Source organism: Nothoprocta perdicaria, unplaced genomic scaffold, assembly GCF_003342845.1.
Source record: "Nothoprocta perdicaria isolate Ctin4 unplaced genomic scaffold, notPer1 scaffold_144, whole genome shotgun sequence".
Taxonomy (NCBI): Eukaryota; Metazoa; Chordata; class Aves; order Tinamiformes; family Tinamidae; genus Nothoprocta; species Nothoprocta perdicaria.
Window position 1 is genome coordinate 222,329 of NW_020454583.1, and position 61,361 is coordinate 283,689.

The 61,361-nt window shown below is 41.7% G+C and overlaps 3 long non-coding RNA genes across 3 annotated transcripts; all 3 read right to left on the minus strand.

Annotated features, from left to right (window-relative positions):
- Positions 1-23,664: 23,664 nt before the first annotated feature.
- On the minus strand, positions 23,665-28,983 carry LOC112943340. Its single transcript, XR_003248555.1, has 3 exons — positions 28,453-28,983; positions 27,840-27,948; positions 23,665-24,847 (listed from the first exon to the last, which is right to left on the minus strand). It is a non-coding gene; the product is annotated as an uncharacterized LOC112943340 (long non-coding RNA).
- A 7,155-nt stretch (positions 28,984-36,138) lies between these two features.
- LOC112943330 lies at positions 36,139-44,900 on the minus strand. The gene is made up of 3 exons (XR_003248552.1): positions 44,771-44,900; positions 37,357-37,434; positions 36,139-36,202 (listed from the first exon to the last, which is right to left on the minus strand). It is a non-coding gene; the product is annotated as an uncharacterized LOC112943330 (long non-coding RNA).
- A 556-nt stretch (positions 44,901-45,456) lies between these two features.
- On the minus strand, positions 45,457-60,699 carry LOC112943331. The gene is made up of 3 exons (XR_003248553.1): positions 60,589-60,699; positions 59,775-59,884; positions 45,457-45,489 (listed from the first exon to the last, which is right to left on the minus strand). It is a non-coding gene; the product is annotated as an uncharacterized LOC112943331 (long non-coding RNA).
- Positions 60,700-61,361: the final 662 nt, after the last annotated feature.

Genomic DNA, 61,361 nt, shown 5'->3' on the forward strand with positions numbered 1-61,361 from the left:
AATCCCATCCATTAAAAGACAGTGGTATTACAYTTACTTTTACAATTTGAAGGATAAAGGCAGAAATACAAGAGATGGAGCAATAAGGACCATGCGGTCCCTCCTCTTCAAGGGTCTCATCCAGAGCCTATTAAGTTAATGTACATACTCCCTTTGATTTTAATAGGCTTTGCATAAGTCAGAAATTACTGAAAATGAATAGCAGAAAAAAAGAATTACTCTGTTTATGTTTGGTCTGTTACATCCATTTTAAATTATAAAAAGGAAAACTGTAGAAAAAAATYTTTATTTCAGAATTCAACCCTTTCCTGTTTCTTGCTCCAACTTATGTACATGATGTCACTGACATCAATAGTTTTTTTTTTGCCCAAAGTGGTGTTTTTTTCACCAAAATACTCCTCTTCCCATCATGGAATATTTCATGTTCCTTTCTTCTGGTAGTTTATTCCTTACGCAGTTAGGTATCTTAGATGAAGCTATTAAGAATATCAGAGAGGAGTCCAGAGCACATCACCCCCAGAGACACCCCAGAAGAATTAGGGATTGCTTGTGCAGGGCCAGCTCAGAGGGCCAGAGAATGAGCCAGAGAAGTGTCTGGTCAAAGTAGAGTTCCTAGAAGTGGCCCAGAGACCAGAAGCAATGTCAAACATTATTTTTCTAAGCAAAAGTTTCTAAAATATCCTAGAAACTTAATCTGTAATCAAAGCAGAGAGATTTTATCCTAACAGTAGAAGTAGGATAAATCACAGACAAAATCAAGTATGCCAAAGGCCTATAAGGTTGGATGCTAATTCCCCTAGTGCAAATCCCGATAAAAGTTGCAAAAACCCAAGAGACTGAGAAGCCAAGTGACAGTGAGAACTTTACTCCAGAAACAGCCAGTCTTGCAGATTCCTTCCTTTCTCTTAAAATCTTACCTTATAAATTCACATTTACAAATACATGTTAATGTTTGGAGAGACCAGAGCAGACGAGCGAGTAACGAGGGCCAGCAGATGGTTGACCATACAACAATTTGCCAGCCGGGCAGCCAGCTTTCTCATCAGACTAATGGATTTATTTTCCGGACACCGGTGGATTCCCATTTCACGTAGGGAAAACTGAGGAAAAGAAAGAGGAGTGATTTACCCAGGCAGGCAGAGGCCTGGCTGGAACCAGATGCCCTGCCCTTTTCGGAAGCTGCCCTTTCCCGCCTGTGATGTGGGAAGAAACGCAAACCCCACCAGGCACCTGCAGAAGCCTTGCACCTGTTTTTATTCCACGTGGCAGAGCCCAGAGGAGGACGTGAGAGTTCCCCTGGGCCCGCAGGGAGCAGCGTGCAGCCGACGCGATTCCAGGCTCCCGCACACCTGCAAGGCTCCATCGATCCGCCGCTCGGTGCTCTGAAAACACAGAAATCTATTATCAGCACGGGCATGTGCTTATTGATCAGATTACCTGCTTCTGGTGGRTGCCTAATTGCACACATGTCCATTTACATGCACACACACATATACATATACATACACACAGGCACTCACAYAAGCATTAGAGGAAGCGCAGGTGTTAGAGGTTTTGCATTTCTTTTGTTTTACAAAACTGCACGCAAATAAAAAGAACGGACCTTCTCTGGGAAACCTGAGCTCAGAAACACTCACAAGTGGCCAAGAGCTGCTAAATAATTAATCAATAGAGCCGTGTGGCAGTTTGAAATGTAAATGTGATGGATGAAGGTGTGATGCTTGTCATCAAGCAGAAAATGATGTGACTGGAATGGATAACCCGCAGTACCTGCTGACTGGCAAAAGCGTGGACACAAAGATAAAGGGGAGCCATCGTAAAGCAGCCCCGGCAACCCTTAATTCTTGCCTTTGACCCACAATTCACTTTCATGTCCCTGTCCCAGAAGAGCTGTTTAAAAAAAAATGATGAAGAGAGATCTTGGGGTGGGAAAGAGGAGAGGGAAAAAAACCATCTGAAGAAATGCTACCCGACAAGGCTGCAGGCTACATTCTTGAGAACACCTTTCTTTCCTTTATGTTCTCCTTCTTCTGTTAAATAAAAATGCAGCTCCTCTTTTTTCTTCCCTTTCTTCCAAAACTCTCCAGAGCCGTTCCTGCAAGTGGTTCTGTGACTCAGAAGCTGACAACAGCTGCATGCAAAGGAACAAAGCCTGAGAGTGACAATTCAGAGTGCAAGCAGGTGAGAAAGACACCTTTTACCTATCAAACTCGGCTGTAAAAAATACTCTTTCTACTCAGCAAGCTAGAAATAGAGGTGATCTAACGAGGCAGCGATCCAAATTCTTTATTTGTGCTGAGATGTAATGCTAACTGAATTTTTAGGTTGACTAGTAGTCTATGGCCCCTCCATTCAAGTATTGAAGCTTTCCTCTGACTTGGAAAGAGGAAAATCCATATAATTATTGCATAGATGTGACAGGAAAATGCATGCCATGATGGCAAAGGGTGACAGAAAATGTCCATCAAAAAACTTGTTTGCAGGGTCTTCTTGCATTAGTCATTTCATTCTCTCTGTGGGGAAACAAAATGGGAATCAGTTTAGTTCCCTGAATTTGAAAGGAATGAGCTTTTGGGTAAAAAGAAAAAAGAAGGATTTTTAATTATTTCTTTTTTTCCAGAAGTGTGAGACTGCAAGTAGGATTTATAAGTCTGATGGCTCTTTTCTCCTAAAGTGAGTCCCTCTATTTCTTAGTAAGTGCCATTTAGCAGGTTCTCTTTTTCGCTCTCTGGTTATCAAAAGCCCATTCTTTTCAGAAGTGGAAAATATGGTGATTTAACATTAGATTTCTTAAACTCTCCTGAAATATACATTAGTAGATAACACCCTATAAAAGTGAAAGCTAAATATAGACATATAATCATGCACTGGCACACAGAATAGATGTTTCATCATTTTTTAGATATAAGTTATATATACAAACATTCTGTTGAAAAACTTCTTTTTCCTTTTTCCCTTTTTTTTTTTTTTTTTTGAGACCTCTATACACATGTTTGCCTCTCTAGTGGTGTAAGAAAGCAGCATATTTCCAGAAGGCCAACTGGTCAAAATTCCCATTCTCACACGACTAAATATTTTTATTTTTTTATTATTAAAAAAAAAAAAAACATTACATTGCTGTTATAAAAAAGGCATTGAGAAAACAGAAGTATTTTTACAAAAAAACTAATGTGCCAAACTACTGAATTTTAAAATTCAAGAATTACAGGTTTTGTTGCAAGAATTCTAGCTGGCTTGGCTCCATAATAAATGACCAATTTTTAYTTTGGGATCGGTTACTAGGGTAATTCCATTAAAACTAAATCTATACTGTAACTTGACTACCCAGGTAAGCTTTAAACAGGGTGCCACCTCTCTAAGTATACAGAGGATAACCAAACTGCAGAAATATTTCCCATTTAGAGTGACAAAACTGTGGGTTACATGTAATTCAATTTGTATTTCCTTTCTGAGGCAAGAAGATGTTATGTATTCTTTCAGTTTTAAGTTTAAGTTCAATTTTATTAATGCAGCAATTATATTTTTGCTTCTAGGACTTCTGCTCTCCCATTAGCTGATGCAGGAGTGGAAAAGCTATAACTATATTGTAGCTAAGCTCATTCAAGCCCATTTATACACATTCAGCATATGCCTCAATAGAAAAACATAAAAAACGCAGGAATATCTAAGAAATTGTGTCTTAACCTCAACAGTGACCGTGACCAAGCAACTGCAGAAGATAGAGAGGGCAATCCTGTAATGGAGTATTAGGAGTACTTCAAATTATTCCTCCACCTTCAGAAATTTGCAGCTTAGGGACTTCCCAAACTTCAGAATTTTGCCTACTTTTCTGTAGAGATGGATAAAATATTCAGYGATGAGTCTTCAGTACCAGCAGGCTTTGTTTCACCCCAACTGTTATGCCAAACTAGTTGTATATCATCATGAAGAATAACTGCCTTTCCCAGAGTTGATTTCCTATGGCACATTTTACTTAGATACTTTCTCAACACCCTCGCAAATATGCCATAGATCTAAAGTACAATCTCCTTTTCAAAATGAATGGGTCTGATTACAGGCATATTCATTTTGTAAAAGGTACAAAAGGATACAAATGTGCCTTTCCATCTCATATAATGTCAAAGTAAGACCCTCTTGCCCTTTTATTTCAATCCCTGCAATTTGAAAATAAAAAAAATGACTTGATTATATGTTTTTTACCATTAAGTGTATAATTGCTTTTGTGTTTTGACATTTAATTCCTCTTACCAAAATACATGGTAGGAATTAAAAGTCAAATCTTTTATGCATTTGATGTACAGAACCTTCCATGTATTTCAATGAGAAAAATAGAACAGTGAAACCTTAAAGCAGGTACAGTGAAGCTGTACGAAAATGAAGTCACTTTTTATACTGAGAAGCTGACTGTGGGACCAATTTTGTCCTCCCTTATCAAAGCCTTTTCCTCCTTACCAAAGCCTTTTCAAAATCACAGGAAGATCTGAATGAGTCAAAACTGAGCAAGACCTGCAGGATTTGACCTTTTAAGATAGAACTGGGATTATATAGTGCAGATTTTGAGATTACTGTCCAGCCTGGAAATGATTTTTGAAAGCCAGAATATAGGAGMTGCCTGAAAGCTCAAATGCGCTCATCTCGGCAGGGAATAGCAGTACTGTGGAAGTGAGGGACTAGTCAGGGCAGGAACAGGATATCCTGCAGGATATCCTATATTTTAAGATTGCTTCTGTCCACACCTCTCCCTCTGGTCACTCCACTGTGACTTTTTGCCATCCAGCCCATCCAGCACTTTAGTACTTGACTCTGCAGCCAGAGCTGGGTTTATATTGTGCTCTGAGATTTACAAATGTTCCCACTGCCTGCAAATGCTTTCTGGAATTGGGAAGAGAGGCTAGCCAAGAACTCAGGTAGGTTGAACTAGGCATGGATGGGTTGAGCAAGGGATGGTAATGGTAAATGAGACCTCCACTATGCTTTTCTCCACATGTTTTGTCATGCTTTCACCATCCCTGTTGATAAAAAATGCTGGTCTAGGTATATATGCCCTTGGAGAAATACCCAAGCCAAGTTTCTGCTTTTCTTATAGTCGGGGCAGCATATTTTCCTCCTTTCATCTTGTGGATGGTGTCTTCAACAAAGGTATAGGACAAACCCAAGGTAGCCAGAGGGAGAAATAAGGAGAGCAGGAACCAACCACAACATGAAGAAGCAAGTCAGAGAGCTGCCTGAGAGTATATACACACAGCAGTCACAGGGTCACCATATCTCACAGAGACACACTTAGCTYCCTGCAGCTCAGGTTGCACAGGTGCCTGGTACAGGGCTGCTATAAGTTGTCGCATTTGACCCTCGCCTGTTTGCACTTTGCAAGGAAGTAGCCTGGGGCTGTCCAGTCCAGTCATGCAAAGTAAAAATGAAGAAGAATCAGAAGGCCCATGACAATAAAGCACATAATAGATCCCACTTCATACAATCAGGAGAGGTGGAAAGAAGGACTCGAGAAAACAGACATTTGTGCTAAATGAGTAACTACAAGTAAAAAGAGTAGTAGACTGTGCTTTTTCACTATGATCAGTGCCATTTCACAAACTATATCTTTGCCTAAGGACTCTGATTTCCCATTTTAGGGTAATAAGCTACTGAGGGTGATGTTTCAAGGTTAAAAAAACCTTTTTTTATATATTATTATACAATTCTGAAATGGGGAGATGCAAGAGAGGTGCAAATTACTGCTTTCCACCAGCTCAGGGTGACCAAAGTCTTCAGTGGGTCACCCTGAATGTTACACTTCTTCAGAATACACTTTCCATACAGATAAGAATATTAATTAATGCTATACTTATGGGTTTCTCTGTTCCTGCAGCTTACGTAATGGCTTTGGGGTCATTCATGCTGCCCTTTTAAATATTTTTTTATGGCAATAATGTCAAACAACTACAAAATTTACTGCTGTTTAGCTTAAAAGGGAGCTGTTATTCAGAATGTGGAACCTAGGGGAGAGTTTTAGTTCAGCTGGAAGCTTTATGGGGCAGATTTCATCTAGAGCCTAGAAGTAAATGTCAGCTCCCTCGAGATTTTGAAACTTGATGTGTGTTCAGCCCCAGAAATCAGGTGATGAACCAGAACTTCAGGCTCTCAGAAACCAAACTCTTTGTGATTCTGAGAGGTTGGGGTTGGGTTTTTTTATTATTTTTTGCCTTTTTCTTTAATTTTGATGGATGATGTTTTGTTCTGCAGTGAGTTTTAATGCATGTCGCTGTGGAACAATTTCAATTGTCGCAAACAACAACAACAAAAAGCAATATTTCAATATTTCTCAAGAAACGGCTTCAAAGGTTTCAGATCTTTTTAAAATGTTTCTGCTTTATTTTGACGTGGCATAAAAGTTTTGTATGCTTTCTCGCATCCGCTATTGTGACAGCTGTATTTAATGAGTGCAAAATGATCAGAAAAACATCCTTTACTGCGGGCTGCCATTGCCAGCAGATGACAGAAGAGAGGCAGTACTGTAATAACAGAAGCAATGAAGTAGCATACTACTGCTGATGAGGTATTTCTAGCTCAGATGTCTAGGTATGCCTTTTGGAAATAATGCATTGGTCGCATTACYGGATAAGTTCATCAGGTTTTGTTTCCTAGTACATTTTGAAAGAAAATTGTACATCCTTAGCCTCAGGTCACGAAGGTTAGCTGTGACACAGTATTTGTGGATAACACACTCAGTTTCCCTAAGATGAAGAAGGAAAGATCCTTGTCTGTAAATACAGGCCTTTCTATAAAACTGATGCTAGGCATGATATACAGATATGCTAGAAATGAAGCATTACAAACTAGATTTGCTTTCTATTATATATGCACATTTAATATCAGAGTATTTTAGAGAAAATTGAAGACAGTATAAAAATAAATCTAAATGGATTTGAAAGGCAGGGTATTTCGTTTTTCAAAGCTTTGTCATTCCTAACTTCCTCTGGTGACTGGTAGCTTATCATGCCTTTGTACAGGAGATCTAAGTATTTCATTCTCTCTTGTGTCTCCATATGGTACCATTTCCCAGATAGTCTTTCTTTGGTCACAAGATGACAGTGAGAATGGATTGTCAAACTGGACCACTATGACAATTTACTCTGGGGGAGAAAATCCTGTGGGTGTTTAGAAGCTCTACTGTACATTATATTTGATTAACTTATCCTTCTACTGACAAATAATTAGGTCAGCAATTAATTTTAAAATGCAAATGTGCTACAGGCCTTCATGTTTTAAGAAATACGCTTTGTCTTTAGTTTTTACTTGTGCTAAAGTCTTAATGGATTTAGCTGAGTGAAGAAACAAAATCGTGTTTTCTAATGCTTTGTTTACTAGGTTGATTTGGACTTTTTTAGCAAATATTGACTGCAAATGTTTGTTCAGGAATGATCATGTGTGATGGAATTTAATGGAAAAGAAAACAACACAGTAGTCCTGAATCATTCATTTGGAAATGTACATTTTTTCACACTTCTGCTGAAAAAATATTTATATACCTTCATGGATTAGAAACAAAAAGAAAACCAGAGGGTCAGGAGCAGACTGTGGTAGCAAAAAGTCATTAGTACTTGCTTAAATGGTCTAAGAAACCAGAGTATATCAGAAAGAAAAACATGCTTAATATTGCTACAAGTGTGGCTCAAAGAAACCTATCTAGCAGGCTATCTCAGGGACTTTACTATTAAGCAAACACAGATTAAAGGCTCAGCCCTTCTCAAAAGAAGCTCTTGGGAGTTTTCTGTTGACTTTAAGGGATGAGGCTTCTAAGTTCGTATTCTGTGATTAAAATCAGGCCTTTTTATTACAAAATATTCAAAATACGTAGTTGTAAACAAACCCAGATGACTAGCCTGATATAATATCTAAAGGAAWTTATTTAGTGAAAAAATTAAATTAAATTTTTCTAATTGTTTGTTTATTTGATTGATTCAAGTCAAAAAGCAGACCATCTACTCTAGGGTTGGGCAAGGCTATCCTAAAATGAAGTTTTAAATTGATCATAAGAATCTATATTTTTAATGCTTAATGATACAAATGGTTTAGGCTGATAGCATGATAAGGGAGATAGGAAGTCAAAGTATTTCATTTCTGATTTTTAACTTTTTTTTTTTTTTGATGCTGTGAAAGGGTTTTTTTACATCCCTTTAGCACATATTATAAATTATATTAATTGCATGAAAAAAAATCCAGAAAACAAGAGAATCTAAACACTGTATTTTTAGGGACTTTTCATTTTGGAAAGAAAAACAATGGGAGAGGTGCACAAACCCCCTCTTACCTACACAGACAAAGCTCAGTTTCCAATCATCCCTGAAGGATTAAGGCTAGGATGCTCTTCCTATCTTAAAGCAAAGCCTGAAGAATTCTCTAGCTTCACCTGTAAGAGAAGACAGCAAGAAAGAAGTTTCACTTTGAACCAGGGAGAGCTTCCTACTTTCTCCTCAGACCCGTAGGAGAGAAAATCACAAATGTAACTAGTTTCTAAGACGGTGATGCTGTAAGGAGCCCTGCACATAGGAGTCCTTCTCATAATATATACTTATAAAAATCATATTGCTCAGTGGAGCAGTGGCCCATTTAAAGCCTGCATCTGGTCTGAAGAGCTATGTCTCAAGAAAGATGTGGCTGACTTGGAGATGGTCCGAAAAACAGGAATGGGAATGATCAGAGGTTTGGCAAACACGATGAGCAAGAAAAGCTGGACTGGGGTATTTTCATCTGAAGATGAAAGTTAGTGACATGAATAAAGACTTCGAATTTGAAAAAGCCCTCTTCCAAGAGGAGAGGAAGAGTTTGGGGCTACAGCAAAATGACAGAAGGTTTGACATGGCAGTGAGGGAGATTCGGGTCAGGCATCAGAAAAATCTTTCTGTTGCTGAAGACATAGAAGCTGCAGAAGGGATTATGAGGGCAGACCTTGGAGACCCTCTCACTGTAGGCATCTGAGAACAACCTAAACAAACTTGGGTCCAGAATGACATAAAAACATTTTTTTAAAAAGTCTCTGGTCAAAAGTAGTCCCATAACTGTTCTTCCATTTATATTTTTGTTGACTCAGAGAATTGATGGACTTTCCAGGTCATTAAAAAATAAAATTCRAAATTAATCTGAGATTGAATACATACCACGAGTGTGCAGTGCAGCCATTGTTATGGATGACAGCAATTGCAATGTGGCCCAACATTTTTCAAGTAGGACTTGAAAGATGAACAGAAGACAATTGGAATAATGCAAGCTTAAGTGGAAATGATTATTTCTTTTAGGTAGTAGCTGTCTGTTACATGAAAAAAAGTAAATAGAATTCATACTAATAGAGCACGTCATTCTTAAATTTTAAAAAAAAGCTAATAAATTTTGCATAAATCATATTGTTTTGGTTTAAAACATAAGTCTTTCAGATCTGAATGATCTCTGGAGGAGTACACAAAAATGTTAAAGTACCTACTATGCTACAAAGAATGTTAAGATATCGTCACACTCTAAAATCAGGACATTTCAAGATATTTTATTAATGTATATGTATCTATTTACATTGAAACAACAACATTAAATATTCTAGCTGCCTTATAAGCCTCTTCTACTAGTTTCCCTTCCCTTGGCTTCTATGGGTTATAGTTTTCTCTTTGTTTAAAACAGAGAATGACACTTCCAGCCTCACACAGTCCATCTTTCTCATTCTTGCTCACCCTTGGAAGACGAGGGATTTTCCTTAACCTGCAGAATGCTGACTGAGGATTGCCTTGTGGAATCAGAAGGGCATCCCCCTTCGGAGTGCAAGGCAATGGAAAAAGTCTGGTGAATATTTACTCTTCCTGTCACCCATTTTGAAGGGCATAATCCTGAGGAAATCAGCAGGAGCTTTAATGTAGAATTTGGAGACCAGATATGCCTAAGCATGTAAAGTTGATTAAAAATAATTCTGCTAAAACTCTTCCGACAATTGGGGAGTTTTCCCTGAACAAGAAACCGAAATAAAATGGATGCCTTTGCTTTCAGAAACACTGTATCCCTGATTTTAGCTTTTTCTTATGGCCAAAATAGCATTAAATGGTTGACTGCAAGGCCTCTCTTCAACTGCAGATAAACTCATTTTGCTAAAACCTCCCCAGGGCTGTCCTTTGGGTCTCAGCTGCTGTTTAGAAGTCGTCTAAGTTCCTTTCTTATATGATTTCAACTCCTATTAGCTTCAATAAGTGCTGACCTTTGTAAATAAAGATAGCAGTAGGACAACTGCCTTTTAAATAACTGGAATTTACAAAACTTTTCTGATGAAAAGAACTTGATGAACTTGGAAAAAAAGATCTGTTGTCCACCTTCATACTTAGATCAAGTTTTCTTCACCTCCTTTGCTCAATTTAGACCTCCATTTTGTTTAACACAGCAAAGAGGCAGACTGTCCAGTGCCATCTCTGAGCAGGCACTTCACCCACACCCAGGGCTGCCCCATAATCTCAGCTTTGGTGTATTCCCAAGTCCCCAAGCACATGGCAGCCTTTGCCATTTCAAGATGTGAATCTCCAAAAGATTCAAGATGAGAATCTCCAAGGAAGACTGCAAAAAATTCCCATTTTTCAGAGCATGCTCTTTGCAGCATGAAGAGCAGAATGGTAGCTTATCACTCCCCAAAAGGTCCTTCAGCACTCCAGAACCCCACTGCAAATGTCACAATCTCTTGAAGGCATCAGCATCACTCTTGTAGTTACAAAGGAAGATGCTGATGAATAGCAGAGAGTAGAAAAAAGCCATAAATTACACGGGACATTTTGCATTCCTGAGCAATAGTACAACCACACTTAAAAGCCAAAATCAGTGCAAAAACAAGCATCGATGGAAGCAGAGGAGAATTCGTTACCTGGAATTCATGGACATCGGTGTGGGAAAAGTGGAATGAGGAGCAGCTCCCTCCTCCATCAGTAAACAAATACAGTAGCATTTTCATGCCAAGAAGCAAATATGAAACCTTGGAAGTGATTACTTACTGCCCAAGCCAGCCACCCGTGACAACTGAGCCAGATCAAGAATCCCAACTGGCAAAAGTGAAAAATAATATAAAATACAATAAAAATCCCACACTCCCCAGATGCAGGCATCGTGGAAAAGTGCCTCAGGCCCCACACATGTGACTTCAGAGCAAAACCTAGAGCCAGCCCTGAGGGGTCTAGTACAGAGAGCAAAGTAATGCGACTGTGATTACAACAAGTGTAAATTAGAGCCTCTCTTGTTTTAAGAAAGGAGGTTATCCAGCGAGCCTGTTCTGTGCTTCTTTTAACTGTAATGTATTGAACAAAGGCTGTCTGTAGACGATGCTGTATTTCTCTATCCAGTCTATGTCACTTAAGCTTTTTATGCTAGACCAGTTTTAAAAACTTCAATTTAAACCAACATGAAAGGTCCTTAAACAGTAAATAGCATATTATATCAAAAACAAATAGATTAAAAAGTGAACAGCCATAGCCAGTATATTTCTTTTCAGAAGAGTTTCGCTTTCTGAACTAACTGAAAGTGTAAGACTGGCAGATCTGGGCCAGAGGTTTGTAATGGGCCTTTTACTTTTTTTTTTCTTCCATCTCCAGTGATAAATAATCAGTTTTAGAGGATTGATAAAAAGAGACAAGAATGAAAAGTGAGTGTGACACATTTATGAGACAGATTTTTCATCTGTTTCTTAAATACAGCACCTTTATTTCAGATCACATTAAAAAAAAAARARAGAGAGAGAGAGATGGGAGAGCCACCCAATTTATGTTGTGCTGCAGTAGTGAATACATATGAATATATGGAACATAGCCTGGGAGAGTAAGAAAATTCACCAAAAATTTCCTGACAAGTCGAGAAAGTTATGTTATCATTCAAGAGTCGTTTATTTGAAAGAGAGAAATAAAAAACAGGCCACATGACCAGAGGCAGCAGAGGATAAAAACACATTGTTTCCAGACAAACCCCATCAAAGACATATGACTGTAGATCCCGAAGTCAGAACATSTTCATATTTTAAATTTCCGTGAGCACTTTCAAGAAAAGCTGGACTTTTGCTAGATGACTTGCTGCATGCTTTGCACTACTGATTGATAACAAGAAGTAGCATTAGCTGTATTTTTCCCCCATCATTCCAGTGAAGCTAATAGAGTCAAGGATTTGTTACTTGATCTAATGGCAATAGCTTTCCAATAGACATGCACAGAATCATTGATTAGTTTGTCCTCTCCTTGTTTGCGCTGGAACACTGTTCAATTTACACCAATTAAAGAATGCTTGGTTTGTGTATTGAAGAATAATTAAGGGATGGAATCCCCTATAGGGTACTAAAAATGACATCTGACTGGAATGGTGATTACAGCATGAAGGCAGCATTAGTATTTAAATAGTTTGACTGCTATATAAAATCATTACAGCAGCTTACCATGAAAAAGAACATTAGTTAATTTTGCCCATAACAAAACTTTTGTGTGTATTTATCTGGTCACTTTAAACAAATTTGACAAGGCTAATGTTAAAGCAAGTGTTCTGGGTTTGGCGAAAAGAGCAGATAGAGCACTGTTTACAGTAATCAGTAATACATAAATGCTTTGATCCAAATACAGACATGCACAAATTAATAACAGAGCTTTGTCAGAGACATTCAAATCAAGTTTAAATATAAAAATCATCTCCAGAAACTGAAAATCCAAGGGTAATTGTCATGTTAGTAATATAACAACCAAAACTTCACAAACTGTAATGGTCACCTCTGTGGTATATCCTTTCCACTACTACCTGGAATGAGGCACCATGCAAAAATCACGGGTACAGTGGAAGGATTCATCCATGCAAATAAGCTCTCCCCTATGAAACAGTTCAAAAAATTTAAAAAAAAAATGAGAGTTTACTTCTTTCATGCAATACTTCCTTAGACAAGCTTTCTCTTTGGATTTCAAGGTAAGGAGAGATTCCTTTCTGGAAAAAAAAAAAAAAAAAAAAAAAAAAAAAAAGGAAAAGATCTCTTTTCATCTTTTTTTACTTCCTCTCTGTGCCTATTAAAATCTATCTCCTAACATTATAGTATCTCTAGTAATGATCTACCCCGAACGTGACAGTAGAATTACTGTAACATAAGCTGCTTGAGGCCATTCCTGTAACATATTTACCTTTCCATAGCCTACTTAAATATAGTGTGCTTGTTTTACTAAACTTAGACACTGTAGTATATTTTATATGGTCATCCGACTGCTTCAAGACCTCACATTGCAGCTACTRTCCTTCCTATGAGAATTTATGCAGTTCTGCTTGAAGGTTGTCAACACTCTCTTTAATTCATTAAAGGTTTCTCTGAGAAGGCACATAAGACTTTTCCATTTAAGCCTCTGAGGGGAATGAGGGTTATTAGCATGTCTACATTGTGCAATGCATGACTGTGTTAAGAATGCCTGAGCTAGCTCCAAATGGGGTGATGCATCTGCATGGCACAATATAGACTTTTTTGTGTGTGGCCCAGCACCCAGGCCAATTTATAGTGCCTCTTAGAAGACGAGATTAGATGGGGCACCATAGTGCTCTCATTGCTGTTTCTGCTTCAGCAGAGAACAAAAAGATGATCTTTGGTGCATGTATTCCACCGTATGGATGCACGCTTGGCCTGGGACAGGACACTGTAGAATATAACCATGGACTTTCCCAGCATTTCAYTTCAACATTTGAAAAGTCTTCGCTCCTGGCTTTTGTTTCCCTTTTGCACAAAGTATTCCCTGCTTCTGTATCCGGCCACCTTTTGGGATCTCCTCCTATAATCTGCCTGACTAGGTCTTGGTCTTTCAGGAGTTAGACTAACACTTCTTTTCAGTGAATAATCATCTTTTGCATCAAGGCTGATATAAGGGTGTATTCTTCCCTCCACCCACAAGAAGAATGTCCATTAATTTCCATAGGAACTCTCCATGCAGAAAAGGGAGAACTGTGCCCTGGGGAACATTCATGGAAGATTAATGGTGAGGAGAGAAAAGTGATACAGTACAGGCAGAACAAAATCAGAACCCACCACACAAATAAAACCAGACAAGGGTTCATTTTTTAAAAGTCAGTCAGAACGGCAGGAAGGCTTTGAAAAAATCAGGGCTGTTTCAGTGTGCTTTTGCATACATTGGCTTTTAGGAGACATGAATAGAAACCTAACAGTAACTCTTTTTTCATACCTCCTTTCACAGGTCTCACTGGCAAAGAAGGATTTAGCACTTAATTCCTGTACTTTTATGTGGCAAATTAGGAATTTGCACCTCAAAAGGAAATTGCTTTTCAAACTCCCATAAATTTGGGATTTTATTTTTTTAAATGGTGGAAAACATTCCCTACCTTCATCCCAACACATAATAAATAGCACTCCCCACTAGTTCTCCTCGGAAAGGTGTAGGGAAGCAGACCTGGCCCGAGAGGTGTTTATCATTCCTTCTGAGGAGAGGCTAAGGGACTGTAATGTGTCCTTAACCATTGCATCTCCTCAGCCCTTTTCAATCTAAACTCACACTCTGATAATCCAAATACCTTAAGGAAAATATTTAACTTGAAGCTTGGCTCATTTCATGAAGATAGATCCATCAGCAATGAGTAGCCTGTACCATAAACAGAGCAGGACTGTGATTTACTCTTCAAGTCAATATCACGTAAAAGTGAAGAGTATAGTGTGTTATTTTTGTCCTCCTTTCAGATAATGACTGGTCGGTGTGCAACTCTTATGCTCTAGTTAAAAGATAGGGCGGAGGGTTGGAACAACGTGAGAATGTGCAGTAGAYACTGGCAGTTCAGGAGAAAGGTCTGAAGGGAAGGCTGCTTTTGCTCTATAAAGCACTTTTCCAGCAGGTTTGATGGCAAGAGAGTAACCCACTGCAGTGGAACAAAGGACATAATTACAGCACCCCTCAAATAGTTTCATTAGCAAAAAGAAGGAAAAAAAATGAGAAAAAGTGCAAGTTCCTTTCCACCGAGGAAGCATATTCTTCCATAACATGGCAATGCCCCAGCAACAAGGACCATCAGCAAAACACCCCTCATTCAGACTGTCAACACCCAGGGGAAGATAAGCTTACAGAAAGGTTAGTACACATCCTGACTTGATTTATTTTTGAGTCATTTTTGGCCCAGTTTCTTCCTCTCTGTACTTCTAAGTGAAACAAAAGGCCAGAGGCAGGTGTCTGGATGGCACTTTTTTATTTATTTAATCTGTGAAGCAACAGGAAAAACAATGATCAGGGAGCGTGCTCTGGATTTGTCTAAGTGTAGTGACTCCAACACTAACATGTGAATTTAGTAAAGTTAGAGTCTGCAGAATGGAGATAAATTACCACAGCAATTGAAGTTGAATGTGATATAGAAATCCAACCAACAGAACAGTGTCTGGAAACAATTATTCAGAAAGCTGCTGACCTTATATTTCTTTAAAGAGTTAAACATTTGGATTGGTTAACTGGCAGCCGCAATAATAGGCATATGCTCTAATCTTTGATCCATAGCTGAATTTGCAACTCTTTGTATGAGAAGCAGATCACATAGATTTGCATATTTTTAAGGATCTATAGGGAGAAAAGGAAGAACAAAAACTGGCCTTCCAAGAATCCACGTTAAGATCACAGAGAGTGTCATGAGTACCCACAAGTATATGACTGTTTAGAGGTACTTACAAGACTTATAGATTTTATAAATGGCCCTGAACTGTGACATTCAGATCTGAAGTTTAATCAGAATTCTCCTAGAACAGACAATTGCAAACCAAGAGTTTGCTTCATAATACCTTACATACCTTTACAAAGATATGAATGTCTGTCATTAAAGTCTCGCTTTCACATCCAAATTTTTATCAGAACTTTCCTAAAATTTGAAAGAGTCTATAGTTAATAGACAATTTTTTGTGTGACTAAGTGGGAAACTCTTGTCCACATTCAAATGTACAAGCAAATAACAAATTTCCACTAAGGTCTGGGCATCCTTCTAGGTTTTACAAAATTTTCCAGTCTCAATGAATATTTTGCAGACACAAGACAACCATGAGTTGCCACACTGGTGAACTATGAATATAGGCCAATTTTTAATTAAAATTAAGTGTGTTCATGTTCAAGATTCATTTCTTAAACATACCTTTTTAACACTTTCTCTAACAATTGAAAGATGCTTAATAATCTTTCATTTTCCATCAGCTACAGTGCTTATGTCAAGTGAGATTCCCTCTACTTGGTGGTATCTTCCAGGAAGGTGAATCCTACCTACAGAAATGAGCAGTATGTTGAGCACTGTACTGTGAAGAAGTGATCATCCCAGCCAATCTTATGCTAYGTTACAAGAGAATTTGACAGGAACTTCCATCATTTTACAGTAACCTTTCTATTCTAATTCTGCTATATGATACTTTTTGATACTCATAAGGAGGATCATGATAGTGTTTATTTGTTTTTGCCTTAGAAGTAGCCCCTATACATCTCAAAAGAAAATATTCCTGCATGGATTAGTGTTCGGGACTATGTTTAGGACTATGCAGATATGGAAAAAATAAATAAATAAAGCAGCCCAGTGACAACAGTCTCCAAAAACTGCCCGGTTTAGTTTTCCTGTAGATCTACGCACCAGCTGAGTGAGATCCTCACTCGGAGGCAGCATTTCCAGGTGACATGTGCCTTGCCCTGTGTGCTGGCAAAATTTTGTAAAGATTTGGCAAAAAATCTCATTAAGAGGAGAGGAAGATGGTGATTATTCCYGGATAAAGTGCAGTGACAAGATGATATGGTGAAGAAAGTTTCTTTGGAGAGCAATGAGACCATTGGCAGATGAACCAGAACACAAGCCAGAAACAGTGGCTTTAGTGACTGAAAAAAAGGGAGAGAAACAATAGAAAATGAGAATAGCACACAGCTTTTAGTGAGAAAATTATTTAGTGCTGCAGCATTTTTGAGAAAGGGCCAACCTGAGTCATGACAATGTGCACATTCCACAGTATAAGCAAACACCAAAAAATAAAAAGCCAAGGCTAAGCTTGCTGCATTTCACAACTTGCCACAACAGCATTAGTGATAAGCACTACTGTCATTAGCAAGCCTTTTGAAACTCCAGGATAACAGTGAAAATAAAGAGCCAAGACTTGCCTTGCTTAAAGAACAGGACCATCATTTCTCAATGTCTTGTCTGCTTTAGGTATTCCTTYCTAAACCCCTGAAAGATTTCCCAGCCTTTCAGTAACTTCCTTCATGGGATGGGTAGCCTACTTGTTTTGCGTGAAGGAAGGATACAAAAATGGAGAAGGAGATTGCCCCAAGTGCTGTGTAGCATGATTGCAATTGCTTCGCTTAGTTATTACAAACCATATTTTATAAATGTCTTATCTGTGTATTACATTTGTTCCAGTCATTGAAATGATACTTTCAAACTGGTCTGAAAATGTACTGTGATATATTTTGTCAATGTATTATTATAACTGTACAAAATTGATAATATTGGTTAGATGAGACATCTTTAAACCTGCCTCTCTACAGTCCATTCTCTGCATCATAATATTGTGCTGCAGTGCAAGGCCATTTGCTGAGATTTTGCTCATGCACTATTAAGCGAGATCCTGGTGTATGACCACGAATTGGCAAAGTATTGAAAGGTAAAATGAAAACACCTTCAGGTGATGACGTGAGACCAAGAAAATCACCTTTCTCTTTACATCATGTAAAGCAGAAAATCCAAATTTTTAAGTGAAAAGGGAGTAAGAGTTAAAAGATATTCTGAGAGGTTTTGTGATTATTATGGACTATAGGAAAAGACAAAAAAAAAAAAAAAAGGTCCACTGAACTGACTTAAAGGTGGACAATGAGCTACATCATTGAGGATCTGAGTGTCATAATGTCACCATAGTCATTTTGCACAAAGTAATCACCTACACCTCTCMTATAGGCAGAAAAGAGAAGAAGAGAGAAGACTCCACTGGCAAAAGGGAGCAATTTTGCTATGATCACTTAACATGCTGTTCTAAAATGAGCACACAAAATGATTGAACTGAGTGACACCTTTAGAAGAGAAGGAAGGAAAGTGTGAGCTGAGACTAGATAGATAACTTTATGATAACTAAAGCAGAGTGAACCCCACAATGAAAGAGAATTCACAAACTTTAGGGAATTAAGGACCCAGTTAATTTCTAAGACCTTTTCACTTACTTCAGCATATTTCCTAGAGATGACCTTCCTTGTTGGTATCTTGGTTTGGATTTCAAGGACTAGCCTTAGATTTGCAACTCTGAAATTGTGGTTCTTGAGGCATATTAAGCTTCAGCATAGGTTTAGGAAGGTGGTCTTTTATCTAACCCAAAGAAACCAATAATAAAATAGAGCTGTTCTGTGTAAGGTTTTTCCTCTCCTTCACTTAAAATAAGGAAGTAAGTGAAGTAAGGATACCCTCCTGTCCTTTCTGAAAGCTTAGACAACTCTGATCACAGGACAAATTGATTTCTTCTTTGATAGATGAAGCTGTAGAACTGGTTACAGACGTAGTTTCCATGTCTGTGGCTTGGGCAATTATGGTTAATGTCTACCCCACATCCATCCATACCAAAGGGCAGTGTGGATTGTCATATATCAAAATCAGGTATATACWTCTTTACAGACTGTAATATAAATTCACCTAGTAACCAAGGGTCAGGTTCTATAAGCAGACTGAGTAATGGCCAACAAAAGTCAATGGAACAAGTTTTATGTCACAAAGCTCAGTAGATTTGCAAACCCATGTTTTCTGGTTTTCTGATACTATAAAGCTGACCTTCTTCTGAAACATGTGGATTGATATAGTATGTGCTGCCTGGATAACAAAACAGGGCATGGAGAATAATTTGCCCTAATTCCTATGGTCTAGCTTTGTATTTCATGGTCATTAAATATTGGGTTGGTTATATGGCAGGCTTTATCTTTGGTAAAAGTAAAAAGGCAAGTTAATAAAAAAGAGAAGGAAAAAGAGAAAGGATTTCTGCAACATTCTGACTTTCCTTAGTCAAAGGCCCAGGTCTAAGAGGCTGGTCAGCGTGCTGAGGGCCAGGCCATGGGCTGGGATGTGGGTCACATCCCTCTTTTCACTCAGCCTGCCCCTCTGCTGCAGAATCCCCAGTTGCTAAGGCAAGCACTAACTTAGTGCTACTGAGGAGGGCTTCTGTATGGGCCATCTCTTCACCTGAATGTCTTCCTCTAGACAAGGCCAGTTTGTGTCAGTGAGGATTTAGCCCAACTCCTTTTCAGCATGCAACAGATGTTATAGTGGAATGATACCAGGCTTAATAAGCCAGACACATAAGATGTGAGAGAACAGCTGCAGCAATATGCAGAAATAWCCTTCCATGGAGCAGTGACAGAGCACCATCTGAAAACCAAGCATCGCCTGGAGGTTAACATAAAGCTTAACCTGGGTTGTGCACTAAAASACCCCAGAGAGCCCCACAAATCTATACAAAGTGGGTCAGGAGAAGAGTGYAACAAGCTAACAGAGGAGTTAAATGAATCTCTTGCATCATATCTGCTGTGAGAGTCGTGGAGAAATTCCTGTGCCAAAGGCACTTTGCAAAGAAAATCAGAGTGTGGCCTTTATACAGACTGAAGTCTCTAAGGAGGAAGTTGTAGAGTAACTTGAGAAACTCGAGTGCAGTAAATCACCGCAACCGGATGGTGTTCATCTGGGAGTTCTGAGGGGAAATAAAGTGAGAAAAAGCCAAGATACTGACAAGGGGATGCCTTCCTCCCTTAAAAAAATGCAGCAGTGAAAGAAGTCTGGGAAGCCCTATTATGTTGCATGTCTTCAAAAGGAGATGGGGGAAATCCTGGGAATTGCAGGGCTTTGATGTTTACCATAGTTTTAGGGGACCTGAGATTCGAGTTTTGAAGAGCAGTTTTAGAGAGAGATTGTTGGACAAGAACACCCCATGAGGGTACAATCTCTCAGACAAGTGAGGCTGTAGCAAGGGGGAAATGTTTCTCTCTGTCTGATTGGAGCACTTTGAAAAGCCAGGGAAGAGCCTTCAGAGGGAAAGCAGAATAAGAGGAAGTTGTCAGAGGAAGGTGACCACATGTAAGTGATCAAAATGTTCAAAAGTTTTTGCAGAGGTCATTTATAAGCCATTGCCATAGAAGATGTTAACAAATAAAACTGGGAAAAATATCTTAAACATGATATGTTGCTGGAATTAATTAAAAATCAGTTTAGAGGAAGTAAATATGCTAAATGTTTCTCTATATAGTGGTGGGGAAGGTGAACACTCAGTAGAGGATATTAGGACTAGTGTCATAACAAATAAATGAATCTGAATGCCAAATCCTCATGCATTCAAATCAGCATACTCAGAATAAACTTAGATCTCGACCCGAGCTGCACATATGGTTCCCATCTTAAAAAAGGACAAATTACTTTAAACTTCTTGAGCTGTGAGGTTTCAATATTCCTTATCAAAAGTACACAGCTCCAGCTTACTTGAGAGCTCCATATGAAGTATGTGGGATGGAGGTGGGGGGGCCTTATGTGTCCACCTACATGCAAAGGAAACAATTAAATGTAAACCCAAACCAAATTCTAAAGTAGTTCATGGCATAAAGTGCTCCAATGTAGAGATTACATTAYGTGAGTATTTGTTCTTGACAATGACTTGCTGCAGTTGGTTCAAAGGGCAGAGGATTATGAGCAATAGGACAGTAAAAAACTTCCTGAGTTTGGTGAGCCCACTTTCTACAAAACATTTTAAATAGCATGGATTTGTAAGCCTTCGTACCCTTTTGGTTTCTCTCTCTTGTTCTTCAGTTCCTCCAAGCTCAGTGCATTGAAGGCAAAGCTGTTTTAACTCACTCTGTCTCTTTTAAATTCATTAGATTTTGATAGCTTTCAAAGGAAGTCAGTGGTAGGAATTAGACAAAACAGAAAGTGGGACATTTCTGACTAACTTGTATGCTTTTAGTGTCTAAAAAGAAAGCCTTTTTTAAGGCAAACTGTAGGATGGCTTGTAAAAATAGATATTTATATTTACATACTGGTAAGATTCTCAGCTGCCRTGAAACAGTTTTGCTCCATCATCCTGAACAGAGCTAAAATGAATTACTACAGCCCCTGGCTCTCACGCATGTACATATACATTTGAAATATGTTTATGATTCCAAGTTTTTCTGAATGTAGAGAAGTATATTCTTCTTCCAGGTGCTTTTGTTTGTACCCTGAGTTGTAGGATTTAAGGCTCCTCTGTATTTAAGCTACGTAGTCTTTCAGGAGGCAAGACCAGGAGGAAAGGTGAAATGTAAGAAAAGATGCACGCACAAAGGCACAAGCATGAACAGGCAGTTTTGGAGAAGATGAAGACAGTTGAGAAAATAGGAAAAAAAGCTCTATTCCAGGCAACCATGCTATGGACTCAGAATACTAGTCCTTGATAGCAGCTGAAACCAAGCAATATCTGCCTCTGCAGCAACAGAGAGTTAAACTGTGGCTGAGCAGAGACCATGACTTTTGGAAAACACCTCAGGTGTTTCCTGCTAGATAGCACAAATAGCTGGAGACCTGCTGTTGATAGCAAAGCGGAGAGAAAGCAGCTCTGTGCTGAGCCGCGCTGCTGCTGGAGTCATGTAGCGCGGGACACTGAGTATGTGTCACATCAGATAGTGCTAATAGGTGCCGGCAGACCCCTTCCCTCCCTCCCACTCTGCGTAGCCCTGGGTGAAAGCCACGTGGAGATGTACGTGCAGCGAGTGCGTGTACCAGGATGTGCTCTTGGCCACCCAGGGGAACCTCGGTGCTGATTCAGACAGCCCTGGACTCGGGGCACACAGTGTACACGGGCTRCCCATAATAAATAATAATTACCACAGCAGGGGGCAGCAGCCAGCTGTGGAGGAGGAGGAGGACCAGCTGCTGGAGGGATGCAGGCGCTGGCGGAGCATACACGCTGGGCCACAGGGCCATGGCTGGGAGCCAGTGGCAGCTCCTTGCCAAGAGGAGGGAGATAAAAACATAAGAGGTTCCCCGGCAGGAGTTGCTCCCGGTCACCCCAGCCGCAGTGGGTAGCAGCCCCGCTCCAGGAGGAAGGGCAAACGAGGAGCAGCGTGCTTGTCCTGTCCCCCTTCAGCATGTCCCCAGCGGCACCTCCAGCTGAAGCGGGGTCAGCGCTTGGGGAGGTGGTGCAGTCCTGCATTGAGCAAAGGCTTTTCTAACGCACCTGGATGCCCAGGTCTCCTTGCTATCACTGAGAGACATGCCCAGGCTCTTCTGCAGATGACTAAGTAATTGCATCTTAGCCGACCACATTTCTTTAAAAGTCTGTGTTCCTTAATGCTTGGAGTCCCCGGTTGAAATGTCAAATAGCGACTTGGGAAAATGCAGTTAAACACACCACAAACACTGTCTAGTAATACAGCTAGAATTATCAGATTTTATAAATAATTTTCTACCCACCCTGAAAAATCATTTCTAAGACTGCACTATTTCACTGGCCTCCTTTTCACAAAGTTGTTCCTAGCATGCTCTCCACACACTGGCTTGTCTGCAAAGTCAATAGCATCCCAGTGTTGCCTCCTCCCTCTGCCCTGTGTGCCGTACATACTTATTTCATCAGCACACTATAAAGTTAATTAGCTCATGTTCTGTGTAGTAATTATAACAGTGTGGAACACTTCACTTGAATTTAGCTTGGTGAAATTTTGCTTTACAGCATTCATATGTTACCTTCAAGCTCGCATTTCAGGCCCAGTTATTTTTTACCAAGTTCAAATGCAAGTAGATAAAACTTGTTTGTACTTCCTTCCAAAGGAGAAACCTAGTTTATTTTCAGGTTCTGTATGTCTCCATTGAAAAAAGTCATACTAGACAACTCTTATTTTTTCCCTGATATGTCCCTTACTGATTAAACTGGTTGAAGCTATATAGAGGTCAAATAAGAAGAAGCAGATTCTTTCTAATAACTTTTATCTGATCTGGAGAACSAGTGCCATGTACATGCTGGCAAACATCAGGATTTGGAAAGAAGTTACAGGGTTCACACAGGTCTATTTTGGACCAGCTSTCACCATGTAATAATTATTACATGTAAATATACATTAATAAGTGTCACAGCTTATTGCTGAGTTCATCACAGATTCTTAGTTTGCTTTATTATATAATAAATCAACCATAGAAAGTTAATGCCTTCTTTAGAATAAATAAGGAACACAAGAATCATTATACAATATATGTTTAATGGTTTGGACATCTTTGTGCCCACATGAAAACAAGAAAATATGTATTGAATTGGCAGTATAATTACTCCAGCAAGGAACATCCATCCTACTCTCCTAGAAGTGTGAGGTTCAGCATCACGAGATAGTAGCATTATATCATCAGCTGCATATGAAATTTCCAGTTTACCTTTTGTAACTTAGATTACAGAAGTAAACTCCAACAAAAATGTATAACATTGCAAATTTATCAGCACTTTTTAATCATAATACTACTCAAAATGTCTTAAAAAAGGTACATAGGCCTTGTGTTTATATATGTGTACACTCAGGTACATATATATATGTGCACATAAATATATGCTCATATGCGTGTATTATTATATAAATTGTCTTAAGAGATATCATTGTTTTAAAAGGTTGATTCTGAGTACATTAAACTCAAAAACAATATTCTTTGCAGTTGACCAATTTAAAGAAGCTCCTGCTGGTGCACAGAAGAACAAGCTAGCTGATATCATTAAACATCACCAGATGAGACTGCAGGTAGCTGAAACGTTCCTTAATGAAAATTTAAAGAGAGCAGATTAAAATGATATTCCTCCAATCCAACAGAACACAAAGGTAAAGACATTCAATTACAACCAAGATCTCATTTAGCACTAAAGAAGTGTTGTTTGTTGATCAGAATTTATAGCTTGAAGTGAACAGCTAGGCTTGTGACTATGCACATAATTATTTTCTACAATGTGCACTACTAGCATTTACATACTGCTAGACCAGTCAACGTCTTTAATAACATTAGATAGTGATGCACATGACTAAGAGTTGGAAAAATTAAACAACATCAGTAAAAAAGAACATTTGCTTTACTGTGTTAAAAGGTTACTGTTGACCAACAAAATAAGAAAAAGTGATACCAGGAAAGTGGCTTGAACCAGATACTCTGCTTGTGCTTCTATCGAGAAAGCTGATAGCTTTCCCAAGGATACATCAGGAGTATTTATTAGTAAGAAGACATTGAGGGTGCTCATATCTATGCCACAATCTGTTGTTAATTCAGAGGAATGTGTCATGTCTTTGAAATCTCATAAGCAAAAAAAAGATGCTGACAGGCAGGATGTGACAACAGGATAGGAAGAATAATCAAGAGACCAAAAGGACTTGTTTGTCAGGGAAGATTAGTTAAACATATATAGATTGGATTAATGATACCTAACAGTAGATTAAAGATACTGGAGAGAAAATGCACCAAGGAAGGAGAAGAACAGTGAAGGAGATTTGCAAAGGAGCATAACTAGGTGAAACATGGTGATATCAAGAAAGAAAAAAACTTATGACAATGGGATTCATTAGGCAGGAAAATCCTTCCTTAGAGACACAGCATCACTTCGGATATTTAATCTAGATACAAAAAACAGCCAAAAATATGCCATAAGAAATAATCTCACAGTGTCAGGGAACTGCATTCAATGATCTAAAAGGTGCATTGCTAATTTGTGTGCATCTGTTATCTGTGATTTTCCTTCCTTGTATGGCCAACTCATTGTTACTTGTGTGTATTTGGTTTCTCTGGGCCCAATCCAACTCATGCTGTAGTCTGAAGAAGTTTCCAACAGAAGCAATAAGACCTCACTGTTTTCATCCGTATCTTTGCTGTTCTAGAAAGAAAAGAAAAAAAAAACCATCAACATGAACTATGAATATACGCAACAATTAAATCAGATGATCCTCCTAGTGTTGACTGCGTATTTGAACCTATATTTATCCTTCGAGATATTCAGAAAAACACACATTTGCTTTCATACAGTTGAGCTGAAATGTTTTCTAGGGAAGAAATTTGCAGTTCATCTAAAGATAGCATCTGAAAAACTGTTTTGGTCATGAAAGAATTAAGACAACTTCTTGCATTAAACCAAAAAAAAAAMCCCAGATAATCACATAGGAATAGTAAAGTCATTTTTACTGCTAAAACAGTAATGCAACTGATGAAAGGAGCTAAAAATGAACTCTGGACTCAAATCTGTAGTTTTCAAATGTTATTTTTATCCAGTACTTGAGTGTACGTAGTCATATGATGCTTAAATTCAGGTAGAGTTACGGGTAGAAAATAACTGTTTCATGGCAACTCAGTGTTGGCCTCCCGAGAGGCATGAATTTCTGCCTAAGTGGGGCTAAATGCTCAGGGGCCAGGGCTGTGTTTTGGTCTTGTCCACAAATCTAGAAGCTGGTACTGTAAACGTTTAGAACTGTGTTTCTGAAAATACTAAATAGACATTTTGGTAGTCATCTCTGAGCCTGTAGCTATACTGCTTCAGGCTGTGATCTTGTTTGCTTTCACGGGATAAGTAGGGTCAGTGAGGGTCAGCACTTGGATTGGTAGCTCTAAGGAAAGTCAGTAGCTGCAGGAAGCATTTTTGGCAATAGAATAGATGTAACTTTTTTTTTCCTTGAGCCTTTTCTAATACCCTGATGAAGACATAATGCCCAGCTGTGACATGAGAGCAAGATCCTCACCCTCTGCAGTCATCAAGCACCACCTTTTCAAAAAGATCTTCCCCTGACCTAGCGTAGGAGTCTGTGGTGCAGTGAACAGGAGAGCACAGAGCACAGAACTCATGTGCCACTTACTCACATGCATGACCCTGGGGTAACATCATGGAAACATGTCACTCCAGAATGCCTCATCAGGGCAGGGATACAGAATAATAACATTTTTGACATCTTTGCAGATGCTGGAAGCTCCAAAATGAGTATTTGACTGCATTTATTGTTTGAAAGGATATGCAAGTCAAGCTTCTGAGGCAAGATCTTGCACACCAATTTTCAGCTTCACACTTTTTTAAAGAAATTATAGAAGAGTTGATAACAAAATCCTAACCCAATGGTCTACATTGCCAAGAATTTTAAATTGTAAGTTAACCAATTTCTCCTCTAAAGTTCAGACAATAAATAAAATTCTATGTGAAAAATGGAGCCTTTTATTCCTTTGTCAAAATCTGATCAGAGTAAACTACAGATGTTAAAAGGCACTGTAGTTCAAAGAATTAAAAAGAATCTTATGGGGTTTGTATGAAGAAAAGAGTTTTAGAGAATAATATGGAAAATATTATAATGCCATTATATAAATCCGTGGCACATCCTCACTTTGAATACTGTCTTCAAATTTGGTCACCTCATCCCTGAAAAAAAAAAGAAAGTAGAAATAGAACAGGTCCAGAGAATGGCAATAAAAATGATAAAAGTCAAAAGGATGGGGAATTTCTTGAGAAAAGATAAAGAACACAAGCACCACCCTGTTTCTCAGGCGAGATTCACCCTCATAGGACTGCATATCACTCCTGAATCCTTTCCATAAACTTGGAACAAACTCTTTGGCTTGAGATAATGTAGAAGATATACTTGATCCCTAAGCAGTCCTTACAATTCTGCTGGAAGGCTTTGGGCCCTTGCACAAAGCAGATGTTGCAGACACTTTCCCTGGTATATCCTACCTTACAGAACTTTCAAAGCACTTTTCAACCAAACTCAGGCACTGGAAGCCAAAATGACCTATGGACTGTGAAGAGGGCCCAGAGCTGTCCACTGAACATATATTTTTCTATAACAAACTACAGCCCAAACTTATTTTTTTCATCCCAGTTCTAGTAACTCCATTTTTTCCATGCCTTTCCTTCTCTCAGTCTTCAGATTAATATTTCAGAAATGCACAGGTGATTCAAAAATATGAATCCACTGACTTCTTTGACATTTTTTTCCAGTTAAATCATTCAGCTTTTTTTTTGTAAATATGTCTATTCAAGCARTTTCAGCCCCAAAGGACTTGCATTGTTCCCTCAGCTCATGCAATAGAGTCCCCAGACTTTGCCAGAGTTCTACTCAAGCATGCCCATAATATAAATAACATTTCATCCTCATGATCTTTTGACCTAATTAGCAGCAAAGGAAAAAACAACAACAACAACAACAACAAAAACTTTCCTATCTTGCAAGGTGAAACTAAGAGGTATCAAATTTCAGATGGATAAGAGGTATTTCTTTTCTATGCAATGCATACTTAATTAATGAGACTCGCTGTTGCAAAGATAGTACTGAGAGAAACAACATAATATTTGTAAATGATGAGGTATTTTCAGGCATTAAAGTAAATTTTCTTGCTAAGATCAGATTGGGTGAAGTTCAGTGGCATACATTATGCAGCAGATCAGATTAGATGATAATAATGGTTGTTCTTAGCCTTAGAAAAAAAAATCTGTGAGAGTTTTACTAGCTAGAAGTAGGCTAATAGTGTCTAGTCATCACAATAGCTTTTGTCATATGCTAGTCAATAAATAGTGTCAGGGTGGCATCATCTTCCRCTCTGTACTGTTCTGCCAAAGAAGTGATGGTCTCCTTTTGGTACTGGTATTGGATGGTATTGGCCTCTGCCAAAGTCAAGACAACTTACTGAGGTGACCAATACTAGTGATGATTAATGCATATTCAGGATGATGCCCCATTATCCTCAGAGCAAATATAGAGCATCACTGAACATTGCATAAATGAGGTGAAGGGCTGTCATACCTTCTGAGGGATAATCAGTTGAGGACAGATGATTTTGGCCACTACAATATGTCTTCAGAAGCTCAGAACAGAGCAGGAAACTTTTCACACCTGTAGCTCTTCACCTGTCTTCCTGGATCTTGGAAAATCCTTGCTTCTCCATCCTTTCATAGGAACCATGGAGGCAACAGTCACATTCACTGTAGCCCGACAGCCCAGCCTGTAGATTAGGAAAAAGGGAAAGGGGAGAAGATTAATAGGGTCTTGGTCAAAAAAGTGTGAAGGATGGTGATGAAACAAAGTCTCTGTGCTCTAGTTGCTCTACAGCAACTAGGATTATCTTTTAATTAATGTAAAGCACACCCTGGAGTCCAAGTCCCCATCACCCAGACCAGCACCTCTTCAGAGTTCCTGTGGAACCCATAAAGATGCAAGTCTTATCCTCAGTTGCAAAGCTGAACCCCAAAACAAAGCAATGTTCCCCAGGTATCCCAAGGAGAGGTGTAGTCTATGATGCCTCTGTTGATCTTTTCTACTTCAGATTTCTCAGATGGGGGAAGTGGCCTGGAAATCTGCCGTTCATCCTTGTAAAAAATGCCCACTTATTCTAGTAGTATGTGATGGATATCTGGATCATCTTTGAATAGTCAAAGAGATTGGGATACTTCATGCTAACAAAGTATTCTCAGAATAAGGACTTTTTTGCCCCCATGACTGCACTTACCTGCAAATTCAATTATCTTACAGGCCCTGTAAGAAATCAGGGAGGATGTCTTCTAGAGAACAGTTGTGCTGGAGCCATTTTGATTAGGGGAAATTATTCAGCCTTGTATTTTCAAAAAATTACCTAGTGAAAATAAGTAGTTAAAGAAGCAAAATAGATCCTTACACTGGTGTTTTTACACCAACAATCCATACATTCTTAAGTATTTACATAAAGTAAGCACAAAATACATAGGCATTTGTGAATTTGTTATGTGTATAATGGCAACTTAAATTATTTCTTTTGGGGGCAGATAGCACAGTGGAACAAATATATATTATTCATAAAAATGATTGTCCTGTTCACTTGTATACCTCTGCAATTTATTCCATAACAGCTTTTTACATCAAAGAAATCACTAGCTAATGACATCTCAAACTTAAAAAAAATCCACTTATTCACAAGCCTGTCCCTGAGGGAATTCCCGTGTGTTATCAGAAWTTTTTCCAAAGATCATTAACAGATATTACAAACCAATTGAAACTGAGTATTTTCTTTGCAAATTACTTTTAACTTTAGAGCTATTGAAAAAAAAGACATTGAGTGATTTAATTTACTTAATCTATCTACAGATTGCAGCTATGTGCATATTCTGTGATTGCATTTCCAACAAAAAGCATATATAACTATCCCTAATAGAGATATTTTTCTAAATTATTGTACAAGATCAGTAAGATCTTTGAAGATATTAATGTTTACTTTTTCATTTAGAAAATTGCACTCAGGAAAGAAATGGGCATTCTTATTCTGTTGTTATCTTGGAACTAATAACACGCTGTCATACTTATTTTACCTGATATTTTAATTAAAACTCCAGTAATCATCACCTCTGTATATCCTTTGAGGATACGTTTTACCAATTTTCCTGAAAAATCAGTGCCATTTCACTAGGCTGTGAAACCAATGTTTTACAAAAAACCTTACACAGCAGTGAGTACACTAAACAAAATCCTCTGGCTTTTACCAATCCAAAATAGCTAAGTGCAGAGATATATAATTCTGGAGAGGAAGGTAAGAGAAGATATCTTATTCTCCACCTTAATGTCTTAAACTCCTCCCAGTGAAGTCTCTAAGTATCGGCACCACTTCTACAGAAGTACGGAAAATATTTTCCTCCATGAATATTTAGCTTGTAGCTCCCTGGCTAGGGTTCCTGCTCTCTTTGTAGATAAGCAAAAGGAAAACTGTAGATGTCTTGAGATCTCTATTAGCAAGAATTGGGGTGATTAAATTATTGGATATGTTGAGATCCTGAGCTTTGATGTCTACATCCCACCCAAGGTCTCAGTCAACTACTGTTGTGGATCTGAGCCTAAAGATGACTATTCAGAGAAAGAAACAGATTTGTCATAGCAACTAGGTGCCTAAACATCTCTTCATATCTGGCTTAAGATGGTGGAAAATGTGTGTGGAAAGGGTGCAAGTTTGTGCGTACTCGCTACTACTGCGCCTTTCTCATATATTCACCTTTCCATTGGCTGGGTCACAGGCCTGGCACCAGTCCAGTGACTCCTGTGTTACCCTCACTGTTTAAGCCTCACCCTCCTGCTTTTTTCCTTTTCTTGGCTGTAAAAAGTTTTGCAGTAAAAAGACTCTTTTTCCTAGTGTCCCAACAAGCATAAATTCTGCTAACTTGTTCCAGTTTTGAGAAAGGATCAGAAATTTGTACAGGACGAAAGGATTGCTCACTGATGTCCAGGTTTGTGCTGGGCACGTTGGGTACCTATATTAACGGGGAAACCAGAAATCTGTGTGGTCCAAGATGCCACACAGTCAGCTTGGCAGTTTGTTCCTTACCACCATCCTGCAGTGGCAGGAGGGAAAGAGAGAGGGGATGGAGTGGCTGCTCCAGCCACCAAAGATGGAGCAAGGAGCATCGGCACGCATCATCTCTTTGGTTTTAACCTCTAATGCAACCAAATAAATGTGAAGGAGGATGGTAAACTGTGCCTATTTTTCCGCCAAAAATGCAGCCTCTCAGATTTGTCTCCATTCGGCTCTTAACTCACCTACATGTTCAAAATGCTTCTCCAGCCACAGCCCCAACCCCTGGTTTACAGCTGTAACAACACTGCAGCTGTGGGTAATTGCCATTGGGAAAAACCTGTTGCATTTGAGGATTACCTCTTTTGAGAGGCTTCTCCCCCACTTTTCTGTCATATGCATGCAACTTGTAACAGTGTTAGTTGAGGCACATATAATACTGAGAAAAAAAACAGAACCCCACCACGTTTGCAGGGGCTTTTAAGCTTAGCACCAGCAGCCCAGTCCCTCATCCACACCAGGCTCCAAGGACGAGCTAGTTTAGCACTAAGGCTTCCTCCCGTTTCTCTTTGCTTCCTATTTTAAATATATGTGTTGCATTGCCCATGCTTTAATAAAACTGACAGCCCTGAACCTCAACTTGTCATTCCATGCTGGGCCTTGAGGCACGGCCCAGGTAGCAGGAGCCGAGCCTCAAGGTTGACCTGGAATTTCCACCTGCTGGCGGCAGGAGCAGAGCCGGCAAACTGGCACAGATCCACCGGCATCGGCAGTGCTCGCCTGCGCCAGCTGAGAGTCTCCGTTGTCACTCAACCCAGAGCATCTCCACGGAGTCTGATAACACATCTGCTAATGAATGCCAATTGTGATCGCTGGTCAGATCCTCAGCTGGGATAAATTGACATGGCTCCATTTAAGCCCGTGACAATTAGTGGCAGCTTAGAGCTGACCTGGTGGTTTTCTTTATAATGTGGAGATACATCTTGTTGGAAGTGAATAAAACCCACCACCTAATTGCATATAAACTACCAAACAATTAGAAAATKAAATGATTGTCGGTAACTCCCAGCCCGGGCCAAATTACAATGGTGACAAAGAAGTGAAAGCCTCAGATCTGTTAACAACCCTCTGAGCCACCCGATCCTCCTTATAGCAATAATAATTACCAATAATGGAGGTGATTCTGCATACATTCACCTTTTTGTAAGGCAAACCTTATAAGCCTGTCTTTTAAAAACAGAGACTATCGGGAAGCTCAAATGTGATTCTATTAGCCTATAAGCATAGTGATTTACATTTTAACAACTGAATTGATGGAATTTGTACATGGTTTCATTTTTCTTTACTTTTGAGCCTTATAGGCAACACCAGTAAGTGAAAAGCAATAACCTAAGGGCTCTCTCAGAATTCTTATTGTGACATTTGTCAAAATTTCATTTCGGACAATGCTTCCACCCCACTAGGTCTCTCTTACAGGTCCTCTCAACCATAGCAAGAAGAGCTAGATAGGTAGTAGTAGGCATTAAAACTTAACTAGTGGCAAAGAAGACACTCCCAGAAACAAAGCAAAAGTTGGAGAGGTTGTGTCAAAGGAACTGCTGATATTATTATAATTTATTATTTGCTAAGCACTGACAGTGTGCTGAGTTCTGCTGATTAAGTTTTTCTGAGCAAGTTCTACTCATTAGCTTCTAAGGACAACACACTGCACTACAAAGGAGATATTTGACAGCTATCAAGACTCTTACTTTCAAGGCTCACTTAGCAAAACAATTACACGCCAGTTATGCAGGTTTTATGAAAAAAAAAAGAGAGAAAATGCATAAACTGAGTAAATATCATGACTTTTGTGTTCGCTAATTTTCCTATTCTAGATCTCTCACTTCAGCACTGCCTGACAACCTCAGAGTTACACTGAGATTTGAGTAAGATCTAAAGCCCAATTCTTGCTTATATTCAGTTTTAAGCATCACACTGTTTTAATGGCAAGTGCACAGGTTGTATTGTTAGGATCTGCCTTTGAGTTTGGGACTCGTTGTCTTTAGAGGGTAGAGATGGCTAAACAGGGCCAAAGAAAAAGAAAAAAAGAAAGAAGGAAAGAGAGAAGTAACTTCTCTCTTTTCTCGCATTTCATTTACCCCAGAAAGCAGACCAGACAGCATTAGGCAGGGTTACACTCATGGGTGGTGACCTGACCTTAGAAAGACCTTTGCAGGTGCAAGGTCAAAAGTCAGAGTCTTTCCTACCACGATGAGGTTCCTCGGAGGCTGCCAGGTCTCTCCTCTGCAGTAGAGCAGTTGCTAAGTTCTCTCCACTCTGTGCTAAAAGCTTATTTTTGCAGGGGATCCAAGGGTTGGGACATTGGTTTTGTGCTGCTCTAAAGCCACAGAGCCACAGAAACAATGATGTTCCCAAGAGGACAGGTAAACTTTGTGGCTGCTTCCCGTTGACTTTAGCATGTAAAGGAGTCGCAGAGGGTTTTCTTCACCTTTGCTCTCCTGAGGTCATTTGCTTAGAGTCTACCTGCCGAGTGGAAGATTCTCAAACAGCTGCCTCTGACAGCAAAATTGTGTGCATGCAGCTATGTGTACACGGCAGGGGATTGTCCTGAGAGCTGCCAGCCCTACTCCCAACGTCTCAGGAGGGGCGTGGAAAGACTCTGTCCTGACCCTGGCCAGGCCTCACCTAAGTTTTTTAACTGCAGGGCTGCCTGAGCTCTAGCTGTGCGGACGTTCTTAGAAGAAAAACTCTCTTTTGTGCACAGCTCTCCTCTAGTTTTCACGCTCCCCTAAATCCAGCCAGCACGCTCTCCTCGGAGCCAACGGAGAGAAGTGAGCTCTTACATAAATCCTTTGTGCAAAGATCAAACTGCATGCTTGTGGAAAGACATTTTAGGGGAAAATCTGCCCTAAAATAGTCATTCCAAGTCATCCAAGCAGTGTGTCTGAGTTGACGTTTAGACTGTCTCCAAGGCCACCCTCAAGAGCAGGATGAGCCCTTGCAGACAGAGGGGTGAGTGCGGGCATCTGGAAGCAGGACCGGGCGCAGGAGGGAGGCTGCTGCAATCCAAGTTGCACCTTGCAGACCATGTCAGCCACTGCACAGGCAGAAATCTGTTGGGCAACACGGGAACCATGCTGGGGCAGGCAAAGAAGATGTTTCTCTACCTAACCAACTTGGGCTTAATGAGCCTMCCCCTGCTCCACACAATCTCTGACTCAAATCTAGCATTATTTTATTAATAGAACAAGGGGGAGCAAATTTGGTTCAGAAAACATAGCCCTTCTTTCAGAGACAGGGAAGCTCTTGAAATTGAGAGAGGAGAATCCACAAAATGATCCACCGATTACAGTGAGACCGAGAAAATATTTTTAACAAATGACCCAAGTGGAAAGCCCACAAATGGAAATAGAAGAACCCAATTTTGAGCTTCACCCAATAGAAGTTTTGAGCTTCACCCAATAGAAGTTTTGGGTGAAGCTCAAAGTGATTCGATGTTTTATAATTTTGTATAATTTAAGTATAACTTAACAGCAGACCAGAAATATACCCAGGTAATAGGTGATGATGATCCCACCTGTGATGCCAAAAAATAGCAGGACCTGCCAGAGCAGAGCACTTTTGGGAAAGCTTCCCTCTTTCCCTCCACCCCTTTTTTCTCTCTTGTATTCCAGATTTGCTTGAATACAATATAGTGAGAGTTTTATAGTCAGCCCTAATTTTCCCAGAAGGCAAAGCTCTTAAAAAGAAGCACAGATTCTTTTACTCTGCACCATAAAAATGGGTTCGTGCTTAAATGTAATCACCTGAAAGATGGATGAACCAATTCCATTAAAATAAAAACATTCTATCCTTGCCCATCCTCCAGCAAAGTTTCAGCTACTGCTAAAGCTCAAGCCTAATCTAACCTTCATTAAAACTGAGAAAAATCAACTTCCTTTCATTGCTCTATTCATTTTCTGTCACTGTGATTTTCTGAATTTCCGTCAAGCCCATGACTGAAAGCTCCAGGGCCAAAAAGGGCTGTACTGGCAGTATCACTGGCCCAAATGGAAGCAGGAAATACTAAACATCTTGCATGGAAGCCTGTACTCATCATATTTATAGCCCAGCTTTTTCCAACAAAAGCAGCAAGGATGGTATGGACAAGGTTCAGATATGCATCCAAGCATATGGGAGTATATCTAGACTAATCCTCCCTTTGAGCTTCATCCAGCACTAAATCACAGCCACACGGTAAAGAGGAATCATGCAAAGGACTTGTGGAAAACCCATTGCTCCTCTCTGTTAAGGCGGGGAAAGTAAAACAACATAAACCACCTTCCTCCTAAAATAAAAATCCTGAAGGAATATAAAAAAGCAAAGTGTTCCAGAGGCTGGAAATCCCAAAAGTCAGGTACCAGCTAAACTTGGCTGCCCTGTGGCAGTAGGACACATAAGATACAGGGCAGTCACTGCTGTGGTAGCAGCATAGAGAGCCTTGAAAGAGCTATGTGGCAAATGGAAGCTGCCTAACTGCTGTGGCAGGGGCTAAAAAACCCACCTGAGATGGGTTGGATGGGCAATCCGTGCTATGCCCACCACTCGGGGCCTAGGGATCTACCAGTGCTTCCCTACGGCATTCTTTGCCCACACAGCACATGCTGGAATGTCTTTGCCATGCAGACAGGGTGCCTGAGAGCATCCCTGGGAAGCCAGGGCAAGAAGGGCTGCGTGGTCTTAGTCTTCCAGGCAAAACACAGAGCACTCTGTTTGAAGGAGAAGGAGGATTTTCTTAACTCATAGAAGTACAAGAGGGCCCTATTGCCGGCGTATGTCCTGAAGGGTGGTTGCCATCTGCACAGAGCGGACAGCACAGGGACAACCCATTCCTGTCCCTCAGCCTCTTCCCAGGCCTCTCGACAAGGTGCCACAGGCTCCACATGGGGAACTCTAAGGTTTTCGGGCTCATCCCCATCTACCTCAACATGGTTACATGTGGTTGCAGTCTCTGACCTCAYCTATTGAAAGCAAAAGGACTCATAAGGGAACTAGAGAGAGTTGTGTGCCAACAGAATGAGTAGTAGTTAGAGATTTTAGGTAGTTAGGAGAGGCTTTGGCTAACTCAGTAGACAGGAGAAATAAAATATTGCTCACATATGCACACACACACGCTAATGCAGAGCCAACATACGACTCAGGCAAACAACCTACTGTTTCCACCCATAAAAATCCTCAAACTGGATTTTTCTTGATGGCATTTATTGCCTTCTCCTGATTAAAATTGGAAGAAATCATACTTTTCTCTTCTCTGTAGAAAAGGAAATTAATATGTTACTCCATGGAAAGCCCTCTAAAACACTCAGTTCTTAAAAATTACAGACCAAGATCTCAGCTGGTATAAAACAGCATAGTTATGTTAACTTCTAGAAAGCAGAGCATCTTTACACCAGCTTAAGATCTGCCCCCATATGCTGTTTCTTTAGAACAACTTGTCTTCCCTTTTTTTTTTTCACAATATGCATCTGGTTTAAGGTGACTTTTTCTTTCCTAGCATATGGAGTTGAATGATTATGACAATTTACATTTATTTTAAATCACAGCCTATTAAATGGAAAAATAAATGCTAATATGTTGATATGGTTTACTTCTGAATGAATTATTGATATGAATGAGTAGTTGCAGCTATCATAATTACTGTTTATTAAATAAATATCTTTTGAATTAGAGACCCTTGATTAAGAAATCACATTTTTGTCTCAAAATTATTTCCCTGCTGCTATTATAAGAAATACCTTACTTTAAATAATAAAAAAAAAATGGTGAAGTGATTCTATTTTTTATCTTTTCCTTTGCTTTTTGAACTTGGCAGCGCTTTGTGCATATTCCCTTTCACTGCTTCTCTCCTCTAATCAGTTAAGTGAGGCTCTTTCCCCTCTGTTGTTTGTGTGGATCTGTCACACAGCACCTAGAGACACAAAAAAAATTTAAAATAGAAAAATATGAAACACAAAAACCAAAGGATTGAGGATCAGATACGTGAAAGTCTTCTCAACATTTTCTTTTAAGCTGAGCACGTTTCATATTAATAGTGTCTCTTTAACATAAATAATGATCTAATGAAATAAATATGAAATTGAAAGAATCATAAAAAGAATTTTACATTTAAGAATGCCATCTGTGTAACACTTAGTCTAACAATAAAATCATTTCAGCGCCAAAACAGCTCACTCTGCTTCCAGCATAAGTTACAGAACAGTATAACGGTTTTGTAGAATGGCATAAAATCTGACTTCAATTGGAGAATGAACACCTGGGTTCAAACTTGGTTCAGTTCACAAAGGCAGTGAATTTCACACGTGAGTTTTGAACTGGTCYCTGTTAATTTTTCCACCTCAAGTCATCACAAAATTTTTAATTCTGCTGCCAATTGTTATCAAAAGAAAATTTAGATATCAGGGCAAAAGGTTTTGCAGGTCAGCACGAGAATATGTTGCAACTGCTATTAAATTAGTTCTCTGTTATTTTCATTATGTAAAACTGTCACAGTATGCAATGTCAGTTTTATTTGATTAAGGAACACAGGATTCAGTCTTGAAAAAATGAGACATAATTTAATTATATCTGTGGTATGAAAAGTTCTACCTCGAAGACAGTTTGACTTAATTCCAGATGTAATGTCAGCCCTTATGATAGGTATCCTAGGTCATGGGATGGCACAGTCATGGAGTCAAAGATATGCGCTGCAGGACAGCGATGCTTTTTCACAAAGTAAATTTGGAAAAACTGAGAAGCCAAGTTCGTCTTATATAATCCAAAACGGTTTAGCCATACTGAACACAATAGAGATTGTTTGTTTATACCAGCTGAAGAGAAGGGAACATATGTGTTTTGAGAGAGAAATGTTATAATACATATTGTTTTATATGCCCAGGCCTCATTACACATTGCTAGTCTTCAATATGGATCAGATCCTAAAGCTGCTCTACATACCGAAATAAATGTGAGCTCTACCCACAGAGACTTAGGCCACATGTCTGTCAATGTCATCTCAAAAAAATAAATGTTCAAAAAAGGAAAACAACTAAAGTGTCTTAGAGACTGTGGAGAATGCTCACGTACCGTAGATGCCATCCAAGGGGATGCTGAGGAATTACTTGGGGAGAGAGAAAAATCCATAAAACCAGACTGAAAGTGGGCCTGGAAGAAAATGAGCGGTAATTAGGGTTCACCGAAAAATAAAACTTGCACCAGGCAGCTTTGTATTTTAGAAGTCATCTTAAAATAACTRAATTCTGTTCAGAGGAAATTCTCGCCGCACATCAGAAACGAGGCTGCATTAGTGTCTCCCCGGGCAAAGGTGGCCACATGCTGCATTTTGCTAAAAGATGCAGTCATGAGAATATTCCCCGCCGAAGAGTCAAAGCCCTGCTTAATAAACAACCCRGAGTGCTGTACGCTGTATTCATATAAGGGAGGCATGAGCCAGCTGAGAGAGACATTCAGATGCAATCAAAGAGGATCTGAGCCTAACTGAGTGCTCACATGACAGTTGGGATCATTTCGGATCCCTTCCAATGAAGATAAAATAGCATCAAAAGCAAGGAGGCTTTTTTTTCCTTTCTTTTAAGGATGAAAACACAACATCATTAGTCAAATTTACTCTGAACTTCCGCCTCCTCATGTTGATTTGTACTCAGGTTGAGTAAACATATCTTTCCATCAAGGTAAATAAATGTAAAAGCCTATCAGTAACTTAATTGCTTAACGAATTATGCAGTGTGGGGTGTAACACTGTTTTTGACTATACTGTTGAAGTTAACGACCTCTCAAAAATACCTATTATACATCTTGGCAGCAAAAAAAATATCTGTTCCTACTTGAAAATCTGCTTATAGAATTTCAACCATTTCCCAATCATTTTTTTTCATAGTTTTGAGGAATGAAGGAAGAAATTGCCTAGTGTTATTTTCTAGATGTAGCAGTATAAAATGGAGTATATCACTTTGAGACACTCCCTTTGTCAGGTCTGCATGCTACAGAGAAATTAAACTTGGGGCAAGAAAGGAGCYCACAATAAGGCCAAGAGTTGCAGAGGCTATGGGAAATATCTTTAAATAAAACTAGCCACATTAGTGAATGGGAAAAAAATTGCGCAGTAGCAGGGAGGTTAAGCCCAGAGATGTCAGACGGGAGCCTAATCTCTGATGCACRGCACACACCTGGCCACATCTGGGAATGTGCACTTGCTGGCCTCGCGTACCTCGTGCCTTGAATGGAGAGGACTGACGGGAGAAAGCAGTTGTGCTGGTTAAAATAAAGTAGTTTAATGGAGGTGTAGGCAAAATCCACCCTMCAGCAAGCAGATGGCAAAGGAGGAGTGTATGCCCCGCATCTGAGATTACAACCTGGCCCACAGTGGGCTTGAAGACARCATGTGGAGGCCTTGCTTCCTCTCTGACGTGAGAGATCAGAAAAGTCACCAAATAACCTGGAGAATCCAAACAAGAAGCAAAACAAAGCATGGAAAGGCAATAGGATGGTCCATGTTTATAGTCTATCAATTGATTAATCATCTTCTTCTGAAGACATATTATGTGTTGAAGAGTAGATATCCCGATATGTCATAACTACCCAGATGGAGGGACAGGCACTAATAATTTTGGACAGGAGAGAACTCCTCAGAGGGTATGTTGTGTTAATWATATACTCCCATATCAACTTTGCTCAGTCCATTGCCAGACAAAGGTGAATTCAAAAAGGTCCAGCCAAAAATTTTAGTCAAAATTTTAGCCATAATCTTACCCTGCTTTGGTCAATTAGTAGTGGCTAGGGTGCCCCATGGTTAGCTTCACCTGCTTTCTACAAAACCCTAAAGCTTTTACAAATATTCATTTCTGTTGATGTCACTCAACAGCTCGTTGTTAGGATTTGTTCTCRTTAGCATGCGTGAACCAAGACTGTTGTATCAGGCTCTGTGGCGTGACAGCCTTCAGCTCAGAAAGTGGATACCTGCATCTCTTGGAGTCCAGAGACTCACACTGGACTCAAAGGATATCTGCAGAAATTATCTTTCTTCTTTCKTTTTCCTGTATTAAGCCTAAGTGTGTTCACCCAAATTAGCAGTCAGGCAAACTGTGCATGTGAAAATCTGGATTTGTACAAGCTGAGCATTTTTTTGATAACATTCTAAGTTTAAATATCTTGATAAAAGGTGAAAACTCTTTAGCAAATCTGCCTCTAGAGAAAAATAACATTTTTTTAATTCCGTTTACTGTCAATCAGCTCAAAGAAAGTAGAACTGAGCACTTTTCTATAGGTTGATTTGTTGCTTTAAATAATGTCACTAATATCCAGATATCAACGTGATGGCGGGGAAAAAAAAAAAAAAAAGCTCACATTAAGCCTAAATTCAATTACAGCTCCAGAAATCAGAATTAAGTCTGATGCTACCTGCTTATTCATGTTTGCATGACTGAGAAAGAGAGTATCTGTTTTACCTCAAATTTTCTGCTTTAGTGGGGTTAAAACATTAACCATCACCTTAATGAAAACATTGTTTTCAAATGTGTCTTAAGTAATATAGCGCTGACAGAAACAGGCATTTCTTTTTCTCAGTATGTTGTGTGATGTAAAGTAAACTGCTTGACATTTTTCCCTGATTCCAAGATAGTTCTCACAATTCTCACTGATGATTAGGAAAAAAAAATACAGTGTCTGCCTTACAACTAGAAGCCAAAGATTCCTCCTGAATTAAAAATTTAAGATTTGTCCCTGAAAACTCATGATCATCTTCTGATCGAATAGATTGGAGCAGGTGTGTAATGGCAATTTACACACATGCCCTATCCAGGTCTACATTTTATTCTGTATTATTTCATTTGGGTGTTACATGCAGTATAGCATGTCCATATTTGCACACAGAAATGCTACATGATATCAGTGGAGTTTCAACCAGCATACATTTCACTACTGATTTCACATATGGATCTGGGAGTTACTTTTCTCCTAATATGGTGATAGAACAGGCACTATTTAAACGATTCTGGAAACTTGCAAATATACACCAGATGTATCTTTTGTAAACGTTACATTTTGCAGCATCTCAGCATTTGTGAGGAGTTGCAAACTATGCCAGCCATGCTGTAACGGGGCACGAGAGTGTGCTGCGTTCAGAGAAATGCAATAGTCAAAGCTACGAGGGCTGTCGGAAGCCCCATACTRTGAGGGAAGGCCTCTAACCATTGCATGTTTACATTTTCGTGAATGGCAGAGTGGTTTTGTTCTCCACGAATTTCRTATTAGGGTTACACCATGCCCCTCAGTACAGCAGCTCAGCTCAGAATCAGAGCTAGGTGACACATGGCAATAAACTTAGAGGAACGGAGCTGGATGCGATGCCCCACTGCAAGTGTTATTTCCAAGTTCACAGGCTTGCAAATTAAAATGTCCCTGAATCTCTGCCATGAAAAAAAAAAAATCATTCAAAATCAGAGAAAAAGGTCTGGGCATCTGCTAGAAGCATCTAATATATAACAAATATGTACACTGAGCTTTCTAGATATGCGCGTCACTGAAATGTAGCCTAGAAGTAATGTAAAACCAGAAATATTTTAATTGTATTTTTCCATTTGATATTCAAATGAAAAAAAAATCTTATTAAACACAACAGTTGGCTTTGCTATTTTAATAAAAAATAAGTTGTTGAGGAAAAGAAAAGCAAAACTACTGATTCCTTTCCTTATGATGATCAAATGAGYCTTTCATGTTTGTATCTTATACTTCACTTTTTAGCATTTTGAGGCAAATAGCAGATATCAAAACTTAGTAAATAATCAAAGACTTATTCAGTTTTTCCAAACTGTCATGCTGCTTATCTTGTAATAACTGATCTCTTAGGTAGCATAAGCTATTTAATTGCTACTGAAGAATATTTGAATGAAAAAAAAAAAGAGACAACATCCTCCCTTACCCCTCAAAAAGACAAAACTATATTCTTCAAAAAGACACATGACGACAGATAGATTCTGATCTCTTATACACACGCACAAGTGCAGGAGCTAATTTTACAAGATTTGATAGGAGCTGCATATCTGAGATTACACCCTGTCCTACTGACTGCACATTCCACATAGAAAATGGCTTCATTTGGAAAGAAATTCTGCTGCTGATAAATCTAGACTCTGTGGTCTCAGAGTATTCGTACAACCTGATCTATTAAATTATTTTAGCAGCCAAGTCTGCACAGGAACTATATTTTAAAGGGACTTTTTACAGTGTTGGCAAAGTGTGTATTCATGTATCCCCCCTGACATGATAGACTGTAATGGCTTCGGTCTGTCATGTCAACCATCTGCATATTAAACAGTCCCTAAGTACACATTGACACAGCAGACCCTAATAGCTCTGAAGCCATAACAATCTATTGAGTCAATAATATGCATGTTAAAGAGCATCTCATATACTTCCATCAATATCTTTTATCTTTTAGTTAATTTGTTTCTTCTTTTTATATGTATAGTCGCAGTTTTAARAACCTTTATCCTTAACGTGCTGCCACAGATATGAAGCCTGTGGCACAGAGGCATGCACAGTAGCAAAATCCTTCCCTAATACCKGGGGCAGATCTTAAAATGATGGCAGTAGTGTTTTTGCACTGGCAGCACACATCCCTCCTCCTGTTCCAGATCAGGTGGAAATATCCCCTCCWTTCTGCTGGACCTGATCCGACGCCCATGAAAACCATAGGAAACATTACTGATGTTTTCACAGGCTTTGGATGAAGCCCAGTGTGATGCTACTCATTCCTATTACACATTTCCTTCTAATTAAATGAAATAGGTCACAAGGGGGAAATGAAACAAAAGACAAATGTATTTACTTACAGTAATATCAATTCCCAAAAAAAGACAATCAGAAACAACAGAAAAGATAATATTAAATACATGGTTTCTTCATTGACCTGAAATTGCATGTGGTACTACAGCTGTAAATCATCCCTGTGTGATCCAGAGACACTTTATACTATGCAACAGGGAAACTTTTACTTAAGAAAATGGTGACTTAGTTTCCTTTGTCTCAATAACCAAAGAAAAAACTTTACTTTGCTTTTCCTCTACTTCATGGTGTAGCAATGTGGGTGCTCGTCTCGCACTCTGGTCACAGAACTTTCCTGCCTTCTTGCACTGCCTGTGCTTTTAAAATTGGTCTGATGCTTTCAAAAGACGAGCCCAAAGTGCAGCATGCATTCCAAAAAGACAGTAGTGGAGAAGTCATCTGACTCTATAGGCTGATGTTGCCAACCTCCTCTTTCCATTAATTTGGTGCTTCTGTGTCCTTGAAGCAGATAGATTTATCCCTGTATATCATTAACGTACATCCCAGAGAGATCAGAAATGTGCAGTTCTTTCTTTGCAGACCCTTTCTCTCTGCCTTGTCCAATTTCAGGTCTATGGGCACAGCAGATCACTTCAYGCCCTGCTTCATCACAGCATGCCCTCACCAGGGCCTGCCCTGCTGATCACAGACGTGCCAAGAGCAACCTCCACAACTCTCTTATAGTCACCAAGAAGAAGTCTTTTGACAGAATGGCAGAGGAGTCAACCAGGCTCCTTCCACATGCCCTGGGATCTGTCCCACCATGGGGATGCTCCTCAGAGCCCCCAAGTACCAGGATTCTAAGTGCTGGTGCATGGACCACAGCAGGTCCTTCTGAGCACGATGGAGAGCCCAAAGCTTGCACAGACATAGATTGTGCTATTGAAGCTTGCCTGCCAAGGAGCTAACAAGTAGGAAAAGTTGGGRTTGCGAGAGACTTTTTCCAAGAGCATAGAGTTATTGCAAATATTAAGCATATGAAGAGACCTTGGAGGATGTGTGCCATTAAAAAAAAAAAAATTAAAGTGAAAGTCTCTGAAAGCCCTGCTCCCTAAATTCCCAGGATTTCCCTTAACTAAGAGAGTCAAGCAGATCCCATCAAGGGCTTGTTCCTGAGGCAAACAGCTCATGCCCAGTGATACTCTGTGATTTGATGCAAGTCATCATCAAAACATAGGCCAAAGTGCTATCCCTTAGCAGTAGCTGGCAAAATTATGGGAACAACCATGCCTGTTTCTGGATAATCCTCCCTGGATCTATTACAAGAGCTCTTCCTCATTATTCTTGCTGTTCAGACACGGCAYTTGTAGGGTAAATGTGCTGAGAAGAGTTTAGGTTTCCTGGCAGCCCAATAGCCAGGACAAGACCAGTCCCAGTGAAAGTGAAAATGTCACACATCAAGGAGATACTTGGTCTGAATCGTGTATAAGACATCTGCCTGCTCAACTGGCTCTTCTGTTTGTGCTTGGCTACCCATGGAGGCTTCCCTCTGTTTACCAGAGCCACCAGACAACAGAAAAGGACGTGAGAAGGAGACCATGCAGCCAGAAAGAGCCCTTTAATCCAAATCCTCTGCACCAAGGATGACTGGATCGGGTAATGCTCATTCTGGGCTCTGAGYACTTCCAGGAATTGCTCCATTGATTTATGAGGAAAGGTCATCCAGTGCCATCCCACATTAGAGCAGCTGACATCTATCATGAGGCAAGAGAAGATGCATCTGCCTCAGTCAGCAGGTGAGCTTGGGATGTAAAGGCAATGAAGAGAGGGTGACAGAGAGGAACATAGTGCCCTTGAGGGGAAGAAGGCTCAGTATCCTCAGGGAAATGTGGGAGGGAGAAACTTGGRCAGGGCTAAGACTTCTCTGTGTGCCTAGGATGTCTCCTTTCCCCCACAGAGGAACGTTGGCCACCCTTCCCACTTCTTTGGTTCTCAGTGTTCAACGCTGCACCTGGAGTTATCTCCCATTTACCAGCGAGCTGATTTAAGTGTCTGACTCAGTCACATATGTTTGGCTCCCTTATCCAGAGTAAGATTTGGCCTCCTAGCTGTGAAAACAGCTTATATCACATGTGCTGCAAAGCCTAGCCAGAGCAGGCTGAATAAAGGATGAAGTTTAATCATGGAAATGTTGACCTACAAATAGAGAACAAAATGTTAAACCACATGGTATAGGGTGCTGCGCGCCCCAAATATCAAGGAGAGGAAAGAAGAATTGAACACATTTGGAAAGTCAAGCTCACTGTTTGGGGATTTTTCCTCCTCTTTCTACAGATTCTGAGAGTCAGACCCACACTGTTCCCGCTCACGATGACACCCTGGCATCTGAAGAACAACATGACACCCACCACAAAACGCTGCTGTTGGCTGGCGCTGTCTAAAGCAGCGAGGTTGGCGAGGGAGGTGAGGCTGCCAGGGGAGCACGCGTGGGGGAGCCGAGTGGGACGGGACGAGCGGACGGGCCTCTGCTCCGCGGGACCCGCGGAAAGCTCGGGAGAGGCGAATGCGACAGCTGCGAACGCCTCTTTCACCCTGTGCCCTTGAAAACAATCTGTGGGCTACCTCCAATAGCTGCTTTTTTTTTAGGGGGGGTTGTTTTTTGGATTTGTTTTTCCTTTGTAATTATTTTCACACCACCTTTCATCTGGAATTTTCTTACCTTTGTGGGTTTCACACAAAGAAGGGTAGTTTTTTTTGGCAGAGAATCCATTTCCATTTTTAATCACAGCCATCACACAAACAGTTCATCTCGCAGGATGTGAAAACTTTCTCATAGGCTTTATTTAACATATCTTGGTGGGTTGAGGAAAAAAAAAAAAAAAAAAGAAAAGACAAAGGAGAATTTCTAAACGAATAGTTGCCTTGCTTTCAGTAACTTAGGTGCTTTGTCCTTAGGTACGCTGCATTTGAGATGAACATAGTTAACAGCAGCCAGCCAGACCTTACTGACTGACAACTGTTTCTTTACAGGATTTCTATGTGCCAAGGAGCTGGACAGTAATACCTATTTGGTATTCATGGGAAGTACTTGCAGAACAATAATGACAATAATTGCTTCTGATTCTTGTGTTTACAACACTGCCAAAGTATCATTAGAGCCTTATTTATAGATAATAATGCTTATTAATCACACATATTTGAATTTTGGAATGTATTCGATTAATATTCCTTTGTAACTTGGTTCTGTACTAATGCTACGAGAAGCAGGGTGTGAATGCAGCCAGCTTGCTGGGAGCACTTGCCTTAGAAAGGTGAAATCCTCCGAGCCATGTGCAGGTGAGGGACGAAGGAGATGCCTCTTCCTCCACAGGCAGACCCGGGGTCAGTCGGCTCCGTTCCCCAAAGCGTCTCCTTGGCACTAAAATCAGGTGCAGACTCCTGAAAATATATTGCAGAAGATGTGAKAGTAGTATCAGATTTTAGCTGCCTTTCTGATGCCCTCTTAAGTGGGCTGCTTTTTTTCTGCTTTAAAAAAGAAACCAAGTCAGGGAGTGAGGAGACCCACCACCTACCATCTCACTCTGTCCTGTGGGCAAATTTCCCCTGGACCTTGGGACTCACGAATGCCTGAGAGGTTGGGCAATGACAAGCATAGTACAAAAATCACTGCTAATTTTGTTTATTAAATAATTCCAGCTTTTCTATATCAATGTCTGCCACGATTCAATGGCACGATAGAATGAAAATGGATTTTTAAAAATGACAGTTAAAACAAGCAAAAATGTCACCCAAATCTAAATATCAACTGCCATATATTCATATTCTCCTTTGTCTCTCTGTAGCCCATTACAATGCTGAAAGAACACCAAAGCAACTGCAGCACCAAACTCTCCAATTTTTGGTGTGTGGCCAGCTCCATAAATTTGCATTTAAACAAATAAAATCCAGAACACTGTAGTATGTCTTTTTTTTTTTTTTTTTTTCATGAGATGGTTCTTCAAGCAAATTTAAAGAGGCTCTGTCAGTTTAGAGATCACATTTCTGTCTCCCTTTTCTTTTTCTTGCCAACTGCTGATGTAACGTGACTACTATAAATGCTGCAAATTAGGGGAACTTTATTTTATTTTATTCAGTGTATTTTATTTTGTGCCTTTTACAGCACTTTCTGTGTAGAAGGTATAACCTGTTCCTCTGTGTCACAGTCCCCCATTGTCTCCAGGGTCTTTTACAGAGCCATAGTGGCAGGAAAAAAAAAAAGAAGAAATAATTAAAATGTAGAGGCTTTAAATTACGAAGAGCACTTGTGGCTTGCTGCAACTGCCCCAAACTGCACCGCGTTTGTATATTTTAACTGACTAAACTAAAAAGCGAGAGTGCCCCTTTAAAATGCGCCTCACCTCCGAATATTCTCGCTTGCTTTTCTGACTGTATCCGTAAAATGCAAGGAGTGAGGTTTTCCAGGAATTCCAAACCCGCTAAGACCAGTTGGTGCTGAGCAGAGAGCCCAATCACTTCTCAACAAAGCAAAGGACTTTTTTATAAAAATAAGAAATGAAGATGCAGAAATGCGGTCGGAGACRGGACCAAGCAGCAAGGCTCAAGGTGTCATTCGGGAAGGCGTCCCGCTTGCACCAGCAAGGAGCCTTCTCCAAGAGCACAGCACAGGGGGGCACCCATCACATCGGGGACACAAGTGTCCTCCCGGCACGGACATCGCTCACAGCTTGCCCTGATTCCATGGAAGGAGGAATCAGCCTCCGARTTTAACTTGCAATTCATAGACAAAGAAATTAGAGCCCAGGAAGAGTGCTGGGTCCAACGCAGACAAGGCGTTGGATTGGGCCCCGTTCCTGCTTTCTGCTCAACATCCAGCCAAAATGGTTCRAAAAACTGATCCTCTCCTCCTGACGGGGCTTGCACTGATAGGCACCCATTTGTTTGAGTTCTCCTCATTCTGGTGCAACAAATAAAATTTCTTAAAGTTAGTTACACGCTACACGTTTCATCAATGTAGAGGAGTATACGACATATTCTCTTCCTTGCTGTTAACATCAACTATTGGCTGTTCCTCAGAAACTTTAGACTATTTTTGTTCAGGTTTCAATATTTTATAACATAGAAAATTTTCCCTCTAACAAGCCTTTAAAATTTTGTGCCTTATTATTTCCTAATTTTAGGAGAAAATACCTGGAGGAAGTGTTTAGTACTAAGATCCTCCTGTGCAAAAGTCAAAATATTACCATTTAAAATCTTAATTCATTCTTTGCAGATTACACTCATTTTCTTAATTGAGTAAAGAACAATAATATCTAATATTGGTATCTTTTTTTAAAGAGGTGTTGGTTTAATTAGTTCTCCTAACTCTCTGAAGGAAAGAGCAAAACCAACAGCTATCACATGGGAAAAGGTAGGTTTGGAATTATATCCATAGGGCTGATGCTAAAGCTAAATGAAGATAAAAACAGAATTTCCRGTGATAGCATTTTGTCTTTTTTTTTTCCCCAGTCAGGGCGACTGTAACTCTGATTTCTGTATCAACATCTGACTTTCTAAAGAAAACGGTCTCTTTTTTTCACATTTTTTGAGTTTTCTCAGTATTCTCACTGAAGTCAAAGTCAGCTGTTAATGCCCAATGCCTCCGACAGGCAGGTACTTTTCCTGCAGTATCTATCCCCTTTCTGTGCGTGTAGCAAGATTCATGAACTGCCAGTTTGGAAACGCCGATCTTCTGCACCAAATACGTAGATGAACTTACAAGCACTGCTCACGAGATTAACTCCTGCCTAAGTGTACACAAGGTCAGATCTCAAGCAATAAACAGTAAAACGACCTTCCTAAAGTTAAGTGAGACAAGTTGCCTTTTGGAGGGTTCAGAGATACAGGATATGAAAAGCGTGATGGAAAATTTTGCTTAATCTGTTCCCTAACACTGTCTCTATGCAGCAGGTCACAGAACTTGAACATTCAGCTGAAAAAGGTCTAAACGTGGAGAGAGACAGACAGAGTTTCAAAAGCATCTTTCTTTTTTTTCTTCTATCATTTTATTTGCTGCATTTCTCAGTAGAACAATATTATTCTGTTTGTATTTAGCATTGGTTTTATTGTCAAATAGTGATTCTTTCTGCCATCAAATTGCGTGATTATTGTGTATTTATCCCTCCAGATACATAGTGTGAACATTTTGCTTCTTTATTTTTATATCATTTATAGCTACTAAAATTTTGAAATTGTAGTTTCGCATCATCTTCATAGAACTGCGAGACACAAGCAGGAATAAATATAAAAACATACCTTCATCAAGTGTACTACTAAAACAAATAAGAAAAATAAATCTTTGTGCATTTTTTAATAGCCTTGTAGGAGTCATATACTTTTGCTACATGCTGTACATTGTATAGTTTCTTCCTCTGTTATGACATATCTAATTACTTTAAGAAAAAAACTTTTGAAAATATTAAGGCATAAGCCTTTGCATGAAGTACTTTTGCTATGTTTTTATTGTGAGAAGATTAATAATTATCCTACAAACATGACACAATGTTTTAAAATGTTGTTTCTGGAATGGGTTAGCATTATGCATACAGGTATAAATGTGGAAAGAAGGGTTATTACACAGCAGAGAAATTTATATTTAAACAAATAAAAGTGAAATGGCTAAACTGTTTAAAAAACACTAAGTTTTTTGTTCTCCTGTCATAGCTATTTTGAAAATAAAATATCAATAACAAGTTTCAGAACAAGACTGAGCATCTATACAGAAAACAAGAGGTACTAAAATTAATCAGTAGTGATTTGGGGAAGTGCATCAAGTGTTTGCCTCAGCGTTYGGGTCAAAAGTGTCCAGAAAGAGCTCCGCTGTGCAGGAGAGGGCAGGCGTTTTACCCGCTTTTGCCCTTTCCTGTGGCATCTGCGATGCTCTACGGGTAGGAACCAGCCTGGACACCACACAGGCTTTTGGTCTGCTTCAACAAGACAAGGCTAAAGTGCTAATAGCCCCAGCACRGACCTTCGTATTTCCAGGAAAGGGGCATTTCTTTCCTAACCAAGCTCATATGTGCTTTCCACTTGTGCAAACACTTTTTGACATAAGTGTTGAAAAATTCCCCATCTCACATCTCCTTTCCACGGGGCAGATTTTATTGGCCTGGTTCCCCGAAGCCAGAGACAGTGTTGCTGKACTAAAGCGAGAAGGGTACAGCCTTCAGGTCAGCTAGGCATAAGTGCAGGCAGAATGGCTCTCCCTCGGACCTGATTCTGGAAGAATTCACTTTGGGCTCAAAAACCAGGCAAAACCAGTGCCTTGACTTATATTAAGTTCCAGTGGGGTTGCACCAGAGAGAGGGTGGACAGTCAGATCCTGCTCATTCCAGGCAGACAAAACCCCAGGTGGCTTCAGTGAACAGGACAGGCAGGATTTGTCCCAACCAGGATAATGATATGATATGATATGATATGATATGATATGATATGATATGATATGATATGATGCTGGAGTTGGTAGATGCTATATTAAGGAGAAGACTGAGGGCTGCAGTTGCTTCTCACAGACATCGATGACAGCCAGAGCACCACGGTTTGCCCCTGAGCTGAAGAGCAGGGTTCAATCCTACCATGTAGCCTTTCTTGAAGGAGTAGATTTTAATAATTGTTAATACTTTTAAAATAATTTTTAAAAATGCAGTATCAAAGGCCACACGGCTCTTTTTTTTTTTTTTTTTTTTTTTTACAATAATAAGCTGAATTGTCTAAACTCCCTTTCTAAATTTTAAATGTTGCTTTACCTGACGTCACACTTCTTATAAGTGTCCCGTTGTGGTATGGTTTCACTATGCTCAAAAGCCTACGCAGATAGCATTGACTGTATCAGTTCATTTCATCTTATTAATCAGCCACTTAAAAATGTGTTCCTTTCAGTGCAGTACAAGGTGAAACATGGATTCTTTTTTTGTCATTTCCCAATTAAATCCATATGCCATAGTGGCTATATTTCATGTGCAAAATAACAATATGTTTACATACCTTTATTCTTTAGTGGATTGCTTCATTTGTAAAATGCTGTGTATAAAACTGAATTCTAAAATGAATTATGTTTTTTTCTTTTTTTCTTGATATGAAGCATTGCTTAAGTTCACAGTAATTTTAAATATGATACGTTTAAAATATTAATTTTTCCCATATATTATTCACTGACTTTCAGGTTTCATCTCAAGTTAGTGGCACTTTATGTTTCAAAGGAAAAATTGTTTCTTTCTTCAGTACTAATGTTCTATTAATTCACTTTGTAAGATCACTCTGGTTCAGACAAATGAAATTGCACTAAATTGCTTATGCCAAGAATCATGCTAAAGTTGTTGACATTATATAAAATTCCATTTCCCATTACTATTTTATGTTTTTATCTCACTATCATCTTTTTAGTTATAATTCATAGCCCTGTTTAGTTAGTTTTCAAAGGACAAACATATGCATAAATATTTCTGTGCTGAGATGGGGGCATACGTGGATATTTACAGTAAAGTCTGTAACTTAAGTGACYTACAAAAAATTAAGTGCAAACTCACACTGGACTGTCTTTACAGTTTTGCTTTAGAAACATTTTTATTTTGTGTAGTTTTCTTCTAGAAACACATCCCCTTCCAACGCGTTTCATTACACAAACACTTATATATGTGCTTATACACACTTACGTAAAAAACATGTTTGTGTGCATGTAGATGTGCTTGCAATGCCACATAAGCATGTAATGCAATGAATATTATTCATGTATTCATTTTATATACATAAATAAAATTAATTTTATATATATATTAACCTATATATACACACACATATATAATGTGTGTGTAAAATCTGTGAAGGTGTTCCTTAAAGGAGCAAGAAAGGCCTAAATGTAGACAGATCTTCATAACATCCAAAGAACTGCAAAAATATTGGATATAAAACCGAATCTTTTTATATGGCCATTTATCTTTTACACTCTTTAAAGTTCCACGTGGGTATGCAACTTCTTTCRGAGGTAATGACAGAAATTATATGTGGACCGACTGAAAATTGTCAATGGGTAAAACAGTGTAAWATCCTATGAAATGCCTTTCAGGAGTGAAATAACTCATAAAATACTGGAGCAAGAGTAGCAGTAAAAAAAAAAAAATGTAAATAAGAGCAAAACACTATAAATATATACCTCAGTGTATGTGTAGCCGACTCTCTCTGACTGTCACCAAAATCTAATGTKCTAAAGTTAGGAACCCAACTCCAAGGACTTATACGCAAGCGCCCCRATGCACTTAGATTAATATAAAATCTGCACTTTTAAACTTTATGCTTGCAAATTACTAATGATGTAGTTTCCCTTTTGAGTAACTGGTATTTGTTCCCTTTGCAATTTAGAGAATTAGATTTTTTTTTTACTTCGAATTTCATCCTACTCTTTAAAATAAACAAAACAAAAAAAAAAAAGGCAAAATAACTGATGCAAATCTCCGTCATTTGCGAACACAATGAAATCACACGGAGACGGGTGAGCGAGGGGAGAGCGTCCCGACCGCGACCAGAAGAGAACGCCCCGTTCCTGCGTGTTCTTTAAGCGATAGGACCTTGAAAACTGAAGTAGACCTCAAGCGCAAATTAAGCTCTACCTAATAAGAAATAATTATATATATATATATAATAATATATTAGGTACATGTGAGAGATATGGAAGGTGTATATACCGCGGAGACGCTCCCAGTCGGACGTTCCTTCTCCTGCCTATCTCGGCGACAGGGTGAACAAAACAAGTGCCCGTCGCGACAGAGCGGCCAGGGGCGACGCGGGGGGAGCCCCTCGCGTGGGGGGCAGCGAGGTACCCCCCCCCCCTCCGACGCGTGCCCACCGCCCTCGTGCACGGGCGGCCAAAGGAAGCGAGCGGGCCAAATGCAGCCGGATTCGGGCTTTTTTTGCGATCCGGTGGCACGCGGGYCGGGGGACAGGGGCCGGGGAGGGGGCCTGCGAGTGGGGACGCCCAAGGTCACGGAATTTTTAAAAAATATTTTTATTATTTTTTAGGAGTGGGGACGTGGGGGAGAGAGGCGGCACCGCCGGCCGAGGGGCAGCGGGGGGGAATGGGGGGCACCGCGGCGGGAGGAGGAAGCAGGGGAGCCTCGTTGGGGCAGAGGGAGGGGGGACGCCCCCTGCTCGAGTGTTTTGTGTGTGTTGGGGGGGGCACGAAGTGGGGCCGCCCCCTCCCTGCCTCCCCCCCGCACTCCCCCCCCCGCACTGCCCCCGGCCCGCGCTGCCCCCTCCCTCCCCCCGGGCTTCCTCACCGCTCCCGGGGCTCCCCGCTGGAAAGGGGAGCGCGGCGCCTCGCAGCCGGGATCGCCGCATCCCACGGTCCTGAGGAAGGAGTTTGGGGCGGCAGACGGGGGGGGGCGAGGGGGGAGCGGGAGGGGGAGGCGAGGGAGCTCGCGGAGTGGGGGGGGAATGAGGGGGGAAGCTGAAGAGTGACGGTGAGGAGAGGAGGAGGAGGAAGGCTGGGATGAAGGGGGTGGGGGGGGAAAGGAGAGCCTGAAATGGAACCAGCCCAAACGGGAGAGGATGCAGGAGCAGGGAATAGGGGAGGGCTCAGCCCAGCCCCCAGGTGCAGCCACCCCACGCGAGCCCGCAGAGGGGCCGGGAAGCCCCACGCGAGGCGAAGGGCAGGAGCGCGGGCTCGGGCGGGAGCGGCCGCGCGTGGGAGCCCCGCGGGGCGGCCCCCACGAGGGCCGCGGGGCTCCCGCCGCCATGGGGGGGGGGGGGGCAGGAGGAATGAGCGGATTTTGTCCCGCGGGGGGGACCCGCAGCCCTCAAAGGGCTTCAGGCGGCGCCTTCTGCCCCCTCCGCGTTTCGAGCCACATGGGGCTCTTAGGAAGGGAGCAGGAAGCGGGGGGAGCAATTCCCTCCCCCGCCTCAGCACCAGGCACTGCAGTAGCGCCCTGTGAGCCGCCCCCAATGTCCCGGGGCTGCGATTCCGGCCAAAATTCCCCCCTGCAGGGAGGGAGCGGCTGAGAGGAGGCTCCCGAGTTTGCAGGGTCGGCAGCGGGGCCCCCTGCGAGACCTGGGCCCCGCCGGGACCAAGTGACTGGCTCCGAAACTCTCCCCTTCTTCCACCTGCACCCTCCCCGTCCCAGGCACCTTCCCGCTGCAGTTCAGCCCCTCCGGAGCTCCCCAAACTCAGCTCCACACACTCGTGTCCATGTCTCTCTGCTGTCTCCCCATGGGGTTAGCACTGCAAAGCAGGGATACCAGGTGCCGTTGTGCTGAGCACCGGTACAAAGGGGAGTGAGCGAGGTCCCCGGGCAAGGTCACTGCGCCATGAGCATGTGCATGACCTTGCCCCAGCCCCACGCAACCCCCACAGCAAATGCGGGGCGCCCCAGCCCCTTTTAAGTCACCCRCAGTCACCTCTGCTCTGGGCGTTCAGCTTTTAGGGGGTCCGTGACTCGGTACGTGTGTGCATGGGCTTCTATGTGCACACACACACGTACGTATCCATCCTGGTGTGCCAGTTAAACTGGACGGCGATTTCTCTGCTACTGAAACAAGGTGTTTGGGGGTGGCGATGCATAATATCTTATAATTTTGAAGTTTTTATCAGGCAGAGCAGATTACTTTAAGCGTTCAATTTCTCGACGATCCAATTTTATTAGGATTTACTATCATTTGCACTGAGCGTCCCCAGGGAAATAATGCTTTGATTAATGTAATCCTGGGCTGGGATCCGCCACATGCCCCTCTCCCAGGAGAAGGGCCCTGTTTGACAAACAAAAACAGAGCAGCAACTCTTGCAATCTGCGCTCACCTTTTGGAGGCGGCCGGCGCACACACGCGCAGGCACACGCAGGGTGTCGCCACCTCCTCCCGCTGCCCCAAAGACAATAGGAGCCTTTGGAAACAATGCGTGCCCTTATCCATGCGCGCACAAGGCCGCGGATTGAGCACGGCCAGGCCCACAAGGATCCCGCTCTGCACCCCACGGAGGAGCCGGAGCATCCCGGGCAGCTCAAAGCTGCTCTGTTCCCGACTCTGCCCGGCTCCCGGCGTCACCACCTCTTTGTTTCCCACTGCAGGCCTCGCAGGAAGCCCACTGCAAGTCTCCTTGTCGGGTCCAGCACAGGGCCAGGAGCTCCATTTCTGCCCATACCTGAGGGATCTACCTCTAACCCTGGGCCCTAACCCTGGAATCACAACCAGGTTACTCTGCTCAGTCTAGAGAGGGCAAAGGGAGCAGGGACCCAGGAAATGGCCTGAAACAGAAAGTGCCATTATGTAAAATTTTAAATGAAATAAACTATTTATTCCTCCGCCTCCAGGAGCTGATTTCTTTCCCCTCCGCCCTTTTTTTCCGCCCTTTTTTCCCCCTTTTTTTAGTCAGCTTTGTTCCACCCCCATCCCGCTTTCCAGCTGTGTCAAAGGCTGGTGGGAACAATAGCATTTAAATGGGTCTGGAGGAATAAACATATCGCGTTCAGAGATTAACTAAGGCCCTCTCTACACCACGAGGTGAACTGGCCTTCACGTCCCCTCTCTTCTCCTCCTCTTCCTCCCTTTTCATCTGTCCCTCAAAACGAAGCCCCTCAGAAGCCACAGAAATGGCAGTTTAAGGGGGTTATTTTCTTGCCAGGCCATAACCAAGCAGGTCAAATCGTGACAGAGGGAGAGGACATGGGGTGGCCAAGGCAAGGGCAAGGGCTGCCTGCACTCGGGCCGCTTTGCTCCAAAGTGCATCCCGGTCAGGGAGGAGGGCAGGGAGCAGCAGCACCAGCAGGGACACCAGCAGGGATGCAGGGACGCAGGGCTGCAGAGACACAGGGCTGCAGGGACACAGGGATGCGTTTCAGGAGCCGCTTTGCAGGGAGATGCTCCTGCTTACCCAGTGACCCCGAGGCGGTGACTCAGCGATTGCCGCGCGCTGGGGGGGTGGGGGGGCTTTCCCCCCTTCCTCCTTCTTTTCTTTCCTGATGAAAAACGATGCAATTACGTTTCTGCATGCTGATCTGAGAGTTCAAATAACAAGCCTTAAACGCGTTATCAGGCGCTCGTTAAAGGAGGGAGGGGGGAGGAAAGAGGGGAGGAGGGGATCTAGACGTACGTGTGCGTGAGCATGCTTGCATATGTGTGTGTGTACATATATATATACACACACACACGTATATATGCAAGTGCTTCTATCCTTACATAAGGGTGCCCATACATTTAAATGAGAGACTGCTAGATGGGCCACTGCTCGGCCTGAACCCACAGGGAGGAAGAGGAGGGACAGGGCCCCCTGTAAAACAACRGCGACGACGACGGCAAAAGAGAGGGGAGAAGCAGGGGCGCAAATCCCCGCGGGAGAAACAGCCTGCGACTCCCCCTTCCTCTCTATTTTCCGAACGCAACGTGACTTTCCCACCCGGTATCCATCCGCACCGCCCCCCCCCCCGCCCCGGTGTAATTCCCCAGGTCCCGGGTGCATTGGAACGGGTGCCCCCACCCAGTCCCGGGGCTCCCCCCGCCGACAGGATCCTTCCCGCATGTTCCTGCAGGATCCTCTTGGCCGGGCCGGGATTTCCAGGGGGGAGGAGGGAATGTACGCGATGAAAAATGCGAACTTTTGATTGCAGGAGTCACGGTAGAATTGAGAGGAGCTGCGAGGAAATATGTCACTTGATCCCAGGGCTCCCCAAGTCCCTTTTATCAGACGTCGTGTTGGGGAGATTCTGCTGCTCCAAAAGCAGCTGGATGCTTAAAAGTGTCCGACATCGGAAAAACGCAGGAATCGGGGTAAAATGAACACACGCCCAAACTGACCACACGGCCATGAAAGTCCCAAACGGATTAGATAAACAAACATATATATATAATATACATATACACATTTAAAAAAAAATGCACGGTAAAACTGTAGCTGCCGCCTCGGCGAGGGGCGAGCAGGCAGCGTGCGCGTGTTTGTGTGCAATGCCAAAAAGAGCAGCCTTAAGGTTGACCTGCTGCAATCTGCACTGAGCTCCTCAGACAATAGACAAGTTCAAATGTCAAAAAATCTAATAATAATAATAATAAAAAAAAGAGCTGCCAAACTGCACGAACTGTTTTCTGGTGTACCACAGTTACTCATCCTCTTATCCACTAAGAGACTGCCAGCCCTTATGCGCGTAAAAGAAAATCTATGTAATGCATATGGATCTTTTTTTTTTTCACATGTGAAACGCTATTGAGATGGCAAGCACGCAAATCAGAATGATATCATGTCTAATAAAAGCAGGGCTAAGGTTTTCGCAGTCTTTAAAAAAGACTCTAACTTGTAAATCCTTTTTTTTTTTTTTTTTTTTTTTTTTTTTTTTTTTTTGCTACATGCACATTACTCTTATAAATAAAAATCTACATGCCCAAGGATCCGGACTGCAACTGCATATCCCCATGATTTTCACGTCGGCGGGAACATTAGGTTTCTATCATATGCAATGTGCCTACGTCGAGCTCAAGTCAACAGATAGATCGTTCCATTCATTTGGCAACTTTCATTCCGGTGCGTGTGAGGTGAACCCTAAGCACACCACGTTGGGTAATATCGGAATTATGCAGCTGGGAAAGAAAAGACCTCTATTTTAAGCCTCTCTTGCTTTGCATGCGCAGCTCTGCATTATTGTGCGAATTTATTACGCAGCCCGAAATGCTTTGTTATGCTCAAAACAATAAATAAGGTTGAGAGCGAAGCCGTCGTAATAAAAGGTATGGATAAATGATCGGSCCGCCTATTATGTGCATCGTTATTATTGCAAGCCTTTAAAAGTCATATGTATATTTTCCTCTGTTCTCCAGATTGACTAGTGCAATATCCCTAGCGCAGCTACCAACGTGGTCATAAGAGCTCTGAACTGCAGCCTGGGCAAGGCTGAGACGCACGGAGCGAATCACGTCAGCCAAGAACGCTCCCGAGCTGGAAGCCAGTCAACGTTCCCAGCCCACTGCCGCATTATGCAGGAATATGTTTTACATACAGCGTCCTGTATACGGAACATGTCTTTATGTTCAACATTTTCATTTGCGAACGCTAATTAGGCAGTTGGTCTCCACGGTTATATTAGTGGCTACCTAATCACTCCCCACGATAAGTAAATGAGTCCTAAACACAGTAAACAGCCACTTTATTTTCCCTACCTCCGTGACAATATCGTTTCTACATCCATTTTCCAGAGGCGTCCATTTGAACAAAATAGACATTTATTAAGGGGGGGGAGGGGGTAGCACTGTCACCGATATCGTGCCACTTTGGGCATAAATCTGAGAATCCTGCCCGAATGGCTTTTTTTTTTTTTTTTTTTTTTCAAAGGCGTCAAGGAAAGTAAGTTCTTGCCGAATTAACTTGTTGCTTGTTTTAGCTTCAGCTTTTCTGCTCGCCTTTATTCCCCGCTGAAGTCTGCTGCAAGTAGCTAACGCGGGCATAAGACGGAGAAGCTGCGCTGCTAGCTGGTATTTTGTTTAAAATATAATGCAAGGTAYCTTTGGAGAGAGGGCAGAGGGAAACTGAGGGTAGATAGTGCCCTTTCCCAAACCAGGATCAAGACCTGGGCTCTTGAAACACAAGTAAATAAACAATAAATAKGTTCAATAAATAATAATACTAAAAATACCCTCATGTTCAGATCTGAGGGCAATGTTTACTAAACTACAGCAAATCTACACGGAGTGACCACGTTCCTGATGAGAATTGCACTCTGGAAATGTGTTTTGCCGGTCTGGAATATTGCTGGCGCTTGTTTCGCCAAAAGCAGTAGGTGGAAAGTTTTGTTCATGTAAATATCCCGACCAGTTTCCCCGCGCGCTCGACACACGTTGAGCTTCGGCTCCGTTTCCCAAAAGAAACCCCACGAACACTTTAGACGAAAATAAAAAACAGGAGAGAAAAGTCCGTGTAGGTCGCCTATAGGTCGCCTCCTTACTTGCTTACTCGACTTGCTTACTCTTTTTTTTTTTTTTTTTTTTTCGCTTTAGCTTTTTAAGCAGGGCGAGCTCCTCTTGCCAGGGTCTATCATATTTATGGGCTGTGCGATTTCCAGGGCTCCAATTGGTCTTTCCTTTATGGAGAGGCGAGGGATGAAACTTTCCCAGCGGCTCGGAAAGTGCTGGGTACGGGGGGAGCCAGGGCCCCCGAGCCCCCCCGGCGATGCTGGATTCGGGCTCCCCCCTGGCCCGTCCCCCCGGCAGGTGCTTGACCTGGCGCCGCAGCCACTTTTGGCTCTGCCCGGCGCGCACAGAGCGGGAGGGAACTGGGCGGGTAGGAGGAAGAGAAAGAGCAGCCGTGTTTACTGATATCCCCCCCCCCCCGCAAAACATGGAGCRAAAATCATTTCCTCCCTCCCGCACCCCACTGGGAAGACAGACGGCTGCAGGAGCGGGCGCMGGGGCTGGGACGGCGCGTTCGCCTCGGGGCATGGAAGCCGCCGCTGGGCTCGGTGGTGGGCGCCGCCGTTTGGCGTCGCTGGGTTGGGGTTGGGCGGAACGGGAACGGGAGCGAACGGGACGTCCCGGGCGGCGGCAGCCCCCGTGCCGGGGCAGAGCCCGGAGTTGCCGCCCGCTCCCGCGCGGGCAGGACTCGGCGAGGGGGGAGAGCGGCTAAAAACGATCAAAAACTTTTACTTGGTTTAATATGGCAATTCAATATTAAGTGATTGGAAAAGTAGTTTTATTGCCTCTCCGTAGGCTTATCGGCCCTATCTAGGCAAGAAGCCCTGCGGTCCCTGGGGTCACCCCGCACCGCCCCGTCCTCGCCCGGCCCGGCCGCGGCACCGCGGGCGCCCTCACACCCGCTGCGGGAAACATCGGGAGGCCCTTTGGGCATCGCCCCCGCGCCCCGGCCGCCCCCCGCCTCTACCAGGGCCGCCCCTCACCGCGTTTCGGGGCTCCCCGTTCGCGCGGGGCCGTCGGGGCGCGCGGGGGATGGGGGGCGCGCGGCGGCCGCGCCGTCCAGGGCCCCAGGGCGCCCCCTGGCGCCTCGCGCCGCCGCCGCGGCCGCGCCGAGCGCAGCCAATAAAATCGGCTCCCGCGTTTCCACCGCCCAAGCGCCCGGCAGAATAAAGCGCGTTTTGGTGAAGGGAAGGAGCCCCGGGCCTGGCGGCCTCCCCTCTGGCTGAGCTGGGGCCCTTTTATCTAAAGCCCAGTGCACAAACATATAGCTTAATGTGACTAGTGTTCCTCCTTTTATTTCTTTCGCTATGGCAACCGATATGTTCTGCTCAGAAATGTTCCCCCATCAAGGAAACAAATGATGTGGAGGGAGCAGCTCTATACGGCATCTGTTCCAGAGGAGCACGCGGAGTTAACCTCGGTCCAAAGAGACGCCGGGCACGTCAACGAGAAGTGGGAAATGAGCGATTCTGTCCCCCCTCCCCAATTGAAACCTATACCTCCTTCGTTTTACAAGCCGTTTTATTGATTTGACTATCGACCGCCTCTAAAGAAGTAACTAATTCTAGGAAATTGCAATGATCGCGAGCTATCGTGTGCCCAAAAGAGCAGCAGCAAGTGGGAAGGGGRGTGGAGGGGGGAGATGATGCAAATAACAGAGCAAAATTAAAATAATTGGAAGTCACGCAGCGGGATATTGTAGCCTAGGTAAAGTTTTTCAGGCGCCTGGCCTACTAATTTGATCCTACGTTATTTATCACATTATTTACCGCACTGACCCAAACACTGTACAGGAGTTTCAGCCCATTAGCCTATACCTCTCAATTAGGCGGAATTCAGAGAAAGTGGATGCGGAGACAAGAAAGACGGTTGTTCAGGAGAGAGAAACCCGGGGAAATCTGGTCTGCCATCCTCAAGCCCCGACCTCCTTGGAGAATAAAACGCAGGGATGTCCTGGTTAGTTTTGATTGATTAGGCTCCTTCTGACGGACTTTGGCTGCCGAGCGCCCCGTGTCGCGCTTAACCGCCCGTTCCCGCGCTGCAGAATTAACCCTGTGGGCGCGCGCGGCCGCTCCGCGCCCTCCCGCGCTCCCCCCGCGCCCCCGCCGGCAGGTGCCGGGTCACCCGGTACCGGCCCCGCTCCGCCCGCAGCCCCCTCCCTGCCCAGCCACCCTCCTGCAGCAGCAGCGCTCGGAAACACCCAGCACCCCCCTGCCCCGCTTGGAAAATTAAATATATATATATATATACACACATAAAAGCAGCATTCTCGAGAGCTTTCCCTTCGCCTCTGCCACCCCCACGCCGCCACCAGCCCGAGTGTTACAATAATTAACAGTGCCCAGAAAAGTGAAGTAGTAACCAGAAAGACTTTCCAGCGCTCAAGGATTGCTCTGCTGCCTTGAGCTTTGGAAGGAATCCATGCCTTTTTATGTAATATTTCGCCAAGGTGTTTTTTGTTGCTGGTGGGATTTTTTCCCCCCCTTTCCTTTCCCTCTTATTTTTTTTTAAGCTTATTTCCTTCCAGACAGTTGCCATGGGTTTCTCTGTCTTGTCCTAAGCTTTTGAAAACATATATTCAGAAGGCTTTAAAGAAAACAAAAGTAGAGAAAATAAATGCAAAACACTTACCGCGCTTACTTCCAGGATTTCTAGTTTTTTTTTTTAATTTTTGATTTTAATAAGGTGACAGGGGGGAAAAATCATGTTCTCAACTCCAGCGAAACGATCCATGTTAAGATTTTCCTTTGCACTGACTCCACTAAGCCCCGCTCTCCACTAGTCTATTATTTTCACCAAAATATATGAAAATTTATGCAAATGAAAATCAGCACTAACTGTTCTCCCCTTGTTATACTTTGGATTTTTTTCCAGACAAAACAATCACACTCTGCAAGGGAGGGGGTGGGAAGAGTTGGGGAACTAAGTTTTTTTTTTTTTAATAAAAGATATTACTCCATCTCGAGCTTTATTTTTTTTGTTGTGGCTGTTATGAAGGTGCAACTATTTTTTTTTTATTTGAGGGGGGATTTATTCGCCCCCCCTTTTTTTCTTTTTCTTTTTTTTTTTTTTATTAAGAAAGTAGATCTGTTTGCAGAGGCGCTATCACGTTTCATCAGGCCACCTGAGACGGCTTTTGAAAGCGTGTACTGTGAAATTCATAGCAGTAATTTAGACAAAATCCTCACTGTATATTAATGAAAGACGGCCCCATGGCACCGTTCCTATCCTCCCCATTCAGTGTAAACAAAACCACGAGACTCGCTCGGTTTTTGAGCCTGATCCAAGCAAAATCGGCTGGAAAGGAAAACATGGGGTTCTGGCACTGACTATTCAAACGTCTGCACCTGGAGATCTCAGATTTATTCAATGAAATCTGTGTTAGATCTTTTATATACATATAT